The sequence below is a fragment of the Amaranthus tricolor genome, chromosome 11 (genome assembly GCF_026212465.1).
Source record: "Amaranthus tricolor cultivar Red isolate AtriRed21 chromosome 11, ASM2621246v1, whole genome shotgun sequence".
NCBI classification, from domain to species: Eukaryota; Viridiplantae; Streptophyta; class Magnoliopsida; order Caryophyllales; family Amaranthaceae; genus Amaranthus; species Amaranthus tricolor.
This window is the reverse complement of record NC_080057.1, coordinates 483,436-555,524: the sequence shown is the minus strand read 5'-3', so window position 1 is coordinate 555,524 and position 72,089 is coordinate 483,436. Positions and strand designations below refer to the sequence as shown.

Genomic DNA, 72,089 nt, shown 5'->3' with positions numbered 1-72,089 from the left:
TACAATAAATTTAACTTTTCGCAACATTGGATTTACTGACATTATAAAATACCACTGATTTATATTTCTAGTGTAAGAATTGTTGGTTTTTATTTTAAGTTACACTATAAAGTGATTTAGTGACACTTTATTTGGCCTTTAGTGGCATATGTAATTGTTACTATAGTCTATAGTTGCATTTATGAGAAATGTCATTAGATTTTATGTCGCAAAAAGCTTTAGTATGATTATTTTATTATGCTGTTAAAGGGTGTAATAAATGTTGCTAAATCCACTTTATACACAATTAGAAACTTAAAGTAGTGACATTCAAATTAAATGTCGCTAAATATATATCCCACTAAAAGAAAATTATGTTGTAATGACTGTTAATACTAGCGAAAATAATTATACAAGTAAATTTTTTTGACTTTTAACATTTTTTTCTTTTGTTCCACTAGTGGAAAAAACGTATTTGCTGCTAATCATTTGCTACGGTTTTTAATATACGCAACAATAAATAGGAAAAAAATAAATTTAACAAATGATGCGGTTTTCCAGCAGCCTGCAGCAAATAACGTCAAATGTTGCGGTTAATTCTTTGCCCGCAACAGATAACAAAAATAAATTCATCAAATGCTGCGGTTTGTTCCTTGCCCGCATCATTAACCTATTCAAAAACCCGCCATAATTATAACGTTAAAACATGCAGTAGTCATTTTGTTTCATTGTTCAAAGTTACGACTGTTGCACTCTTTCAAAACCATCTTAAAAAACCTGCGGTTATTTCTTGTCTTCAATCCCTCTTCTTCATCATCTTTGTTCTTGTTCTTCTTCATCATTCTTGCTCTTCTTATTCCTCTTCTTCATCATCTACTGCTTTAAACTGCCGATTGTACGTATATTGTTGTTGCTCTTCTTAAACCCACGAAAAACCCAAGAAATTTGGGCTTAGTTCTTGCACTTCTTCAAGGTATAATTTTTTAAAGCTTAGTTCTCAAACCCATTATTGTTCAAGCTTCATTAAGTGTGTACGTTTTAGGGCGCTTAGTTTTTTTATACTAATTTTTTTTGTTCATTCTATAGGTTATACACAACCCACCAAAACCCACGAAAATTTAAGGTATCTTTTTCATTTTGATTTTGTAAATTAGGTTTAAATTTGTCATACTTTATGAATGTGTATGTTGTTGTTGTTTTTAAGTTTTAAATCTATCATATATATCATGTTTTGTTATGTTTTTAAGTAATTTCTTCATTTTATTTATGAATGTGTATGTAGTTGTGGTTTTTAAGTTTTAAATTTATCATAATTTTTTTTATAGTTTGTAAATTAGGTTTAATTAAGTTTGTTTATGGTTAAATGAATGAGTTGTTGATATGAATGTTAATTAGTTGTCCAAGTTTATGAATGTGATTTTATTTTTATTGTTTTTATATGTTGTTAATATATATGAATATTAATTATGATTAGTATAATAAACATCATTTGAACAGTTTAAAAAACATTGTATTATTATTTGGGTTAATTAGGGTTAAATGAATAATTATTACTTAATTTTGTGGTTAATTAGAGTTCGCTAAGTATATATGTTAAAAGTTGTGTATTAATTTTTTTAGAATTAATTAATCACACTAACTAGGATGACAAAAGATCGTTCTTGCATGTGTGGAAGCATTGAATCGTCAGAATTTATTGATGGCGTATTAGAATTTTGTAGTATTGCGGTTGAACATGAAGTTAGGACGAGGGGAGTTGGTTTTTAATGCCCATGTGTCACTTGTGGCAATGTATCAAAGGTAGATAGTGTTGATATCCTTAGGGAGTACATAATTCGACGTGGGTTTAGGCCTCAATATCATGTTTGGGTTTGGCATGGTGAGGAGGGAGTTTATAAAGAGAAAAGTGTTGTTGAGGACGTCAATAATGTGGTTGATGTCAATGAGGATGTAGTAGATCATGTTGATGGGTATGAGACAGATGAAGAAAATGCCGATGAGGATGTGGATCGTGTTGATGAGATGATGGAGGGAGTCGAGGATGAGTTAGGAAAACGTCCTCGTGTTTTTGACTTGTTGACAGAGGCTTCTCAAAAGCCTTTGTACCCTGGATGTACAAAGTTCACCAAACTAACAGCAATGTTGACAATTTTCAACATTAAGTCAAAGTTCAATTGGAGTGGCGCTAGTTTCACAATGTTATTAGAAGCGTTAGGTGAGATGCTTCCTGAGGGAAATGAACTTCCAAAGTCGACATATTATGCCAAAAAGCTCATGTGTCCTTTCGGCTTAGAGTACTAGAAGATTCATGCGTGTCCGAATGATTGTGTGTTGTATCAGAATGAAAACGAGAACTTAGAAGAGTGTCCTAGGTGTGGGTTATCGAGCTACAAGCGTAAAGGGGCTCGGGAGGCTAAAGGGCCCCCGGCTAAGGTATTGTGGTATCTTCCAATAATACCTAGATTCAAGCGCTTGTTTTCTATAAAGAAAGATGCGTTAAATTTGAGGTGGCATGTAGATAGGGTGAAGAAAGGTCACTTGCTCACACATCCATCTGATTCTTCAGAGTGGAAGAGTATTGATAGGTTGTATAAGACTTTTGGGGATGAGGTTCGTAATTTAAGGCTCGGACTGTGTACGGATGGAATGAACCGATTCGGCTATCTTAGTTCTCAACATAGTACTTGGCCGGTACAGTTAGTGATCTATAATTTGCCACCTTGGTTGTGTATGAAACGTAAGTATATTATGCTTTCGCTTCTTATCTCGGGTCTTAAACAACCTGACAATGACATAGATGTATATCTTGCACCTCTCGTTGAGGATTTGAGAAAGATATGGGATGAAGGCGTTTTCGTGTTTGATGCATATGCTAATGAGGAGTTCACCTTGCGTGCAATGCTTTTATACACCGTTAATGATTTTCCAGCATATGGCAACTTATAGGGGTATAAGAACAAAGGGAAGAAAGCATGCCCAATATGTATCGATGACATGGAATCCACGTGGATGCCTAAGTGCAAACACGTATTCATGCACGTTCGTAAGTTCCTCCCACGAGATCACCAATATCGTAAGAAGAAGAAGATGTTCAACAAGGAGGTTGAGGACCGTGTACCTCGTCGACCGTTGACTGGTTATGAGGTTTATGAACAAGTTAAGAGAGTTGAGACTGTATTTGGTAAAACAGGGCAAGTGCAAGGGGTTGAAGACCGATTATGGAAAAAAGAATCAATCTTTTGGAAGCTTCCATATTAGAGAGATCTACAGGTTAGGCATTGTCTTGACGTTATGCATATAGAGAAAAATATATGCGATGCCATACTCGGGACTCTCATAAACATTCCGGGTAAGACAAGGATGTTAGGGCCATGTGAGATTGGTTTGAATGTATGGGTCTTCGTTCGGAGTTGTGGGCACATGTTAAGATGAGTAAGAAAAGAAATAGAGCTGATGAAGTTGGTGGCAGTAACAAGGGAAAGGGCGGTAAGAAGAAAATGAGTACTGACAAAGTTTATTTGCCTTCAGCTTGCTACACATTGTCCAAAGCAGAGAAGCGGGCATTTTGTGAGTCTTTGTATGGCATTAAGGTTCCGTCTGGGTACTCATCCAACATGAAGAGATTTGTGACCCTAAATGATGAGCTGAAGTTGGGAAGCATGAAATCTCACGATTGCCATGTAATGATGCAAGTGTTCTTACCAATTACAATCCGTGGAATACTGCCAAAACATGTGAGATATGCTATTACCAAGCTATGTTCATTCTTCAACACAATCTGTAGTAAAGTTCTTGATCCCTTTAAACTTGATGCTCTTCAAGTTGACGTGATTGTAACTTTATGCAAGTTTGAGATGTATTTTCCACCTTCTTTCTTTGACGTAATTGTTCATCTTATTGTCCATCTCGTTCGTGAGATCAAGCTTTTAGGTAAGTTTTTTTAAGGTGGTGTTATCCTATTGAAAAACACATGGGTGTTTTACAAAACAAGGTGAGGAATCCAGCACAACCCCAAGGGAGTATGGTTCAAGGCACCGTTAGCGATGAGATTAGTAACTTTATAGCCGAGTATTTGGCCATGGCAAAGCCTATTGGTCTTTCCACCTCTCGACATGAAGGAAGACTTGAGGGAAAAGGAACAATTGGCTCCAAATCAGTCACACCTCCTCGAGACAGCCTTCTACAAGCACACTTGTATGTGTTGCATCATATTCCAGAAGTTCATCCTTTTTTGAGTGAGCATTTTGATATATTGCTCGTAAAACATCCTTCTAAAGGGGATAGGACATTGATGCAGTTGCATAACAAGACGTTTATTAATTGGTTTCATAATCGAGTAATATGCGAAGAACTCAAGGGTGTATCCGAAAGTGTTAAGTGGTTAGCTTTTGGTCCTCGTGAAGATATCAACAATTATGAGGGTTATGATGTCAATGGGTTCACATTTTGGATTGAGAGTCAAGACAAGAAGTCATCTTATCTACAGAATAGTGGGGTTTCTATTTTGGCGTCATCTACATTTTACGCGAGTGCTAAGGATCAAGCGCACGTTGATGCTAAATTGGTATACTACGGGCGGGTACATGAAATATAGGAGCTTGACTACTCTACTTTCACTATTGGTCTTTTCAAATGTAAGTGGGTAGATAATAATCGACGATGCATTAAAAATGATGACCCTTGAGGATTCCCTCTTGTAGAGTTAGCTCGTTTCCGTGATAGTGAGGAGCCATTCATAGTAGCCACACAAGCCAAGCAAGTATTCTACATTGTAGACCCGTCTGATAAATAATGGTCTATTGTTGTACCGGGAAAAAGAAGCATCCTTGGTATAGGTGATGTTGAGGAGGAGGAAGAATATGAAGCTTTTGAAGACTCCCCGCCCTTTATCAATCCAAAATCAGTGGATCAAGATGATGTAGATGTTGGTTATATGCGTGTAGATCACACGTAAGGATTACATTTGAATTAAGTGATTCACAAGGTATGAATTTTAAGCTTTTTAAAGTTTTTTTGGCACTTTCGCGCGTAAATTAGCTCAAACTTGGTTTGTTTTGCATGAAACTTTGCACACAACACTATTTGGTATATATTATTGTGTTGAACGTATTAGAATTGTAAATCATAGTCATATTCTTAATATTACTTGGTAAGTTGCGATTTTAAGGTTTTTTTAAGCTTTTTTGGCACTTTCGCGCATAAAGTAGCTCAAACTTGGTTTGTTTTGCATGAAACCTCGCACACAACAGTATTTGGTATTTATTATTGTGTTGAACGTATTAGAATTGTAAACCATAGTCATATTCTTAACATTATTTAGCTTGTGTTCTAATATATTTCTATTCATACTCTTTCAGGTACTGATATATAATACACCTTTTCAAAGACGAAATTGTCTCCGAGATTAAGACCTCGGATAATGAGCATCATAGTTACGACACTGAAGACGACCAAATTGTGAGATACAAACGTATGGTTGAAAACACTCCACCACTTAACAATGATTTTGAGACTGAAGACGCCCCACCAATGGATGCTTCCACTACCAGTAAGAAAAGAAAAGGGCGAGGTCCTACGAAAAACCTCAAAGTCACAGAACCCATGCGTTTGGAATACAATGCATTGGGTCAACCCTGTGGAAAATGGCGTAGACAATATGGAAAACAAGTGGGCCTATGTATCCGCAAGATTTCCATATTGCACGCATGGAACAAGGTTCCAGAGGGTTTGAAGAACTCTCTATGGAATGATACTATGGTAAGCAACTTTACTATTTTTATTCATTTAGTTTCATTTTAAAATTAATTTAATTGACACTAATAAATACAATATTTTTTTGTAGAATCTTTTTCACATCTAGAGCGATAAGGAGAAGAAGAATGTGTTTCTTTCAGCTGTTGCTAAAATATTCAGAGATTTCAAATCCAAGCTAGTTACTGGCTGGATCACAAAAAAGCGTGTCCGTACGACCAAAAAGGTCAAAAAGGGAAACGAAGGTGGAGAGCAAGCACCTTCGAAGATACCCTATGAAATATGGGGTCACATATCAAAGAAGGAATGGGAGGCTTTTGTTGCCAAACGAACAAATCCCATTGAAGTTGTACGTATTCCATATTATAGTATAGCTTTTGATTTGAATTTACTTCTTTTGATTCAATCATTAAACTAATATATGACATTTGATTTCTATTGATTAATTAGGAAAAGCGTGGTAAAGCTTCTGAATCAACAAGCAAAAGAAAGTTTTACCATCGCTTGGGCCCAAAAACGTACGATGAGGTTCGAAAAGAGTGGGTGGATGCGGGTTTATACCCCAATCAAAGTTTATCCACACCCTCATCTACGACTACCTCCGCATCCGTGAATACTCCTGCTGGAGATCGGGTGCAAGATTGATATTGCGGGCTTCATTCCCGGGATGCAAGTGGTAAATTTAGCATTAATGATCCGAGAACGAAGAAGGTTGTTGATGCTGTGGTGAGTTTTGAAATTATTAAGTATCTTCTTGATTTGTTTTGTAATTTTTGGCTTCGATTTACTTATACTAATTGTTATATATGTCACTTTTTATTTGAACAGATGGGCTGGAAGGAAAAAGAAGCTACAGGGGAGTTCACCCCAAGAGGCAATGTTGACGCATTGCATATGGTCTTAGGGAAAGACCATAGAGGGCGGGTAGTCGGAAAAGGAGGCGTCCGCATGGGGTTAAAGAAGGCATTCAGCAAAGAGTGTGTTGCTACTCAATCCCGAACGATGCCACCTGATGAAGTAGCAACCCTCCGAGAAGAAATTACGAAGGACGTTCTCGCCAAACTGGCATTCATGTTGCAGAAGATAGGAGCACCCACTGTTGACTTGGCAAACCTGATTGTCGAGGATCAGCAAAGTCAACATGGGGATCCTAATGCTTCGGTCGAGCCAACACCCGAGCCCATTACCCCCGTAGCACCCCAGCCCATTGCTACCCCTTAAGGGCAAAACCCCAAAACGGAGATCATCCTCCGTTGCTCCAAATCCGGAGCCAACTCTGGAGCCAGTGGTACAGGTACACAGTTTTTAAATATATAAGCACTTATTAATTTGAATTGCAACGCGTTTTAATATTTTATTATGATGCTTATTATACTAAACGACACAATTTTCAGGAGGCGACTCCTTGTTCTCTTTTGCTGCCTCAATTAGGTGTTGCTAGTGATGGCGGCTTAACCGAGGTTGCATATAGTGTGGCCCAGCCAACCACAGAGGGCCAAATAGTGCATTCGATGCCTGTTATAAGTGGCCACATTAGTGTGACTGTGGAAACTATTTTAAAGGGGTTTGAAGATTTCTCACTCCCAGTTCTAATGCCAGAATGGAGCCTTGAGAAACTATCAGACGCCCTAGGTAGTTTTGTCACATGGCCATATGCTTGGGTCCGATTCACTAACATGGTAATAATCATTTTTACCTTATTTATTTTAATTTTTTTAATTGCATGCTTACAGTAATTTAATTGTATAAATTGAAATAGCAAAAGGGTCCAAAGGGATCTAGGAGAGAGATCGGTTCCTCAGCAAAGATGTTGATTGGGTCAAAGTCGATGCCAATTACTCCAATTTTGACTGATGCGGAGCTAAAAGATCTCTCTCAAGATTGCAAATGGCTGCACACTTGTGCATCTCTCATAAGTGAGGAGGACCCAATCATTCTAAACCTGCAGAATGAACAATTCTGCTTTCTAGAGAGCCCATTTGTAATTATTGGTCCTAGTGACATTGGGCAATTTTTGAGAGGAGAGATGTTGAACATAGCTCTTATCCATGTCTACATGACGTGATGTTTATTATCTTACAAGTTAGGCATTGTTGTTTAATTGTTTTAATAACCGAATTACTGAAAAAATTTTCTTATTCGTGAGTTTAGTGCGGCTTACGAGTAGCTAAATTCTTGTGAACCTCCAATAAAAATTGGATGGTTTTGTCCTGAGTCGATTTCGGGTACTAAAAGTGTAAGTGATCCAGATAACGTCAAAGCATACAGAGACTTCTTTGACTAATTCCCTTGAATCTAAACACACATTCATTCTGGCTCCATTTGTGGAAGAGTACGTTTTATTTTTGAAATTGAACTTATCTTTTGATTTTTCGGTTAACATAATCTCTAATTAGTTGATTTTAACTTTGTGTTTGTAGTTTGCATTGGATACTTTTGGTCATTTGTCCTTTAACGAACACTGTGCACGTCTTCGACTCATCACAAAAACCTCAAAGCCCGCCTTGCAACACAAAATTCAAAGCGTTGCTGAATGCGTACGTAATATTAATTATTTTACCAATTCGATTTAATTAAGTGTTATATATATATATATATATATATATATATATATATATATATATATATATATATATATATATATATATATATATATATATATATATATATATATATATATATATATATATATATATATATATATATATATATATATACATATATATATATATATATATATATATATATATATATATATATATATATATACGTATATATATATATATATATATATATATATACATATATATATATATACATATATATATATATATATATATACATATATATATATACATATATATATATATACATATATATATATATATATATATATATATATATATATATATATATATATATATATATATATATATATATATATATATATATATATATATATATATATATAAATAGTATTACCTTTCCTATGCGTTTTAGCACAATGAAGAAAGTGCGTGGTCAAATGGGATCTATAACCAGAGCCACATTTCCGAAATGGCAGCAGTTAAGGTACACAATGCACCACTATTCGATTTTATGGGTTTTTAAGGTTTTTTTGGGACTTTCGCGCATTAAGTAGCTCAAAACTTGGTTTGTTTGCACGCAACTTGGCACAATACACTATTTGATATATATTATTGTGTTGAAGTGGTTAGAATTATAAATTATAGTCATATTCTTAATATTACTTGGTAAGTTGAGATTTTATGGGTTTTTAAGCTATTTTGGCACTTTCGCGCATAAAGTAGCTCAAACTTGGTTTGTATTGCACGAAACTTGGCACACAATACTATTTGGTATATATTATTGTGTTGAAGTGGTTAGAATTGAAAATCATAGTCATATGCTAGAAATTACGTGTTAAGTTGCGATTTTAAGGGTATTTAAGCGTTTTTGGTACTTTTGCGCCTAAAGTGAGAATTCTTATTAATCAAAAAACAGAATCCATATACATGAGAGACAACCTATATTTATAGATTTCTAACTAGCTAACGGCTATAAACATCACATGCTATACAATATGCCTCTTAAAACAGAAATTAAAAACAACCAGAACACTTTGGACACTGATCAATAACTGGGCCACCTTGCGCTCGTATCCTAGTGAGCTGTGTGCACCACAATTATGGTTCTTGGGCCTTGATGGCTTGGTCCATGTATGGAGATCATGTTTCTATGGTTTTTTGGCTCCAGGTCTCCCTGGTAGAGTCTCAAACCACGCGGCAAGGTAGGCTGGTCAGCGGGTGGGCTGCTGTTCTAATTTTTCTTGCTTACTGTCTTCTGTTCTGCCCTTTTGGTTGTTTCTTGGTTTGTTATTGCTAGCTCAAACATGGTTTGTTTTGCAAAAAACTTGGTACACAACACTATTTAGTATATATTATTGTGTTGAATTGGTTAGAATTGAAAATCATAGTCATATGCTAGAAATACGTGTTAAGTTGCGATTTTATGGGTTATTAAGTTATTTTGGCACTTTTGCGCATAAAGTAGCTCAAACTTCGTTTGTTTTGCACGAAACTTGGCACACAACACTATTTGGTACATATTATTGTGTTGAAGTGGTTAATATTGAAAATCATAGTCATATGGCAGAAATTACGTGTTAAGTTGTGATTTCATGGGTTTTTAAGTGTTTTTGGTACTTTTTCGCATAAAGTAGCTCAATCTTGGTTTGTTTTGCACGAAACTTGGCACACAACACTATTTGGGATATATTTTTGTGTTGAAGTGGTTAGAATTGAAAATCATAGTCATATGCTAGAAATTACGTGTTAAGTTGCGATTTATGGGTTTTTAAGTTTTTTTGACAGTTTCACGCATAAAGTAGCTCAAACCTTGTTTGTTTTGCACGAAACAGGGTACAAAACACTATTTGGTATATATATTATTGTTTTGAAGTGGTTATAATTGAAAATCATAGTCATATGCTAGAAATTACGTGTTAAGTTGCGATTTTATGGGCTTTTAAGTGTTTTTGGCACATTTGTGCATAAAGTAGCTCAAACTTGGTTTGCTTTGCACGAAACCTAACACACAAGATTATTTGGGATATATTTTTGTGTTGAAGTTGTTAGAATTGAAAATCATAGTCATATTCTTGAAATTATGTGTTAAGTTGCAATTTATGAGTTTTTATGTTTTTTTGGCACTTTCGTGCATCAAGTAGCTCAAACTTGGTTTGTTTTGCACGAAACTTGGCGCACAACACAATTTGGCGCACATCAAGTAGCTCAAATCATAGTCATATGCTAGTAATTTAAGGGTTTTTAAGTGTCTTTAGCACTTTTGCGCCTAAAGTGAGAATTCTTATTAATCACAAAACTGAATCCATATACATAAGAGACAAACTATATTTATAGGTTTCTAACTAGCTAACGGCTATAAACATCACGTGCTATACAATATGCCTCTTAAAACAGATATTAAAAACAACCAGAACACATTGGGCACTGATCAGAACTGATCAGTAACTAGGATACCTTGCGCTCGTATCCTAGTTAGCTGTGTGCACAACAATTATGGTTCTTGGGACTTGATGGCTTCGTGCATGTATGGAGATCACGTTTCCATGGTTTTTTGGCTCTACGTCTCCTTGGTTAAGGCTCATACCACGCGTCAAGGTACGCTTGTCAGCGGGTAGGCTACTGTTTTGATTTTGCTTGCTTACTGTCTTCTGTTTTGCCCTCTTGGTTTTCTTATTGCTAGCTCAAACTTGGTTTTTATTGCACGAAACTTGGTACACAACACTATTGGGTATATATTACTGTGTTGAAGTGGTTAGAAATGAAAATCATAGTCATCTGCTAGAAATTACGTGTTAAGTTGCGACTTTATGGGTTTTTAAGTTTTTTTGGCACATTCACGCATAAAGTAGCTCAAACTTGGTTTGTCTTGTACGAAACATGGCACACAACCCTATTTAGTATATATATTATTTTGTTGAAGTGGTTAGAACTGAAAATCATAGTCATATGCCAGAAATTATGTGTTAAGTTGTGATTTTAAGGGTTTTTAAGTGTTTTTGGCACTTTTGCGCATAAAGTAGCTCAAACTTGGTTTGCTTTGCACGAAACATGGCGCACAACACTATTTTGGATATATTTTTGTGTTGAAGTGTTTAGAATTTAAAATCAAAGTCATATGCTAGAAATTACGTGTTAAGTTGCGATTTATGGGTTTTAAAGTTTTTTTGGCACCTTCGCGCATAAAGTAGTTCAAACTTGGTTTGTTTTGCACGAAAGTTTGCATACAACACTATTTGGGATATATTTTTGTGTTGAAGTGTTTAGAATTTAAAATCAAAGTCATATGCTAGAAATTACGTGTTAAGTTGCGATTTATGGGTTTTTTAGTGTTTTTGGCACTTTCGCGCATAAAGTAGCTCAAACTTTGTTTGTTTTGCACAAAACTTGGTACACAACACTATTTGGTATATATTATTGTGTTGAAGTGGTTAGAATTGAAAATCGTACTCTTATTCTAGAAATTACGTGTTAAGTTGCGATTTTATAGATTTTTAAGTGTTTTTGGCACTTTCGAGCATAAAGTTGCTCAAACTTGGTTTAGTTTGCACGAAACTTGGTACACAACACTATTTGGTATATATTATTGTGTTGAAGTGGTTAGAATTGAAAATCATAGTCATATGCTAGAAATTACGTGTTAAGTTGCGATTATGTGGGTTTTTAAGTGTTTTTGGCACTTTTGCGCATAACGTAGCTTAAACTTGGTTTGTTTTGCACCAAACTTGACACACAACACTATTTGTGATTTATTTTTGTGTTGAAGTAATTAGAATTGAAAATCATAGTCTTACGCTAGAAATTATGTGTTAAGTTGCAATTTTATGGGTTTTTAAGTGTTTTTTGGCACTTTTGCGCATAAAGTAGCTCAAACTTTGTTTGTTTTTCACGAAACTTGACACACAAAACTATTTCGGATATATTTTTGTGTTGAAGTGGATAGAATTGAAAATAATAGTCATATGTTAGAAATTACGTGTTAAGTTGCGATTTATGGGTTTTTAAATATTTTTGGTACTTTCGCGCATAAAGTAGCTCAAACTTGGTTTGTGTTGCACGAAACTTGGCACACAACACTATTTGGTATATATTATTGTGTTGAAGTGGATAGAATTGAAAATCATAGTCATATGCTAGTAATTACGTGTTAAGCTGCGATTTTATGGGTTTTTAAGCGTTTTTGGCACTTTCGCGCATAAAGTAGCTCAAACTTGGTTTGTTTTGCACGAAACTTGGCACACAACACTATTTGGTAGATATTATTGTGTTGAAGTGGTTTCAATTGAAAATCATAGTCATATGCTAGAAATAACGTCTTAAGTTGCGATTTTAAGGGTTTGTAAGCGTTTTTGGCACTTTTGCGTAAAACGTAGCTCAAACTTGGTTTGTTTTGCACGAGACCTTGCACACAACACTACTTGGGATATATTTTTGTGTGGAAGTGGTTAGAATTGAAAATCATAGTCATATGCTAGAAATTTCGTGTTAAGTTGCGACTTATGGGTTTTTAATTTTTTTTTACACTTTCACGCATAAAGTTGTTCAAACTTCGTTTGTTTTGCACGAAACATGGCACACAACACTATTTAGTATTTATTATTGTGTTGAAGTGGTTAGAATTGAAAATCATAGTCATATGCTAGAAATTATTTGTTAAGTTGCGATTTTATGGGTTTTACCTATACCTATACTCTTTCTTATTACGGTCAGAAGGCCTCTCTTTAAGCATCTTTAGATAAGTGTTTTTGGCACTTTTGCGCATAAAGTAGCTCAAACTTGGTTTGCTTTGCACGAAACTTGGCGCACAACATTATTTGGGATATATTTTTGTGTTGAAGTGTTTAGAATTGAAAATAAAAGTCATATGCTAAAAATTACGTGTTAAGTTGCGATTTATGGGTTTTTTAGTTTTTTTGGCACTTTCGCGCATAAAATAGCTCAAACTTGGTTTGTTTTGCACGAAAGTTGGTACACAACACTATTTGGCATATATTTTTGTGTTGAAGTGGTTAGAATTTAAAATCAAAGTCATATGCTAGAAATTACGTGTTAAGTTGCGATTTATGGGTTTTAATGTTTTTTTTGGTACTTTCGTGCATAAAGTAGCTCAAACTTGGTTTGTTTTGCACGAAAGTTGGTAGACAACACTATTTGGTATAAATGATTGTGTTGAAGTGGTTAGAATTGAAAATCATATTCATATGCTAGAAAACTACGTGCTATGTTGCGATTTTATGGGTTTTTAAGTGTTTTTGGCACTTTTGCGCATAAAGTAGCTGAAACTTGGTTTGTTTTGCACGAAACTTGGCACACAACACTACTTGGGATATATTTTTGTGTTGAAGTGTTTAGAATTTAAAATTAATGTCATATGCTAGAAATTACGTGTTAAGTTGCGATTTATGCGTTTTTAAGTTTTTTTGGCACTTTCACGCATAAAATAGCTCAAACTTGGTTTGTTTTGCACGAAACATGGCTCACACAACACTATTTAGTATATATTATTGTGTTGAAGTGATTAGAATTGAAAATCATAGTCATATGCTAGAAATTATCTGTTAAGTATCGATTTTATGGGTTTTTAAGTGTTTTTGGCACTTTTGGGAATAAACTAGCTCAAACTTTGTTTGTTTTGCACGGAACTTGGCGCACAACACTATTTGGGAAATATTTTTGTGTTGAAGTGGATATAATTGAAAATCAAAGTCATATGCTAGAAATTACGAGTTAAGTTGCGTATGGGTTTTAAAGTTTTTTTGGCACTTTCGCGCATAAAGTAGCTGAAACTTGGTTTGTTTTGCACGAAAGTTAGAACACAACACTATTTGGTATATATTATTGTGTTGAAGTGGTTAGAATTGAAAATCATATTTATATGCTAGAAATTACGTGTTATGTTGCGATTTTATGGGTTTTTAAGTGTTTTTTGGCACTTTTGCGCATAAAGTAGCTCAAACTTGGTTTCTTTTGCACGGAACTTGGCACACAACACTATTTGTGATATATTTTTGTGTTGAAGTGGTTAGAATTAAAAATCATAATTATATGCTAGAAATTACGTGCTAAGTTGCAATTTAAGGGTTTTTAAGTTTTTTGGTACTTTCGCGTATAAAGTAGCTCACTTGGTTTGTTTTGCACGAAACTTGGCACACAACACTATTTGGTATATATTATTGTGTTGAAGTAGATAGAATTGAAAATCATACTCATATGCTAGTAATGACGTGTTAAGTTGCGATTTTAAGGGTTTTTAAGCGTTTTTAGCACTTTTGCGTATTAAGTAGCTCAAAGTGGGTTTGTTTCGCACGAAATTTGGCACACAACACTATTTGGTATATATTATTGTGTTGAAGTTGTTAGAATTGAAAATCATAGTCATATGCTTGAAATAACGTGCTAAGTTGCAATTTTAAAGTTTTAAAGCATTTTTGGCACTTTTGCGTCTAAAGTGAGAATTCTTATTAATCACAAAATTGAATCCATATAAATTAGAGACAACCAATATTTATAGGTTTCTAACTTGCTAACAGCTTTAAACATCACGTGCTATACAGTATTCCTCTTAAAACAGAAATTAAAAACAACCAAAACACTTTGGGCACTGATCAGTGACTGGGCCACGTTGCGCTCGTATCTTAGTGAGCTTTGTGCACCACAATTATGGTTCTTGGGCCTTGATGGCTTTGTCCATGTATGGAGATCACGTTTCCATGGTTGTTTGGCTCCAGGTCTCCTTGGTTAAGGCTCAAGCCACGCGGCAAGGTAGGTTGGTCAGCGGGTAGGCTGCTATTCTGATTTTGCTTGCTTACTGTCTTCTGTTCTGCCCTCTTGGTTGTTTATTTGTTTGTTATTGCTAGCTCAAACTTGGTTTGTTTTGCACGAAACTTGGCACAGAACACTATTTGGTATATATTATTGTGTTGAAGTGGTTAGAATTGAAAATCATAGTCATATGCTAGAAATTACGTGTTAAGTTGCGATTTTAAGGGTTTTTAAGCGTTTTTGGCACTTTCGCACATAAAGTAGCTCAAACTTGGTTTGTTTTGCATGAAACTTGGTACACAACACTATTTGGTATATTATTGTGTTGAAGTGGTTAGTATTGAAAATCATAGCCATATGCTAGAAATTACGTGTTAAGTTGAGATTTTATGTGTTTTTAAGCTTTTTTGTCACTAACATCTATTTTCTCTTAGTGCTTTCGACAACCTTCTAATTCCGTTGATTGCGGCTACTACACTCTGAAATACATGGATGATATTCTAAAATCTGTGAAGGAGATTGGAGTCGAAAACCTAGATGCCGTAAGTATTTGTTACGTTCTTAAATTATAATATATATATTTACTATATTATTGGTAAAATCTAATGTTTATGTATCTTTTAATTTTATATTATAATATAGGTTTTATACGACATTCCAAGGGAAACACGCCCTTTGAGAAATTTAGAAATACGTGAATTAAAAGACAAGATTGTCGTGTATTTTGCTAATTTTTGTTCTTGGTAAATTGTAATTAGTTTAGATTTTTAGGACTTTAATGTATATATGTATGTACATATTATTATATTATATAAACGATCGAGAATTTATTATTACAAAGAGATTATTGGTGATTATTGGTGATTATTTTTCATTATCATTGGATTATTGGATTAATCATTGTTTATTACATTGTACATTATTAATGGATTATTATTAGTATTAATTGAAAAAAGAAAAAAAAATATAGTATATGCTGCGGGCAACAAAAAAACCGCAGCATATAGTCATACACTATATGTTGTGGTTTTTTGGTTGCCCGCAGCATATAGTGTATGACTATATGCTGCGGTTTTTGGGATGCCCGCAGCATATAATGCACTTTTCTACTGCGGTTTTAAACCGCAGCATTTAAAATAGGTCATCTGCTGCTATCACTAATGCTTGGGGCCAAAACCGCAACATATTATGGCGAAAAAACCGCAGCAAATGAGGTTTTTTCCACTAGTGTTTGTTGTTAGTAACAGTGAACAAATTTTGACCTTAGACTCATACATTGAGACGTTTATTTTAGGAATTACTTTAGGATCAAACTTATTTCAATAATTTTTTATTAAAAAATGCCTATATATTTCAATGTTTTTTGTAATATAAGGTATTAATAGTGAACAAAACGAAAAGAAATTCAGAATTATTAAAAGGAAAAAAATGAAATGGTAAACCTATACAGTTCAAAAACCTATATATTTCAAAATTGTACAATAATAGGCCCTCATAGATTCCACCTCTTCCCCAAGTGGAGTGTCACCATAAGCATCGTGATCAAATGGATAAGCATGTGGAATTTCATGTGGAGGGAAACCGAGCATTTCCTTCTTAAAGGTATCCTGAGCCAACCATCGAAAAAAATTTAAGTATAGGATTGGTGTTTGGTCAAGGAATGTTTTAAAATGAAAGTCTTCTTAGTTCCATCATTCAAACCTTATGCAAAGTTAGACCCATTTGTCATTTTTCAATTCCATGACCATAAGGGAGGGAATCTCCATATCTCACAAAGAACCTCCAAAAAGACTCATACTCGTCTTAATGTAAGGGACAGCCAGCCATTTTCATAGCGGGCTTTCACAGTCGTTGTACTAGACCCTAGTCAAACAATATTTAGGACACCCTAAATTCTTCACTAGTAAGGGATAAATCCACGAGGACAAGGGAAGCAAGATTCTAACTCTTGACGTGGGAAGCAAGATTCTAACTCTTGACATAGGAAGGTTATATCAAAGGTTGGGTGTTTGAAACTAAACTATATAATAACGAGAAAAGTAAAGCAAGAGCAAAAAGGTATAAAGCAATGAAAGACAAATGGTGATAGATTAGGTCCACCTAACGAAGATCGACTTCAACAAAAGAAGAGGTAGGTCAAAGGAGATTAAACGATGATTAATCATGACTCTTAAGATAATAAGACGAAGTTAGTGATCTCACAACCAGTGGCGAAACTTAAACAACATTTTAAGGGGGGCGCAAAGTTAACAAAAAACATTGAATTGAACTAAAATATAGCCAATCAATACAACCGGAAATCCTAACGTAAATTCGACGCTATTTTAGCACTTTAAATTGTCTATAATCACATTAACACTATATGTCTTTGCTATTTATTGTATATTACTAAACTATTAGCAACAAAATCGTCACCCATTTTGTTACGTAGTCTTGTCTTTTACTATCTTCATAATTAATTGTTATATTATATAGATTTTGAGTGATTTAACTATTCACTTATTCAAACTAATTATTTAATAAAGATTGGAAAACTCAATTAAAAATGCAAACAAACCTTTATCCTTCAATTATGCATGGAAAACTTAATTTCGATTTTGTTGATTTATCCCGACTGCTTTCTTCATTTTTTTTCTTTTTTTATAGTTGTTAAATGATGATTTCATTTCTAATTTAATAATTCATTATTAATTATTAGATTCTTTTTATTCAGTCATTCTCTTCCTTTAATTGTGTTGCTTTCATTTGTTGGGTTAAAATTATAAAAATAAAATAAAATAAAACGACAATTGTATATTAAAAGAAAATTTTCCGAAAATCTCGAGGGGAAGAAGCCCTTACCCGCCCCCAACAAAGTTCCGCCTATGCTCAAAACCCACCGAAACAACCTATAATTGCCCTATACTTTCCAAGGAGAGGCAGGATAGGATTCGTATCGAGTGTCAACAAACAAGAATCATGAACCTTAAACCCTAATCCTATACAACGAAGAATAAGACCATTCCTAGGGCTTCACTAATCCAACCCCTAAAGAAACTACTCACTCATTCTAGAAATAACTAGTGCAAAAACAATAAACAAAGCCATGAATGAAAGCATGAATAACTTGAATGAAATCAACAAGAAATCAATAAATGAAGCTATAAAGAATGAAAGCAACTATTCCTATAAAAGTAATAAAGAAAGCAATAAATATAATAAAAGTAAGACAAAGTAATGAAAGCAAAGATCCAAGCAATAAAAGAACTTGAAAGAAAAAGAGAAATGAAAACATACATTAAATGAAATGCTTAAATAGAAATGAAAACTTGAATCTATTTCAAAACTTAAAGGAAATAAGGTAGAATGTAAATGGAATAAATAAATTATTATAAAAATACAAGTTTTTATAATAATAAACATCATAAAAACAACTGATGAACATTTATAAACAAATTACAGATGAAAAATTCAAGCCCTTGCTTATTGTACACCAAATGGAAACTTTGTTTTCCCCGATGTTCTTAACTTGAACATAGTAACAACAAGGTTTAATATTGACTTGATACAAATTCTAGACGAGACACTCTTCTTAAAACATCATTTCCTCCCTACTAAGTGCTTGGGAATATATACTAGAAATATGTTTTGAGATACAAAGAATTTCACAAATTTCCTAGTAAATGAAAACTTGAATGATGGACGAAAATTTTAGATGAATAAAGAAGAGAGAAAAATACACAAAGGATTGCAAGTTCTTTGTTGTAAAGTGTAAAAGAGGAAAAGATTTCAGAATTTGTATGTTGGAAAAGAACCACACCACACTCTCCATTTAAAGAGGTGTTACAACCATTCATGAGGAGTTATGACTCTTCATGAAATGCTACATCAATTCATAAACGAATCTAGTTCATGAATCAATTGATCCCTTCATAAGATTACTTGCCTAACCATGTTTATGCATAAGAAGTTAATATAAAGTAACTATAACGGAATAAACTAAGTTGCAAAAACCGAGCCACATTAGGTATGAGCTAGTCGGCTCGACCCACACTAGTCGACCACTTGACTAGTTCTGACCTAATCAAATTTCCTTAAATATTCTCTAAGTATGTTTGTCCAAGTTTCTTCAAAACTCACGGAATCGACCCCTAGTTGACCCCACTCGACTCTTTTGCAATTTTGGGATATTTAATTCTTTTAATTCTTTAAACCATTATACACTAAATGACAACAATCCTCCCATATTTAGAGTGTATAAACCTTTTTCTCTTTCACGATTCATAATCTTCATCCCATTGCATGCATCAATGTCAGTGTCCTTACGGATTAAATTGACACTTAGTACCACGCATCTTTACAATTGATCCTATCCCTTAATGTCATTAGGAATTGAACTAAGTAGATATATCCAACCAATTGAAGGAGTTGTACACATGAAATAATTCGTAAACCTCACATCTATAACCCTAAAAGGCCATGTCTCGATATTTATACATAAGCTCAATGAAGTGATATCTATGCCCTTTTGACTTCATTAAGTTGGCCATACCCCAAACTCATGTTGTTAGCTTCTCCTAATGCCATTACCATGCCTTCGTGAACAAAGCACTAACATACTAGAGTCCTTCTACTCTAGAAATTGGAGAATTTAAGGGACTACTACACCTTTACTAACATCACGAACAAAGCAACTAAGGGTCAACTAAATGTGACTTTTGAACATCTGATAAGCGATCAATCCACATTGAATTCATGACTAGATGTTTCTTCTAGCGTTGAATTGAGTTTCACTCATGGTGTGGACGATGGACATAATATCCAATTCCATTAGCCGAAAAATTAATGGAATTCCTACATAACGACTTAGTAAAATTATGCGCTATATTGAGTTTAATTAGTATTCACATAGTCAACAAAAATGACCCTTCCCATTATAAGATCATACACTAGACTATGTCCAAGTGCTATGTGCCATGACTTACCATTATACGTTTGACTATACGCTCTGTTTAATGCCGAATCACTATCACAATGGATACCCATTGGTGAGATAGGCTTCATCAATAGAAGTATCTCATATATGAGAATTCTTAACTATTCCGCTTCCTTGCTAACAAATGCTAAAGTAATAAACTCAAAACACATCGTAGAATCTGCAACACATGTTTGTTTCTTAGAAGCCCATGAAATGGCACCTCCCCTAAACACAAACACCCATCCACTTGTAAAAGAATTAGCTTCTTTTTATAGAAGCCCATGTTGCATCAGAATATCCTTCCAAAATCGAAAGATCTCCACAATAGTACAAACCATAATCCATGGTTCCCTTTAGTATCTAAGTACTATTCTCACAGCTTTCTAGTGGAAAGAACTCGGGTTTTGAGTAAACCTACTCAAATTTCCCACAATAAAAGTTTTATCTAGCTTTGTACAGGTCATTGCATACATCATATATCCTATGATCTTTGAATATTTCAATTGAAAAATAGCATCACATTTATGAGGTAATAATTTATTGTTTGCATCCATGTGAGTGAAAATTGGAGCTTTCTCAAACATATAAAACCATTTAAAATTTTTTTTAATATAACAAGATTGATTTGACATAAGTCCTCCATTTTGTTTTATTATCTTAATACCTAACATAACGTCAGCCTCCCCCACATCTTTCATAGAAAAGGATGAGAAAAAACTTCCTTAGTCATCTTAACTTTCTCTATACTTGTAAAATATGAGCATGTCATCAACATAAAGGTAAATGATAAATACATTCCCTTTATCATCGTATTAGCTATAAGCTCATTCATCGGCCTTATTTACTTGAAACCAAAAGACAACCCCGTGTCATAAAACTTTTGATGCCACTGCTTAGGTGCTTGTTTAAGTCGATAAAGGGACTTCACCAATTTACACACCTTTTTCTTTTGTCCTTTAACAACACACTCTTCGGGTTGTTTAGTATACAATTCTTCGTTCAGATCACCATAAGGAATGTCGTTTTGACATCTATTTGATGAATCAATAAATTATGGATGGAAGCTAAGGCAAGGAAGAGCCGAATAATATTAGTTTTAGAAACCGGTGCATATGCATTGAAATAATCATTACCTTTGTTTTGTCCAAAGTCTAGCATCACTAGTCTTACTTTAAACCGAATGACAAACCCATCTGGTCTACGTTTAATATTAAAAATCCATTAACACCTAAGAGAAGTACAACTTGGAGGCAAGTCGGTTATGACCTAAGTTTTATTACCCACGATTGATTCCATATCATCATTAATGGCTTCTTCCCGAAAAGCCTGATCACGAGAAGACATTGCTTCATCGTATGTCAATGGATTGACCTCCACATTTAGACAATAAGGTATGAATGTACAATGAGAATCTCTTGTACCCTCTACTAAGTAGATTTCAAAATCTGGACCAAAAGATTTAGCGTTCCTTCATCTCTTACTTCTCTTTAAAGAATTTTCTACATGTTCATCGTTTGCTAGAACATCTTGAGATTCGAGTTGGTCATTATAAACATCTTGAAAATTGGTACTAAGTTGTTGGTCTTTAGGCCTACCAACTAATGAAAAACGAGTTTCATCAAAAATTACTTCTCTTGATTCAATTATCAAATTAATCGAAATGTAGTCATTAGGTTCGTTACATAAAACCTATAAGTATGACTATGATAAGCATAGCCAACAAAACTGAAGTTGAAACATCTTACACCAAGTTTCTTCGTTTTATTACCGGCACTCTTACAATTACCCGAAATTCTTAAGGAATAGCCTTTTTTCCCTTACTGGGAGCCCGATTTGGGATGTAACATGCAGTCAACATCGCTTCACCCTAAAATCCTTCACTCAATCCCGAGTAGGATAACATAGAGTTACTCATTTCTTGTAATGTCCTATTTTTCCTTTCGGCTACATCATTAGATTAAGGTGCATAACCCGCCGTTGTTTCATGGATAATACCCATTTCATGCAAATAACAAGGATTATAATATTCTCCTCCTTTATCCATTCTAAGACGTTTAATCTTAGAGTCCAATTGTACATCCACTTCATTCCTAAATATTTGAAACATACTTAAAGCTTCATCTTTAGAATGTTAGAGATATATATAACAAAACTTTTAGAAATCATCAATAAAAGTTATCATATACTTTTTGTTCCCTAAAGATGGAGTATTATGAAAATCACACAAGCCATTATGTATTAAATCAAGAATATTAGATGTTCTTTCTACTTTTTAAAATGGAGTTCTAGTGATCTTTGATGTGCTCTTCTTAGAGCACATTTATATCCCCATTGTAGTGTCGAGTCTCGTGGTTTTAGATAAATATTACACACATTACGCATGATTTCACCTTGTTCTTGTCTCCATGGGTGTTTCAAGGCCATTTCAGGTGTTTTTCAAGAGTTAAAGGTCATTTACGTTGCGTACGAGGCTTAGACACTTGTATCGAGGATTAAACGCGCTTATCAAAGCTTTAGCACACATTCCAAGTCAACCCAAGAGCCTCGCAAAGTTCAAGGACCTTCCGGTGCTTCAAAGACGCATTTTTGCAAGGAATTCAAGCCATTCGACCTACCATTCGGTCAAATGGGGGTCTGCTCGGGCGAACAGAGGTGTTACTTGGTTGATTTGGCATATAAAGTCACTAATTTGGCCGAATTGAAGAACCATTTGCGAGAATGGCAGGGATCAGGCAAATGGCCCAAAGCTTCGGGCGAATAAGCGTTGCAATTCTTGGAAAACCTCACAACACGCTGGAAGCACCCATTTGACTGAATCACATAGGCATTCAGTTGAATGGCCCATTATCTACGTGATTGTTTTTTTTTCTTCACAAGCTGAACTTTGAGGGTTTTTAGGGCTTTTTCCCCCCCTTTTGTTCCTAAGCTTATAAATACCCCCACTTTTGTAATAAACCGTATGCCTAGTGTGGGTGCCCTTGTGCTTCACTTTAGAGCATCACTCCTTTAATGCTTTTCTCTATGTTTTTCCCGAGTTTACTTAAGTGTTCTTCATTTTTGTATTCAAACATTTGAATATTGTAAGTTTCATTCATTTATGCTTTCATGTCTTTCTTACTTTCATTTGTGCTTTCCTTTAGTGCTTTCTTAGTGAAGATTTAATGCTTTCTTGTTCTTCAATTCTTTTAATGCATTCTTTATTGCTTTCTTTCCTTCATTTCATTTAAGCTTTCTAGAATAGATTTATTTCTTTCTATGTTTATTGCTTTTGTTCTTATCATGTTTGAGTAGTTTCTTTAGCGTTTTTAGATTGGAGAAACCCTAGGTTGGTCTTGTCTTCAATGTATAGGATTAGGGTTGAGGTTGATGATGACTCTTGATAGATGTTCGATTCGAATCTTGTCCTGCCAATCCTTAGGAGCACTACAAGAAAACTTGTTTTTAGCAACAAGTTTTAGCAACGACTATTTTTTTTCGTTGCGAAAAATACAAGTTGTTGCGAAATCCGTTGTTGTTGCTAAATAATCGTTGCCATAAAAAAAATGAGTGCGGACTTTGAAATAATTAATATTTGTTTTTTGCAACGATACCAGTCGTTGCTTTAAAGCATTATTAGGTAACGCAACAACACGAGTCATTGCGAAAAATTGTTTTATGTATTGCAACAACAATGTCATTGCAAAATATCTGAGGTATATTTTAATAAAATGTGAAAACACACTAAACCTAATTTCATTTCACACGCATTCTCCTGGCTGCCTCCAATCTCTATCTCCATTTCAGAAATCGTGCATTCTCCTAATCTCCTCTCTTCCTCGCCTTCTCTTTGATAATCTGTTATCTGATTCCTCGCCTGACGCCTCCTCTCTCATTCCTTCTTCGAGGCTTCTGTGATTCTGTGGTCCTGTGCTTCTCTGATAATCACCTCCTCGCCTTCAACCCATCGACAATCGAGTATCGACAGTGCTTCTGTGCTTCTTCGAGGCTTCAACGCTCCTCCTCCAAACTCAGCATTCACCACGGAATCAAGTGTAGAATCTCGTAATGTAAGTATATTGGTTGATTTTTTGATTTTTTAGGGTTTTTTCAAGCCTTCTATTTGATTTGTTTCATACTTTCGTTTGGATTTTTCTTGTTTTTGAACTTCAGTAGATGGATTTTGTAGTGTTGTTCTTGATATTTCGAATTTCATGTGATGAATCTTGTAGTTTTTTTCCTTGTTTTCGAATTTCAATAGGTGAATCCTGTAGTTTTTTTCCTTGTTTTGGAATATAGATGAATTTCAGCTGATGAACACAACATTTCCAATTTCATAGTCAGTACTCTGTAGTTCTTTTTTTTGAATGATTGTTTGGGAATTGGGAATTTGGGATGACTGTGATTCATTGGATCTGTATGATTATTGTAGATGATTGTTTCTAGTGTATATTTCTCTCTTAAAAGAACCACATACAGTTTCATCCAATTCTTCCTGCAAATTATGGTAATTGTTTTATCTATTCAATTCTTTTGTAAAGCGTAAATTTCAACCTAATTTTAGTGAAAGTTTAGGTTTTAGTGATTGATATTAGTGCTGGGATTGATATTTTAGTGATTGATATTAGTGTTGGAATTGATATTTTAACCTAATTGTTATGAATAATTGATATTTCAGTGATTGAAATTAGTGCTGGGGTTGACTGCTAGAGCTTTCTCATTGGTGGCTGAGGAATAATTTTAGCTTTTGATAGCCCCAATACTTGATCGCTCTCTCTGTAACACATATCACATTTGTTTTAAAACAGAAACAGAAATCAAAAATTATGCTAAGTATGCTTCCAGGTCTGATCTGTCTGACAGGGGACCTTCAGCTCCCTTTTTTGGTGTCTTAATGTGATCTTTAGGAGGCATTTAAGGTCTTAATGGAAAGGTCCATGTGTAGAGATTCCAAAACTATCCTTGGTGTCTCCTGGGATGCTCAGGTTGGCTCTGTGGAAGAGCTGCAAGGTACGCTGGTCAGCAGGTGGTGGCTGCAGCTCTGTTTGTGCTGCTTGAAGCTTCTGTTCTGTTTGCTTGTTGTTAGAATTCTTCTTCTGACTTGTCTTGGTCTTGTAATGCCTTTATGCTCATGTTTGGCCCATATTGGATGCTAACATCATTAGTTTGTAGGACTTCCATATCAAATTCATTAGGCATATTGATCCAATTATGGTCTTCAATGTTTTTCTTTGTTTGTGGTCTATTTATAATTGGATCAAAAACTTATGGAGCATTTAAGTTCATGAAAGTTACCTTAAAAATTTATTTCCATCATTCCTTGTAGGTATTGGGATAGAGACTACTATAGGAGGACACGAAGACAAGAAGATGATGAAGGCATGAACTTCATTGAGTCTGTGCTGCATACGAGGTATTAGAATACGAGGTAGCTAATTAAGTACGTTATTTCATGAGTTATGTACTATGCTTATGTGCTGCATATAGTGGGATCCATAATTCTGTATTGGTGTATGTTTGCTGTTCTCATTTCGAGTTTGTCCAAAATAAGATTAAAAAAATAATAGAATATGAGGTAGCTAATAAGTTAACACCATTTGAGCTCTCTTACAGGTCATTAGTTTCATGGGTTAGTTTGAAAGGCGGGGCTTCAACAAAGTAGTTTACGTGTTTATTGCTTGGAGAGTTTTGAATGGATGTTTTGCTTATTTTTCGGTATATGATGCAACAGTACATTCACCTTAGGATATATATATTGATGATAGGATGGGTTTCATTTGATTGCTTAATGGTTTTACATGAGGTACCATCCAGCAATGTAGTTTTCTCCTTGTTTCCAATATGGTGCTTTGATGCTACAATTTCGAAAATCTTAGCTGTAGCTTTAAATTTGCTACGTGCAGCAAAGATTTCTTTTACTACACTAGGCGCAGCAGTTGAACATCTTATGCGTCTTATTTTATGTATTCTTTGGTAGTAGTGCTTTTAAGACAGCTGATTGAGATGTATAACATGAATCTCGTTGCAGATCAAGTTTTTTGGGGTAGCAAGCTCAACTCTTCAAGACTTAAAGATGAGGATGATGATAACATTCAGGATGATGTATGCAAAGCAGTCATCCCTTGGGTACCTTCTCATACACTCAACCCATTACCAGAAATACAAACGGAGGTGTCAGATTCAATGGAAGCAGATGAAATTGAAGCATCAACTATGGAGATTGAGAATGCAAAGTGCCTATCACTTGTAAATTTTTGCATGAAAACTTGTATATGGTAGGAGAATTATTTTGGAAAATTGGTTATACGTTACATGTATATGAATTACGTATATTTTTGACACACGATAATATTTGGGACGTGTGATATTTTGGGATACGAATTAATATATAATGATAATCGGTGATATTAGTTTAGTTGGTTATAAATTATTTATTATTTTAATTGTCTAGTTTATATATAGATTGTAGATTGTTTTAGAAGATAACAAAGTCGTTGCGAAAAATGTGTATATTTTTTCAACGGTAATAGTTGTTGCTAAAAACATTAATAACAAATTTTACTTAATTTTTTTCCCTACAGTAAAGTTGTTGCAAAAGATTGACTATCATGTATTGCAACAACTTGAATTGTTGTGAAAAACATATATTTAACAACGAAAACAGTTGTAGCTAAAAATGCAGAAAATTTAGCAACGAGCTTTTTTGTTGCTAAAAACGTTGGAAGGAATTTCAACGATACTTCTTTTGCTACAATAGATCTCGTTGCAAAAAACAGATACCTTTTGCAACCAGCAAAGTCGTTGCTAAAACCTTTAGCTACGGCTATACCCGCAATAATGGAATTCGTTGCAAAAAACATTTTTAGCAACGAAATCAGGTTTTTAGCAACGACTTTTTCTAGTTGCTAAAAACAAGTTTTCTTGTAGTGGAGACATAGGGCGATTATAGGTTGTTCGTGTGATTTATAGGGTCACAAACTTCCTCTCGCTATATAGAGCGTCTTCATCGATCGTCGTTCGATCTCCATTGACCTAGCTTATCGTTATGTTCAATAGATCTTCCTAGGGTGAACCTAGTTTATTCCCCGCTTGACTTTCATTGTTTAGTTTCACTTTTCGTTCATGTCATTAGTTAGTATAAATTGTACATATTTTCATTACTATGACAAACATTATACATTATAATCCATAAGAGTTCTAATAGAAATCTTAAAAAGATTACAATTTTGATAACAACCACCTAAAAAAATACCCCCCCCCCCCCCCCCCCCCCCGAAATTAAACATCTATTGGAATCAAATACTAGTTTATATCTTATTCGATTCAGGGTTGGCCCCAAAACAAGATTCTTTGCAATATTAGGAGCATACATCACTTCCTTCAATAGAAGAAGATTTCCCAAAGTGAAAGCCTGTTCTACTGAACCTTTCCATAATTAATTTTTATTGTAGAGTTATTCCTCATATAGAGAACTTCTTCACCATTATACTTATGAAAAGTCTTGAACCATCTCCTATCCATCCAAACATGCCTAAAAGCACCTGAATCGATGTGCCATGAGAAATCATTCTAGATTCACGAGGTCTTGGCTAGTAGTAGCCTTCCCTTTCCGAGCATTATTTTTCATGTAAAGAAAACAATTCTTCTTACGATGTGCTAGTGTTCCACACAAAAACAACATCCACCAATAGTGGGCCTTTTAGTAAAATTAATGCTCTTAAGTCGTTGTTGTTTTTGTGGTAGAGAAGCACATAGTTAAAGGAGCATTTGAGCAACAAAATACTGTTTGTGAAATGATTATTCACTGATCATAGGTATTATGCTGCACAACTTAACTTTTGCAACACATTTATCTATTATATTTTACAAAGCCTACTTTCCTCCCTTTTTTCTCGATTGAAATTAACACAACTTTAGAAGAGAAAACGATGATTAAATGAACTTGTGTTTAAGTTGATGATTAGTTGCAATGTTAGGGTTCTTTCATTTATTTTCTAATCAATTATTTCATATGTTTCATACTTTAAACTTCATATCTTTAAGTTGATAGTAAATTTTTTAAATCAACATATGCTAACACCTTGCAAGAATTGGTGTTTATATTTATGACTACATGCATTTTGTAACAAAAAGTTTGCATTGAAAGATTATGGATTATTATATACGCAGAAAACTTGAAAAGAAAAATGTGTTGCATTCTAGAGTGCATACAATAAAAGTGAGCTCACTAAATGCAATTACATATATCTCCGATTGGCCAACATAGGCTAAAAATACAATTCTACAATATTGATCTCTGAAGCAAACGATAATCATTCGTAATAAGTGACTGGTACGTATAAATACTTCAATATTTTCTCATGTCTTACTTTAATTCTGCTACCTACTACTAGCAATACATATTTAGCTCCTGCATCCTTCACCCTTTGTCAGGCATTAACATTTAAAGACTTTCATTCGCTTTATTCTTAATGGAAATGTGTAAAATAATATTATTACATTCGTTAATGTAATTTGGGAGACCGTGTGCATAGCCCATGGCCCCACAAATAGTTTAAAAAACACAAATTCTTCTGATAATAAATAGACTTGGAAGAAAAGTAAATCAATCTTCCTTCTTTTTGGTTATATCCTCCCCTCCCTCTTCTCTTCCTTAAGTTCCTCTCCTTTCAAGAATGTTATCCACACATAGAATTAATATCATTTAAAATAAAAAAAAGCGACGGCCCTATAAATTTTACATGTGCTCGCATATCATATATCAAATAAAGCAAAAAAGAAGAAATACATTAAAATGACATTACAATTGACAATGAAATTAAAGGATGTATAAACCATTTTTATAAACATGCCTTATATACATAAAAAGAAACAAGCCAACAAGTACAACAATTATAGAAATTACAAACATACCAAACGATAATTTTCTTTCCTTTCAAAAGGAAATGTTTATTTAAATTGAACACGCATAAAAAGTGGCAAGTAGATGTGAATAACCGTCACAAATACAGTAGAACCAACTCAGTAAAAAATGATGATCATCCATCAAAGTTTGGAAGTACGGAGAGGTGGTTTATCATTATTAATCTCCGGCTCTGAATCGGAATCAGAAGAAACTTGTGGTTCTTGTTCTAAATCATGATCATCACCATCAACTGCAAGATCATCTATAGTAATTACCGGTGAGATAACAATATTAGGGTTATTACCCTGTCTATAATCATGATTATAATGATTAGGTTCGGCCAAACTATCAAGGCTTTCCGGTTCACCGATAATAAATCGTGCAACAAAGGCATTAACACCCTCAAAAATACCATCGTGTAGTTGTGTAACACGAGTTGTTCCATCAAAAAGGACGTCACGTTGTTTGTAAGAGTAAGGGACATCCATTCTTCCTTGTGATAGGAACATGGTAACAGTTACCTTACTACGAGGTGGGACAGTAGCTGTGGTGGATCCGGTGTCTGTTATAGATATTCTTGTCACCTCGTTGAATGTATAAGACCCTGAGGCACTAGCAGACAATTGAATCTTACCAGTCACCAGCTTAGGTATTAGACTTACCCGAAGTGTTGATGTGTATGAAATCTTCCATGTATGCGATGAGCTGAAAGTGGATTCAGTCATCTCGGTGTAAGTGAATTCTACATTTTGTGTTTCTGCAAAGGGACCATAGTTTTCAACGGTTTGTATCCGACTTCTAATAGGCACTTTTCTGTGGACGCGAGCCTCATTTGTCCTATATACTATGTCAGTTATTCGTCGTTCTCGAATGGCCTCGCCAACCCGCATAACCGTTAGGGGAATAATATTCCCAGACGAAGCAGTAAGGCATTCAGCATTAGCGCCCCAGGGCCATCTTTGACAATATCTACCTTGAAGCATACTCATCAGAGCAATTTCTTGGTTGTTGGAATTTAGCCTAATCGGGCGGAATACCGAATCGCGGCCTGGGTTATTTCGAGGGCCGTCACACCAGATCCATTCCCTGTTGGGGGATTTCCTCCAGAACAAATTGTATCGCGTGGCAATTATGCGGACGTCTCCGTTGGGTAAAGTTTCGACGACGTGGTGTAATCTTGGATCTTGTGCATTTGTGGCAATAAACTGAAGCCAATTATTTCTTCGTGCTCGTAGGGGTTGGTTATTATCCCCTGTGAATACAATGTTCCTCGGCAACAAAACTCGTTGGTCCATATTTGTAATTGCGAAGAAATGGATTGGATTGCTTGTGTTTCTCGCTACATCAATTATTAATCACAACCATAAAAAATTTAATATGTCAAACACTAATATATGGTTTTAAACCATTTTTTGGTTCACATACAGAGTAAATTTTATTGAGAAATTATAATTCTATGGGTCGATGTTAGAGTTCATTTGTCCAATTTTCTAGAAATTATATTTAATTTTCCTATTTGGTGACACATAAAATATTTATTATTTGGTTATACATAGGAAATACTTCATAAAGTTGTGAGAAATACTTACACAGAAAAGGCTGCATGAATATATAATTAAGGATAATAAATTAACTAGGAATGTTAATAAAAAAAAATATAAGGAATTTATAACTAAAATTTTGTTGCAGCTAGATTATTGAGTTGGACCATTTTCGTATATAGTTTTCAATTTTATTGAATTCGAGTAAGGTCAATAGTGTAAATAAGGATCGTTCAAAATAAAATCTTATCATCAAAATATTTTTAAAAAGTACTCCTTCGTTTCTTAATGAAGTTCTTATAATAATGTTCACGGAAATTAAAAAAATAAAAATTTTTTAGACAGTGCGAAAATATTTTTTTGTACTAAATAATAAATTTGATTGAGAAAAAAGTTGGGACCATAAATATTAAAAAATATTAAACAAAGTTAGTGGAAAAAATTTAGAGACCCCAACTAATAAAAATATATTTTTATAAATTTAGTGGGAAACATGTAGAAACCATAAGAAATGTAAAAATATTAAAATGAATTTAGTGGAAATATGTAGAGATCAAAAGCATTATTAAAAATTAAAATGAAGATGATTATGAGTAAGGTTATTTTTGTCTAATATTTGTGATATAAAAGAAAAGATTTCTTATATAAATAACAAATAAAAAACCCTTAAATGAAAAGTGAAATTTTTTTTAAGAAACGGACGTAGTAGCATGTAAAGTCCTTTATTTTATAAAACCAATTCATCTAATAAGAGGTGACAGATATACAACTTACAAAATTTTTACCAGGAATTTTGTTCAAAATAAACAAATTGAATATAAATTTATGTCAGCCGACTCAAAAATCAAGACATTAAAAGTAAAAACTAACAAATATAGAAGAAAAAAAAGGGTCAACCCGCAATTTCGGTACTACATGAACATATAATTTTTGTATTATGACTATAGTTTTCAGGTTATGAGCAATCAATATCGTCGACTTTCGTAATAATTTAATTTTAGAATGCCTTAATATAACTGAAATATCTAATCAAGTTATTATAAAAGAGTTTAAAAAAGCATGATATATGATGATTTATCCACATAAAAACATGATATATCTTTTCTGGACAACTTTTAATCTTTTATTACGACTTATAAATATTAAATAATGTGCCGAGGAAAGAAAATTTATCTATGGTGATTAATGACGATCTACAATATACTCGAATTGCTCAAAATCTTTTTGCCAACTTGATATCGTCCAAATAAATCAATCATCATTGAAATCAAAATAAGAATTGTTTTTTCAATTATGTGTTTTAATTATTATCATCTTAAATTTTGATATACACAAAGAAAAGATTTCGACTGTCCTGTTAGAAGGATAAAAAACATCATACTGAAGGATAAGTGCAGTCGAGGAAGACCTACGAAAACGTGGATGGAGCAAATTAAGAACAATTTAAATGAGTTGCGCGTCTCCGCGGACCTGACTAGGGATAGATAGGAATAGTTTGAGACGTCAAATATATATTTTAAACTACTAGTAGTTTTTTTAGTTACCCCATGCCCTAGTGTCTAGTTGCTTTTTACACGCTCTACTTTGTTTCTTTGTATACTTATCGTGGTTTTATCTTATGTATTTATTTATTGTTTCTTATTTTTCTTTTTTTGGTTAGACCTAGGTTTTGTTGTGTTGTTTTTTCTGCAAGTAGTTGTTCTCTTGAGACAACGTTGTTACTTATATTCTCCTTTTGCAGGTCTGTCTTACTTTTTGGGGTAAAATCAACCGCTTTTCCTCTAGTTATATATGTGAAGGGACTATGAATATGAATTGTCCATCACCTTATCTCATCCAAATCCTACTTTTGAGGCGAAGATATGATGACAATGGAGAAGCAATTTTTGACATTTTTAATTTATTACATGTATACGACATATCGTGGCTATCTTATTAACAATAACTCTAATGTTTTATATGTAACCTTAACTGTCCTTATAATAAATAATATCAATTTAGATTTATAAAATTCAACAATAAAATACGTACACCACTAAAAACACAAAAGTTTGCCAAAAACATAGTGCGGGTCATGTCTCAAACAGATATTTTGAAACTAAAAATTCATTAAAAAAATAAAAATGTGACAATGATTCATTACTGTGTACTTGTATTTCGTGTACAACTATTTTTTAATTAAGAATCAAAAATTTCTATTTATGAAACATCCATTTTTCTTTATTCCACTTCATGCAAATTTTAAGAGAATTAATATATTTTTTATATTTTATTATTTCACTTAATTTTTTGGTTTGTTTGGATTCTCACCAAGTTTAGATAGTAAGTTTTCTCTCACACTAAATTTTTAAAAATTTCATCAAAATATCACTATTCTTACAATAGTAATGACAATTATAAACATTACAATTTAATTGACGATACTTAACTTAAGAATATGATATAATCAAATGGTGACAATAAGAAGTAACACAATCAAATTTTTGGTTTTAATTTATATTTTATAATATAAGGGTGGAATATTTACTATTTAAAAATACAATTATATACATATATTTGGTGAGACAATGATTGGAAATTTAACAATTGTAATTGTGAGACTTTTATATGTTACTGTTAATTGCGTGACAATTTTAGGTCCCTAAGAAGAAACAAATATGCAAATACCAAACATCAACTAAAGATTCATATCTGCCCTTAAAATTAGAGTTTTGTTACTTTCTCTGGATTATACTAGTGATATTATATCACACAATATTTAACAATTATTACAATTATTTAAGAGTTCCCTTTTATTATTCATTTTTTTTGTGCGATTTGATTTTGTCTCATTTACAATGCATTAATCTAATTCTCAATATTCTAATTGTGTTTGGGTAAAAATTGTAACAATACAAGTTGATATTAATAAAATTTACATTAAAACGAATTAAATAAGGTTTAACTTGACTATATATTAACTTATGTAGAATAAAATGAAACACAATCTATAAGTGATCGATTAACAATGTTCAAAAAACAAATAAAGCAACAGTCCGTATTGTATGAGATCGCCTTTCAAGGAGACGAGCTCATACTATATTTCATTTATTTAAATTGATTGCTTAAAACTTTAAAGTGATTATTTTAACACACTAAATATACTTGGGTCAGCCCAATAGAGATAGCCGCCTCATTTTAAAATTTGTAATTGAATAAAATAGGAAAATTTAATGTGGTAACCTTGAAGTTTTAGTTTTTCCACAAGTGTGTTTTTAAATTTGCATGGTGACCTTGAGCTTTCAACTTTTTCATGTTGTACCCAAATATTAAAATTTTGGTTAAATTAAATACTTATTTCAACTGGATTTTGAAATTTGTGGTGAATTATAGTAATTATGATATTTTTTTTAAGGAAAATTTACCTAGAATAATATAATTTTTTATTGATTTTCCTATAATAATTTTAAATTTTGATTAGCCATAAATAATCCTAATTTTAGGGTCACTTACCAAAGAACATTGTTGTCTAACGGATGACTGATTTTTGCAGGATAATTGCCACACAAAAAAACAAATAAATAAAATCAAAAATATTAAAGATTATAAGTTAAAATCAAAAATAAACTTACTTGATTCCTTATTTTGATTATTTAAAATTTTTTTATTTTTTTACAAATTAATTTTCCATTTACTTTTTAATTTTTTTTATGCAAAATGACTTGTTGTATAGATAAAAGGTTACCTTGGTTTATTCTTAGCAAACACCCTTTATAGTTGGAATTATCATTGTTAATTAAACTTGAGATTATTGGAGAAAAATAAGTAAAAGTTGGATTATTCTTGATGATTGTGTCTTTATTAAAAGTCATTACGTTGAGTAAAAATAGTGTAAAATTAACAAAAAAAACTTATCTTTTGTCTACTACGTAAAAAAAGTAAAATGTCAAATTCACCCCCTAAATTAAAAAAGGTTTATTTTACCACCCGAAAAAAACGAAAATTTATGGTTATCACATAAAATTTCACAATAATATAATATAACAAAAGGTAGAGATATTTTACCGACGTTAAGGGAGTTATTAAAAATTCTGACAGCATGTTGACCATTTTGAGCCTGGAGGACGAGACCCAACTGGCCATTTTGAAAAACACGCCTAAACAAAGTGCAAGACCATTTGGAACGATCTTCCTCAGGCTCGTCGCCGGTGGCAGTAATGAAGTTCCCACTCTCGGTTTCGAGTCGTAGGTACTTCTTGTTGAAGGCAGTTTGGAGGTGGATCATACCAGAAATGCGTGATACAGATACTATAAACCTTGTGAAATTATTCTCACTCAATACCATGCGACTTGTAGGCCGCACTCTTTTGTGCCATTGTCCTTGGCTTTCGTCTGCTATGTACTCTAAGTACATCCCATTGAATCCCAACCCTATCACACTTGGTAGTGTACCTGCCATTTTTTTTTTATTTTTTATTCTCTCACTTATTGATAATGGGACTCATACAATGCTTACCCAACAATCGTTCTATTTATAGACTTCAAGTCATTGAGTTTTTATAAAGGAGTTTAAGTGATTTTTATTGTTTACTTCAAGCTTTTTATCGGGCCAAGACGTTATAGTTTTTTACTTTCAATTATACTTTGTTTGTTTTATAATATATCTTTTTAACATTTGACTGGATTAATAATCAATATAAAATAAAGAAAGTCATAAACTGCATTAAAATGACAAATTAAATTACATACTTTGTTTATAAAGGAGTTATATAATTATGTTGGAGTAATAAAATATGCGTAAATATGCGATGTATTTTAAAATGAGGCACTTCATTATTATATTAAAAAAGAAAAAAAATTTTCACATTAAGAAATATAATTCAAGATAAAATGTATTGTTACTACAAATATAAAAAAAGGTTTACAAATAAATCAGTTAAAAAGTGTTGTTCAAAATCTGGTATGAATAGCACCGGCTAATATTTAAGGCCCTTGATTTCTAGGGGCCCTATGTGATCGGCTACCCCGAATAGCCCTAAGAATCGGACCTGGTGGAAAAATATCACTACCAGTTGCAAATATAATGAAACGGAAGTAGTATACAGTTATAGGAATCTATTGAATATGTAGTACTCATCTGTTTTTGTATAGTTTAAATCAATGAGAAAAATTGATGTTTATTAAGAGAAAGATGTTTAACGGTAACAAAATGAAAAGAAAAAACGAATTGTGTGGATGAAATTAAAACAGAGTTAAAATTAAAAGAGAGTTAAAATGTATGGATGAGATAAAAAGAGGTGGTGGGCCATTGTCCAAAAATAGAAACGATGCAAATTAAGTGGAATGTACCAAAATGGCAAATGCTATAAATTCAATGGGATGGAGAGAGTACTTCATATAGGCAACACTAGGTCTTAAAGGAAACAAAGAAACTATTAAAAAAATCCGACCCCTTTCCGGTGTAACTTATTCAAAATTTAGTGAATAAGTAGTATATATTACCTCTGTTTTTATTACTTATCACTGATAATGACATTTTTCCATACAAAATATTATAATTAAATGCGAGTATTTTAAAACGGAGTAGTAGCAATCTAACAATGACTGAACCTTGAGTACATCATTGAAGTTAATCGGTCTCCTTTTTAATTTTACAAATATCCTTAAATACTCTAATTAAAATTATGACGATTTTTTTCCTCTCACCTTAAATTCTTAATTTAATTTTGATATGAAAATTTTGAACTAAAAATATGTAGCTCTTAGCTTCCTCTATGAAGGACAAGAATAGCTCCAATGATCAGTGTAGCTTAGGATGGCGACCGTTATCGTGTAGGAAAACTACAAATAGTGCAAGTTCAGTTAATTTACCTTATGGGCCATATTACCACTAATCTATACGAATGTCTCCTTGCATAAACATTGAAATTATCAACATAAGTGATTCTTTTAAATCTCGGTCCCATGGTCGAATTTTTTATTTTAGTCTGTCTAAATTAATTTGTCTTATTTTAATTTTTGGATATGAACCCATCAATTCAAATCTTGTATTATCTCTCCTATTTTTAAATATTTTTTAACCTGTTATTCCAATTTTTTTGTTTCTATGCCAGAAGCAAATGGAGCAAAATAATTAATAACAACACGAGTATAATGTCATTGCGCCGAATAGACCAAAAAACAGTCAATCAATAGGGGTTTGGGTCAGAGTAGTGCTAGTCAGATAATTTTTTGTTCGGGTCAGTTTCAGGTAGGCTCACTTCGAACTTCGGTGGTTTTGATTTGACCCAATGGGTTACCATTTAATTTTTTTTCGATTAACTTTAAAAAATTATGTGATATTTCTTATTTTATCATCGAATTTGAAAATAGGTAATTCTTTTTTGAAAAAATTATTCTTTATAGCAATTAGCCAAATCACGAAAATATCGCAAGTTCGCTACATAACTTTTAGACTATCAAATAATAATAATTCAACATTAAAAAAAAAAAAGTCTAAAATATATCATACTACAAAAAGGTATCAAAATAACTCAAAACAAAATATATCAATGTAGGCCCATAATTGAGAAATGTAGGCCCATGCAATAATGGAAAATTCCCGCATTTTCTATTAGATATTCTAATTTTTCATTTTAGATATATCTTATTTCCTCAACAAAACATTTCTATTTATTTTATACAAATTATTATATGAGACGGTTTCACCGTAAAATATATCTCATAATTAGGTTAAATAGCTAAATAATAGAAACTTTTAACTAATAGATTTTATATTCTAAGGTCGTCTCACCGCGAGACATTTCATACAAAACGGACTATTTATTATATTACGTTTTGGATGTAAACGTCATGAATAAGAGTTTAGGATTTAAAATAATATATAAATGGGAATTCCTGAAATAAGATGCCTTAATAACTTAGAATTTTTAAATAATATCTTAAAATTAGGATTCTTAGAATTAAAACACTAAAAACTGAGATTTTTAATATTGAACTTTTCACGATAAAATAGTTATCTAACTTTTTGTGTAATTACAAAATGGAAATGTTTATTGGGCCACTTTTAGGATGAAACATATAGAACAAGTTTATGAAAAAGTGGGGTCTATAATATAGGAAAAAATATCTTCATAAATGTTATTTTTTAATGGTCGGTACAATCATAAATTTTTATATGAGAAAGTCTTATGAGGAGACTATTTGTACTGGTCTGGTTTAATGTAAATTTAATATCTTAGATTAATTAATTATAACTTTAAAATGATCAAGTTTTTATAATAGAATATTTTGTAAATTAAAGCCTTAAAGTTTAAACTTTTGTGAGTTACACCGTTAGGGGATGTTTGATTTGGGAAGAAAAAAATATAAGGGAAAGAGAATTGATAAAGAGGGGTAAGGATAAATGTAATGATTGTAGTTATATGTTGTTTCGTATAACAACATAAGGGAATCACTAGTTTTTGTTTCCCTTATTTATTTGGTTTGTTACATAAGTTGATTATTTGTAATAATCAATAATGAGTACTAAAAGTCAATTATTTGTAATAACTAAATTCACAAAAGATTTTGTAAAGATTAGCAAAAGAGGCATCACAAAAATAGTAAAAGTAAATTATCATAAATAATATCTAATAAAATAGATTTCCATGTAAAACACGGATGCTATAACTATTTACTAATATAAATATTGATAATATTTATTAAAATTAATTTATTTACAATATAAACTTAATTATTAAATCTTTAGATTTGTTATGATATTATCATTATCAAAGTGAAATAATAATATATTATACAACAATATTAAAACATATACTCATAGTAATTATTGATAATCGAGACAAATAAAATTTAAAAAGTCTTTAACAATAATAGATAAGAGGGATGATTTAGTTGGAAAAATAGCCAAATTTGTTAGCTTATTTATTATATGATGATTATTTATTATCTAAGTTGAAATAAAAATTTAAATGAAATATTATTTTTTTGGTTTATATAAGGAAATATAGTATTTCAATAGATCATCACACATACTAATAGTCAATTAACAAATATTAAATGTTTTAGCGAGTTAATTGTTTCCTTAAATATCAAGTTAAATATCGAAAATATCTCTGTCAATAATAAAAAAAACAGAAAATTTTTTAATAACAGTATCACAGTGTCTCAAGTCGTTTCTTCATTAGTATATTTTATAGATTGATGAGGGTCAATTAATTCATAAATTCCGGCAATCAATTATTCAAACAATTCACAAACAAGTTTTTAAAAAAGAGAAAGTTGAAAATTAATGTCCACGTAGAGAAAATTAAAAACATATATGAACTAAGCTACGTACCAAAGAGTAAAGCTCCTTCACGACGACATTTATGTCAGCATATCTACTGGTCTCGTTTAAATTTGACAAAGGTTCCCTAATATTTTAACGGTCCATTTTGTTAGTGGTACTAAATGACAGTAATTGAAATAATTTATAGTGTAAAATTTCATCAAAAAGTTTTATGTTATTCCCATGGTAATAAAACTTTAATCACAAAAAAGTTTTTTTGTTTACAAATTTTCATTAACGACTTATACCACCTCTCCTAGTGGTAATATATTGAAATGAAAATTTAAAGAAAATGAGATGATTGAAGTTGGACAAGCATAACCGTCAAGGTAGCAAGAGATTTTTCAATTAAAATTATACTAATTTATAATTTTATCACCACCATTTAATAATATCTACCAAACGCGCCATAAAATATGACAACTCTTTTGCCACTCACCCTAAATCCTTAATTTAATTTTGATATCAACATTTTAATTACAAATCTTAGGTTCGCCTCTGTTGCACGGGTCGGGTATTGCTACAATTATTGGTGTTGCTTGTTTAATTATGTTTTGTCGTGTCGCGAAAATACAAGTAAAGCATGTACAATTAACTCATATATTTTGGATTCTTGAATTCCATTCAATATAAACGTTTTCTTCATACTAGTCTGTCCACTTAATTTGACCAATTTTTCATTTTAGTGCATCTTAATTAGTTTGTTTATTTGATCCCATCACTTTTAATCTTTATATTATATCCTTTATTTTATGTAGGCCACTATTTCATCCTATTATACCTCATTTTTTTTATTTCTATGCCGGAAGTAAATGGAGCAAAATAATTGGCAACGAGACGAGTATAAATATCACTGCTTCTTATTGTATGTTTCTAGTTTCACAAAAATGGGTGAGATCGTCACACTTGTGAGACACGTCTTATTGGGCCCAATTGCATATATTTTTTTTTACCAATTTTATAAATTAAAACGTCAATTTTAAGAGTTAAAAGTCCAATTTAAAAACTTAAAAGACCAATTTCAAGAATTTAAAATTGACATTTTATGTCATGAAATTTAACAGTTTTAAGATTTAAAAGATCAATTTCAATACTTAAAAAACCAATTCTAAGATTTAAATGACCAATTGCAGGACATTAAATTATCATTTGAACTTTAAAATAGGATAATTCAATATTAAAGTTGATGAAATTGACATTTTAAGTCTTAAATTTGGATTTTTAAGTCTTGAAATTGTTCTTTTAAATGTTCAAATTAGTATGTTAGAATATTTTAAAAATTATAACATCTAAACCAATTGTACAGCTAAGACCGTCTCCCAAAAGAGTAATCATTTTAGTTTAAAATATCAAATTCCAGCCTGGGCCTATTGTTAACGCAGTTGTAATATGAGGTACAATAATTGAAAAATATAGGCCCATGCAATAATGCAAAAGTAATGCGCATCCGTTTCTATCAAAAATTCTTAACCACAAATTATTAAACACAAATTCTTGTGAGAGAGATTTTCGAGAGATGTATTAAATATATGAGTTAAGTAGTCTAATTAATACAAATTAAATAAAATAAGAATGTGGGCTTCTTATTTTGAGGTCGTCTCTTTGAGAGACGGTTTCTCACAAGAATAGCTGATTATCAAATGAGATTGTCTCTATTAAGTTAGCCCGTTTATATTTAGTGTGTTAAATTTATTACTTACAATTTAATGAAGTGGTCATCTATATCTATACAATATACTAATGAAGAAACGATTAGGACACATGTCGACTTTACGATAAAATTTTTTCCGCTCTTTTCACGTTGTTATTAGGAAATTATTTTTTAGCATATCATGTAATATCTTTCTAATTAGATTTTTTTAATTGATTAGTTACAGAAACTTTTAATACTGTAGCTTATTTACTAATTTTTTTACCATATACAATCAATTAAGATGTGTAGTATCTTTTAATTACAATGGATAATTATTAGATAACATATTAATTATTTATGTAAAAAAATAACTTTTATTAAAATAATTTTGTAATTAATTAAGAAAAGAAAATAATTTAAAAAGGTTTATCAAAAAGTGGGGTCTATAATATAGGAAAATATATCTTCATGGTATAATCATAAATTTTTATAGGAGAAAGTCTTATAATGAGATATCTCCTGGTTTGGTCTATGGTATATTTAATATCTTAGGTTAATTAATTATAACTTTAAAATGATCAGTTTTTTATAACAGAATATTTTGTAAATTAAAGCCTTAAAGTTTAGGACTTTTGTAAATTACAGGCTTAGGGGGTGTTTGGTATGGAAAGAAAAAATACAAGTGAAAGGGAATTGATAAAGAAGGGTAAGGGTAAAGGTAATGGTTGTGGTTATATGTTGTTTGGTATAACAATGTAAGGAAATCGCTAGTTTACGTTTCCCTTACTTGTTTGGTTTGTTACATAAGTTGATTTTTTGTAATAATCTATGATGAGTACTAAAAGTCAATTATTTGGATGTAAATTATTACAACTCTTTTGCCGCACCATGATTATATTTGGAAATTTGAAATTGACTTAAATTTATTGTTTGGCAAATAAAAAAAATTTTAAATTTGAATTCGGATCAAATTACACCATTGTTTTTAAAGTAGTAAAAGTTGAGAATTTGAGAATGACTACCTAAACCTTGTCCTTATCAAATTCTTTATTTATGATTTCATAATTAAAATCCATAATTTGAAATGAAATTCTTATTTCCAAACACTAAATAATTTAATTTTGATATGAAAATTTTAACTACAAATACATAAGTCTTAACTTTGCCCATGTTGTGTGGGTATTGCTACAATTATTTGTGTTGCTTGTTTAGCTATCTTTTATCGTGTCGCGAAACTATAAGGAAGGCATGTTAAGTTAACTCATACATTTTGGAATATTGGACCTCTAATTTGTATGAATGCCACCTTCTATAGACATTGAAATCCATTCAATATAAATGTTTTTTAGCAGTACTGTCCCACTCAATTTGACTAATTTTTTTAGTGCATTTCATTTAATTTGTTTTATTTGAATCCACCACCTTAATTTTAATCTCTATATTATCTCTTTATTTATTTTTAAATATGCCACTATTTTAACCTATTATATCTGAATTTTTTGTTTTTGTGCCATTAGCAAATGGAGCAAAATAATTGACAATGAGACGAGTACAATGTCACTGCTTCATATTGTATGTTTCTAATTTAGAACTTCTACAAAAAAAATGGTTTTTAGACAGAATTTTGCTGAGCCTTAGACATTTTTTGCGTGTAAAAAATTTTTTGTAGACGCTTTTAAAACCGTAAAAAAATATGTCACAAACAATTTTGAAGCTTTTTTTTTTGACGTGTTTTGTTGTCTAAAATAGGTTCTTTTAGACGTTTTTTTTTTGCAAGACTTTTCCTGCGTTGCTTTTTAATGTCTTTTCAAGCCATTTATGACAATCAAAAGCGTCTAAAAAGTACTTTTCATCGTCTAAAAATATTTAATTTTTAAAGCGTCGAAAAATTAACTATTTTTATTCATATTAGAGCATTAAAAACACTAAAGTCCCACCATAATAATTTTTATTTGTCATCCAAAAGTGTCTAAAACCCCTTTACCTGGTTTGCTTGCTTACTTTTCCAACAAAAGAAATTATATAATTTTCCCACATCAAGCGATTAAGCCATAATTTACTCATTAACATATATTTGAACCTAAAAGCAATTTACAATTTTTCATTATATTTGGTGCAAATTAACATGGATAATATGTTCAAATATCAAAATGTTGATAACCGTTACAAAATAATAACCATAACCATTTCTAACAAATTAAATTGTTTCTACAGTTTAGTTTGTATTGAGGTTTTCTCAACTTTTGAAGTTCAATAGCAATCCTTGAGAGTATTCCACAAGTTTTCTTTGGGATTTCAAGTGTATTAGATGAAAAGCTAAAACCTGCAAAAAAAATAGGGTTGGTGATTACTTTAGTTATAAAAACAACAGTGTTATGAAACAAGTTAATAGTGATGATCATTAACACACTAATCCCCTTATCATTAAAATTTTACTTTTACAGAAAATTCGAGGAAATTTCTTATAGAGTTTCATTTGTAAAGTACACATTCTAAGCTTTTCAAAATCACCTGCACATTGCAAATCCAAACCCGACCATCAACAAGTTCCAACAATCAAAAGTCTAAGATAAACGCATCACACAGCAAAAGGTTAAAATTCACTATTAGAAGTAAATTAAATATAAACTAAATAAATCATTTATCTTCTAAATCCACAATATTATATACAAGCATTAAGTAAATAAAGTAATATCACATACCAGCATGAGCGTACATAAATTGCAATCCATCTTCTATTCTCTCAACCTAAAATTAAATATAAAGCACACTTATTATAAATCCATAATATTATACAAGTATAAACTAGATATCTTCATTCTACATTAATGTATTCTTACCTATCTTTGACTTTGCTCAAGTTTTTCTACAGAAAAAGATAAACGATTAACTTGAGCAAGAATTGAATGCTTTTTAGCTTTTAGTTCTTCATTTTTTAAAGTTGTGAAAGAACTTCCATTTTTTCTCTCAACAAACAATATGTAAGATTTGATACTCATTATTTCACTCGAAATAACACTACCCCATTACCTAATTTGGCCTTCCTAAATTGAGCTTCGGGACCAAACACATGATTTCTAGTAACTCCTACACCAAAACTAACTACACGTTGATTAGGTTTTTCAGCATCGTACATCAACTCATTAAAGACTTTTGTCTCAATCACCTCACGAATTTGGTTTGAAGTACAAAGACGTCCGTCCACTATATTTTCAGCAATTTCCTACAACATATCACAATTATATATATGTATATGTGAAATTGCATAAAGGTTAAAGATATTATGATTAATAGCTTGTTACATACCATAAACGATCCTGGGTGCATGTACCATCCACATAACCACCATTGTTCTTAACGTGTGATTTTATCTACCATTCTAAACTAGTAGGTTCTCTTCCATACTCCTTAAACTATATAAAGTTGGTAGAATCTTCATGACTCTATGCAATGTAAAACACGACTGAAAAGTAAGAAAAATTATTACTACTGCAATGTGCAACATACTAACACAATAATTCTTATATCATGTAGCCAATTCTCCCTTAAACAAAGAAGTCATATTTTCAAATTTTTACTAATACATGACCATCTATTATTTGTTACTTTCAATTTATTTCACAATAATAATTAATTTAATAGTAAAGCATACTTACAAAGTCACGTTTCCCACAAGCATAACTTTGTGAGCCTATCATACACACTTGATCTTGTATTCCATGAGTTCTTTTCCCAAGCGATGACAATGTCTAACAATATCTTATTGTTAGTGTTTTTATGTTCAAAATCAAAACTTAATTATGTATCCAATGTAATGCACTAAGTACAAATACCTTAAATTTTTCTGAGCACCAATATGAAGCTAAGTTAATCCATTGCTCATTTGTCACATTTTTAGGCATTTTTTCTAACATCTTTTCCTTTGTCACATTAGGATTATAGTATGCATGATGAAGCTCCCACTTAAAATGCTTCCATTAGTGATTAACATGCAATAATAACATTCGATGAATCTCTATCCTATCAAGTAAGATAAACTTTTCATACATCAAACATACCAAAATAAGCATTCGATGAAAAACACTAAAACATATTATGCTTTAAGTTAAAAAAAAATGGTGTTATACATACATGAAGGGTGTTAATGATACTTTCCTTGTAATGATTATCGACATGTTTCCATGTATATGTTCCAAGTGGACAAAACGACACATGTTTTGACAATTCAGAAAGAAAATGAACAAGAACCAATCCTCCTATTCAAACTAGAATTAGTTACTCCTACATAGAGTATAAGTAATAGTTCTTTTCTCCAAGTTCTACCAAATACCACATGCGCGTACAACATTCACTTATAGTAACTCTAAGCCCTACGCATCCTATTAAATCCATATATGATCCTCTGACTCCACGTAACACATATGATGGTATTCATGTCTATTAGAAAATCTATTCATATAAGGAGACCATTGTAAATAGAAAAGGTTACATTGTATAGACAATTAATCTAGTAGTAAAAATTTTCAAATAAACTAAATAGATACAATGTGAATCAACTTTAATACTTTTATTCCAAGGACAAATAAGTCCCTATGCCTTGTTTCAACTACATAACTCCAAAGTTTTTTTTTTTTTTTTTGATATATCATTTACATAAAAATTGTTTTTTGCTTGACTTGAAATAATAAATGGCTAATTAGTTTACAAACGAAACTTGTGAATCCACTGTGAAAAGTTCTCTCGAGGCCTAGTACCACTATTTTCTATCCCCTTCACTAAGTCTACCCAATCACGACGATAAACCAACATGATGACCACTCCTACACAAGAGTCGAGAATAGTAGTGCCAGACAGTTAGATGCACTCTCAAGTCTCACACATCACATTGGTGATAGTAACACTGTAAAGGAATAGCAAAACACGTATGAAGATCAAGAGTGGTTTCTACTTATGCCTATTACACTATAACAAATTCAAGTATAAACTTGTGTTTGTCTAGAGGACCCTATAACACAAAATAAAGCATGAGTTCAGGAAGTATCAAGGACCAATAACTGACTAGGTATTTGCAAACTTAGGTAATAAGGCAATTAGCTAACAGAAGAGGTTGGTACAATATTAATGTCCACATGCTGAGATATAAACAAATATCCACTACAAGTAGGATAAAATAAAAGTATCAATGACTTAAGAATTCGTATTTTAAGAAGCATGAGAGACACAATATTGTGTCTGGTTGCGCGCAATTTACTTGTAAAGTAAACTTACAGTCAACAGGCAATCTCCCCCATCACCGCCAAAGTAAGGCAGTGGGTATATTTTCAAAGAAATAAGGTATGAATATGATGCTTTGATCATCTTTTTGACAAGCCTGTACCCAGTCTGTCAATCTGTCGTCTATAACCCATAGCCTTCTGCCAATTCCTTGTATAAGTCAAGGAACGCCTTAAGACACTACAAAATGATATGCTAAAGGCCTCCCAACGCACTCACACTAGAACTTGCAAGGCGTAACAGAAAAGGATTGATCAAGAGGAATAGGAATTTATTAAATTTATATTTAAGGTGATAAGTGCAATTATTAACACTTATTTATATCATTTATTAGTCATTAATGATGGACGTTGTTAGTAATTTCGTGCTTTTTTTGAGGATTTATGCTACGTTACCCATTTTGGTTATTCGTGTAGATTTTGAGTGGTTATGATTGTTTTAAGCATGATTCTTATGGATTTAGTGATGTCGTCGTTTACTAAGGGAATTTTAGCACGGTTGAAGATGTTTTACAAAGAATATGAACAAAAGAATAGAAGAGAGTTTATAATGCAAAAGTTGAGGTGAAATTTAATATATGTTCACTTTTTTTATCATAATTTATGATAGGAAGATCTTATTAATTCACGGTTTAAGGAATTGGAAACTAGACTTCAAGATCTTTCCAACAACATATTACATGCCCGATTCCTACAACTGAGCAAGAAATGGCGACCGTTTGAAGTTTATTGTGATTTTTCAGCACCAAAAGTCGACTCGGCTGCAATGAAGCATCTTGCAAAATTGACTTAGCCGATTCAACCCTGGGTTGCACATGATTTCTTTAAGCGGCATATTTTCTTAATTTTTTAATTAATTTTTCATTAGTCCCTAGGGTTAAGTCCTTCTTAGTATAAATTGAGCAAACCTTCCTTATAGGGGTTCCTTATTCTTCCTTATTCTAACTCCTTCATCTTCTTCTCCATTGAACACCATGTTAACTTTTGTAAGCGTTCTTTAGTCATTTAATTTATTGTCATTAATTTTCTTTTTGATAAGTTTATTCTTTCTTTATGAAATTTGTATTAGTTTAATCTTTCCTTGTAAAACTTAAATTATTGTTTTTTTTTTCTAGTAAATGTCATTCAATAAAAGTAGTATTGTTCATCATAATTTGTCTCTCTTAGATCCGGATTTGTGTCTCTTATATTTTAATTATTGTTTTTTCTTGAAATTTTTATTATTATCATCTTTTATCATGCTTAGTTTCATGCTAGGGTTTTTATTTATTATTTTCATCATCAATATTGAGTAGATCCTTTTTTAAGGGTTAGGGTTTAAACCTATAATGCAAATATAATTTGACCATTGAAAGTGTCTATAAAGTTAGGATCAAAGTGATTTAACTAATAACCTTAAATTATATATGCTTTGTTGGACTAATCAATAGAACTAGCGTGTGAGATTAGGATTAACTTTGGTTTAGGGTACATTTTAGTTAAAATCTTATTAATTTATTCTATAAAACTAGTGTGTGAGAATTAAATTAATAAGGTCTAAATCTAATAGTTAATCAACAGAGCGAGACGTTGAGATTAACAAGATCCTATTTAATCACACAATTAATTCGACATTTTATATACACTGATAGAATTCTGATTATACAAGAATTTAGGAGACTCCTAACACTCTATATCTTTTTATCTTGTATTTTTCTAGACTAATTTTCATTGCATTCCTTGTTTGTTAGATAAACAACTAACCTATAGTTATTAGATTAGCAAGTTCTTTGTCCTAACTTCCTTGTGGTCAACCCGTAGCTACACGTGTTCACTTGCGGTTAAATAAAATTTCACATCAAGGACTAAACCTTAACATGTGATTGATTATTGAAATGAAAGTTTCAAGAGGTTATATCAATGAAATACAAGATGAAAAATACAATAAGAAACACTGGAAGAAAGACATAATGTTTTTATGAGGTATCTTGGATTTCGCCCCCTCAATAATAGTTTATTTATAATAATTCAACATTACAATTTAAATAACCTTCCCTATCTTGAGAACAACCTCTTAAGATTATAAATACTAATTCAAAAAAAGTACACTCTTTTGGATTACATGTACACCCTAGCTTCTTTACATATGAACTAGCCCTCTGTGTTGTTGTGATTATTTGATTCTATGAATGATGTACCTTATATAGAGGCTCATACATCGTTGTAGATTCCTCACTTAACTCACCAATCAATACACAATTAACATCATATTAACATTACATTAAAAAAAGAATATATTGCACCCATTAATACGTAAACTGTAGTCGAACGAGCTTATACACTACATGAATGAACTGCTCATCATCCGACCTTCTGTTTATTGTTGCACAGTTAACTCGGACGAGCAGGTTGCTTACTCAAATGAGCATATCATTTTGCTACCTTCTGGATATTTTCACGCTTTTCCTTGTTTGAGAAACTCAGTTCCCATGCCTTGCCTCGTTAAAGGCATGGTTTGTCACCTTAATGAAGCCTCAAACGCTCTACATCGATTACTTCATTGATCATTCCAAACCTTAAAACATCATAAGTCGACACATCCTCAACGTTCTTCTCCAAAGTAGAAAACAAGGCATGTTCGATAATATGTTCAAAGTCATGAGTTATGGTACTTGCATTAACAATCTCCCCCGAAAGTTCAAAACTCTTACACCATCCTCAAATTCTTTGTCGACTCACATACAACATTATTATCACTTTTGTGTCCTAGGCAACCACTTCCGACTTGTAACTCATTCAAGTTTCTCTCACTTCGTTTTCCTTTCATGGGCCCAAGGCTTTCACTTTTCACCTTCAAAGTCTCTCCACTTGCTTTGAAAGTCCATCCCTTAGACTCCAATCTCCCCGCTAAAATGAGGTTCCTCTCAAACTTAGGTGCATACCTCACATCACCAAGTCTTCTCTTGAAGCCTCTATGTGTCTTAATAATCAACTTTCCAAACCTTCTACTTTCACCCTCTCAGCATTTGGTAGAGTAACAAGGTCTTCATCACACATTTTAAGCTTAGAAATTTGTCCTTCTCACAACATATATGGAATGAACATTCGTAGCCAATTACCCATTGCTTACTCTAAACTACTCCTGCATAGTCTTCATCATCATTACCCACAACGCCTAGAGTGGCATTTTTGCTATTCTTATACTCTTTTCTCCCTTTATCCCTTAAGCTTGTCATTCTCTTAAGGTCCCCTTTCATCTCTTTGCATATCATTTGTATATGCCTCTTTTTCTTATAGTAGCAATACTCATTGTCACTAAGGTCACCCTTCCCTTGAGACTTTCCCTTTCCTTGATATCTCTTTTCCTTGGTTCTACCTCTATTAGAACCCTTACTATACAAGCCATCCCCAACACTCTTCTTTTCTTCCCCCTCTCTTCTTACCATGAACCTATCACTCTCTCTCAACACCACCAATGCTTGATCAAGAGTAATAGAGTCCTTATCTATGGACTATATTTCTATAGTCCTTGGGAAGTGAAGCCAAAAGGAGTAAGGCTTGCTATTCATCCATCAACCTTTCATCAACATTCAATAATTGGCACACCAACTTGTTGAATGTGTTGATGTGGTCTTGCATTGTTGTATCTTCATCGTTCATGCATTGGTATAACTCCCACCACAACCAAAGTTTATTGGTTAGGAATTTGGAAGCATACACGATTTAAAGTTTCTCCAACAACTCATTGGATAAGTCTTTTTCAAATAATGATCGTTCTTGATTTTTGGTGCAATGGCAAGCGGAATTGTACTTACCGTCTTCTTCATTGGTGTCCATCTTCCTTCCTCTATATTAGTTGGTATCTCCTTTTTAAGAGCATCAATGATGCCTTGTTGAACCAACTAATCCACCATAGGACTCTTTTATAGATTCTATATCCAAACAACAAAATATAGAGCTTTCCCCCTTTACTCATTTTGTTTTTCCTACACTTTAACCTTGCTTTCTCTCACCAATTTTCCCACGACACAGTTTACGCTCTGATACCAATTGAAATGAAAGTTTCGAGATGTTATATTAATGAAAAATAAGATGAGAAATACAATAAGAAACAATAGAAGAAAGAAAAAATTGTTTTATGAGGTATATTTGAAACCTCCCCCTCAACAATAGTTTATTTATAATGATTCAATAATAAAATATAAATAACCCTCCCTATCTTGAGAATAACCTTTTATAATCACAAATACTAATTCAAAGAAAGGACACTCTTTTGGTTTACACACCCTAGCTTCTTTGCATATGAACTAGCCCTCTCAACAATTGTGTTTTGTGTTGTTGTGGTTATTTGATTCTATGAATGATGTACCCTTATACAGAGGCTCACACATCGTTGTAGATTCCTCACTTAACTCACCAATCAATGCACAATTAACATCACAATAACATTACATTAAACAAAGAACATATTGCACCCATCAATGCATAAACCATAGTTGAAACTACCAGAAATGAAATCCAAAGCATGTGATTAAACGAGCTAATACACTCCTCCAACAAGCTACTCACCATCCGACCTTCTGTTTGTTGCTGCATAGTTTGCTCGGACAAGCAAATTAGTCTTCTGCCTTCTAGATTGTTTTTATGTGTTGCCTTGTTCTAGCAATTCACTTCCCATGCCTTACCTCAAGGCATGGTTCCTCACCTTAATGAAGCCTGAAACGCTCCACATGGATCACTTCATTGATCGTTCCAAACCTTAAAATATCATAGTTCGACACATCCTCACCATTCGTCTCCAAAGTACAAGAGAAGACATGTTTGATAATATGTACCAAGTCATCAGATTGGCACTTGCATTAACAATTATGATTATGATGATGATGGTTAGGACGACGAGACAGAATTAACAATAAAATACAAACAGAACTACTATATGTTGGCTGTTGTGAACTCAAATGCCAATATGACTTGAATTTTATCACCCATAAACACAACTAAAATTACAAGATCACAATCAATCTTAAAAAACCCTAATGGCAGAATTGAACAATAATCACAAATTGAAAAAGTACTAAAGAATATGTTAAACAATGTGTAAAGAAACCATCATTGTTCTTGAAATTGCAAAACGTCAATAGCTAATCAATTAACAATTACTTATTTTACTAAGTTTTTAGAAATATGAGAGTTAGTGGGATCATGTTGACCCATTAAATTAGTTGCTAACAATATCGGAATTAGTGGTATCATGTTGATCCTTTATCTAGAGTTAGTTTTTTTTAATTAGCTAGGTATTTATGAATTTATAAGCCTATAGTTTAGCTATTTTTCTGATTGATAAATGTAGTAGTTTTATGTTTTACGTTTATCACTCTACCATATTATCTTTCTTTAATTTTTTCCCAACTTAGTGGAGTCAAGAGCCTTATGATCCATGCTTGTGAGATAAGAGTAAAGAAGGGATGAGAGATTAAATTTCTCTATGATTAGTTATTGGGTGAGATGTACATAAAAAAAATAAAGAATTACCCCTTAAGGGCATGTGACATCCGTTTTTTGAAAAAATATCTTTAACGATGGATAAAAGCAACGTTAAATATCTTTTTTAGTCTATGTGCCGAAAAATAGGAGAATAAGTATTTGTTTCGACCGAATTTTCGAAAAAGTTATTCCATAAGGATAAATGCGATGACCGTTTTTTGAAAAAATATTGTTATGATGGGTAAAAACGACGTTAAATATCTTTTTAAATCTATGTGCCGAAAAATAGGAAAATAAGTACTTGTTTCGACCACATTTTCAAAAAAGTTATCCTAAAATGATAATCGTGAAGTCCGTTTTTCGAAAAAATATTGTTATTATGGGTAAAATTGACGTTAAAGTGCTAAAACACAAGAATACAATTGGTCATTAGGAAAGTCAAAAGTGAATAAAAATCAAAGGTGATTAAAAATCAAAGGTGATTAGTAATGGTCAACGGTCATTTAGGCTGGTCAAAGGTTATGTGGGTTGGTCAACGATCACTTGGCTTGAATGGCGTATGCTTTGATACTTTCGAGGCTATTATTCACAAAAAATTAACATTGAGGCTGTTATTTGCAAAAGCTTTAAACTTGAAGGTTGTATTCACAATTAATTCAAAAATAAAATAAAATAAAAGATAGAAGTTGATAAACAGTCCATCATACAAAGGTGAAGGTTGATGAGAAGTGTATCAAAGAAAGAAAAAAAAATCAATGATGAGAAAGAAACAATGACACAAGTGGTCATGGAAAAAAAATTTTCAATAAATTTGGGTGATAATGTACACCATAGAGAGAAGTGTTCAAAGAATCTATAATTGTTGATAATATGCATGAACATAATTATAAGGATGATGAGATGTGCACCAATAATTTTTGGTGATGAGAAGTGTGTTGCGATATAAAAAAAAGTGCTTCACAAATCATGAAGATAGATGCTCTATGAAAATGAAGAAGAAAATTTTAAAACAAGGGGGAGTGTTGAGATTTGATTTAAAATTTAAAATAGCTAGCTTTTAGATAAAAAAGTTACAATTATAAGTAACTTTGAATTTAGGGGGAGCATGGAATGATTCAAATTAATTAGTTGCTATCTTTTAGGATCCATTATTTATTGGAATTTGTTGTTATCTTAGTAGGACATGTTTTCCAACTTAATTAGTGAATGTCATGTCCTATTTTTATAGGACACTTTGTGACTAGTTTGTTTGTTTCTTCTATTTAAAAAGTTTGTAGGAATATAATAACATATTTATTTTTGTCCCTCTTTACTTAAACATGGTGAATTGAATAACAAAATAAAAACATAAAACTAATTATTAGTACTAATTTAATATTATCACAAGTTAGTGTAACTTTCAAGACAATGGACTCCAAGTTAAGCTAGAAATAAACCTTGTAGCATTGAAGCGCAAAATGCGGATTGAACCTCCGGTCTCCGATCGAAAATGTCCGTGTCGGAGTCGTGAGGATTCGCGACTCAAATCGCCAGTGATGCCGATTCGGGTTTTGATACCTTTTAAACATTTGAGAAAAGAGATAATTGAAGAGCAAAAGTGATGGAGATTGAAAGAATACCAGTTGATGGAGATCAAAACTGCCGGTGATGGTGATCAAAGACTGCCTGTGATTGAGATCAAATACCGCCGCTGATGAAGTTCGAAGAAAAAGAAAAAAAAATTCACTATTGAAGAGACCACCGCCGGTAATATTAGATGGAGAACAGAGTGAAGAAAACAAAAAAATTTCATCATTGTAGTGTTGTACAGGCTATAGTTGTACTATGTTACATAGTATAACATTAGGTATTGTATCAGGAAATTATATTAAAATATTGTATTAACTTTCTTAGGAAGTTAAAAGTGTAATTTTATATTATTATTTCGCTTATTTAGTACAAATTGGTTTTTATTTTTTTTTTTTTACATATTTGTTATTTTGATTTTTGATGTTCAACGGGATGATTATTGACCATTAATATGCATTATTGTATATAATTTTTATTGATCAATTTATATTAAATTATATTTTTATATTATTTTTATAAACATATAACTCATAATAATTAGAATTTTTAAAAAGTTCTTTTTAGACATTAAAAGTAAAAAAAACAATATCAACAATAATAAAAAAAATAGATAAAAAATAGAGGGAATAGTGTATACGATCATTACGCATTCATTTTAAATATCTTACAATGTATATATTTCAAGGGTTTTTCTAACCAATGCCACAATAACATAGGTTAAGAGCATTAAAATTTTTAATGAGCTTACTATATTCTCTTTTAATATGCTCTTGGAAATAATAATTTCATGTATACATTAATTAAAGTAAGTAAAAACAATAAAATAAAGAAGAAAATCCATAAATAAAGTTAGTTTATGAAGATAATAAATACTCCCTTAATCTAGGCCTTATGGCATAGATTAGATAAGTCGATATTTCAATTTTGTAAATGCTACACTAATTGATATTACACGACAATTGATTGATCATTGCGTTGTAACTTATAATTATTATTATTAGACATACAGATACATATTTATTATTATGTAACTTACAACTATTATTAGTTATACGAGTATAACTATTATTATACGACTACCGATTGATCATTGCATTGTAACTTATAATTATTATTAGACATATGGATATATTTATTATTATATAACTTATAACTATTATAAGTCATACGAGTATAAACATTATTATACGACTATCGAGTATATGAATATATCTGTTATACGAATATATTTATTATTATGGAGTATAATTGAAACGAATCTATTAGAATTGTTATGAATGGTGTGACTTGAGGGTAAAATTGATGCGTGCATTCATATGTGTAAGTGATGGGATGGAATCCTATGGGATTGGAATTAAGTTAGTAACTTAATGTTTGTGGTGTTTAAGTGTGATTTATTTTTTGAAGTAATCATTGGAGTTATGGGTCTTGATGATGTTGAATGAAGAAGTGCAAAAGTTTTTTTAAAGATGCTTTGCTCGAGTAGAAACTGTCAGAAGGCACACTGATGGTTGCTCGACCGAGCGAGCTCTTGAGTGGGTCAAGCGAACAAACAAAATACTTGACCGATGTAAGGTATGTTCCGGGTTTGAAAAAGAATCTCATATCTTTGGGTACTTTTGATAAAATCGGATGTAGAATCACTTGTGAAGATGGAGTTGTGAAGATTGCTAGAGGATCACTTGTGCTGATGAAGGGAAAGTTGAATGGGAGTTTGTATGCTCTTGAAGGTTCAACTATCTTAGGCTCAGCGAATATTTCCACAAACACAATGTTCGATCATGAAACAAAGCTTAGGGCCTTGAGACTTGGTCACATGGGAGAAAGAGGTATGTTTGAACTCTCTAAACAAGGTTTATTTGATGGTAAAAAGTTCGGGAACCTTGGATTTTGCGAACAATGTGTTTATGGAAAATACAAAAGGGTTAGTTTCAAGCCCGCCATACACAACACTAAAGGAATCCTAGACTATATTCATTCTGATTTGTGGGGGCCTTCAAGAAAGCCCTCCCTTGGTGGTTGTAATTACTTGTTAACTTTCATACATAACTTCTCAAGAAAAGCATGGTGTTATTTCATTAAACAAAACAATGAAGTTTTTGATGTTTTCTTGGAATGGAAGAAAATGATAGAGAAAAAGACCGATAGGAGCATCAAGACCTTGAGAACCGATAATGGTCTTGAATTTGTTGATAATAAATTTCTTCAATATTATTCTAGTAAAGGTATTGTGAGACATAGAACTTGTGCAGGGCGTCCTCAACAAAATGGTGTTGCGGAGAGGATGAACAAACATTGTTGGAGAGGGCTCGGTGTATGCTAAACAAAGCCAAATTGGGGAAGCAATGAAGCGGTGGCCACAACATGTTATTTGATCAACCGCTCACCTCATACCGCCTTGAAATTCAAATCACTACAAGAAGACTGGTATAACACTTTGGTAAATTATTCTAGTCTTAGAGTTTTTGGTTGTCCAGCTTATATTCATGTAAATGATGGAAAAGTAGAACCTAGGGTTAGAAAATGCACTTTTATGGGGTATGGAGTGGGTGTAAAGGGGTATAGGGTGTGGTGTAATGAGTCAAAAAGAATTATTACTTCTAGAGATGTTGTATTTAATGAAAATAGCATGCTAGTCGCTAGTGTAGAAAAGCCCATTGATAATGTTGTAAATGATCCTATTGATGTACAAGTGGAGGTTCAACCTCCCAATATTGATGAAGATAATGATGATGTTCAACAAAGGTCTCCTCCTTTGTCCACAACAAGGCAAAAGAGGAAGATCGTGGCTCCGAGGAGGTACATTGAAGAGTGTGATTATGTTGCATATACTCTCAACATTGCTAGCGAAGTCGAAGGGTTGCATGAACCAAGTACGTATAAGGAGGCTATGGCCTCAAATGACTCAAGCAAATGGTTGATAGCCATGAAGCAAGGGATGGAATCACTTGCAAAGAATGACACTTGGAATATCGTTGAAGTACTAAAGAAAAAGAAGATTGTTGGGTGCAAATGGATATTCAAGAGGAAAGGAGGGTCCTTCTAGTGGTGTTCCTCCCATCTACAGAGCAAGGGTAGTAGCAAATGGCTACTCTCGAATTGAGGGTGTCGATTTTTATGAGGTATTTTCACCGGTCGTGAAGCACTCTTTTACAAGGGCACTACTAACTTTGGTGGCGACGGAGGATTTAGAGTTACATCAACTGGATGTTAAAACGGCGTTTCTTCACGGTGAGCTTGAAGAGGAAATTTTTATGAAGCAACCGGAAGGTTTTGCGGTTGCTGGTAAGGAAGGTCATGTATGTAGATTGAAAAGATCATTGTATGGGTTGAAGTAACCGCCAAGGCAATGGTAAAAGAGGTTCGATTCTTTCATGATTTCACATGATTTTGTTAGAAGTTCTTATGATAGTTGTGTTTATCTTAAGAAACTTAAAAATGGTTCTTTGTTGTATTTGCTCTTATATGTTGATGATATGCTAGTAGCATGTAGTTCTTTGTTTAAGGTAGAGAACTTGAAAGTGTTGCTTTCAGGTGAATTGATATGAAGGATCTTGGTGAAGCCAAGAAGATTCTTGGAATGGAGATTTTGAGAGACCGGGCTAAGGGTGTCTTATACCTTAGCCAAAGGAAGTACATTGAGAAAGTTGTGCAACGCTTCTCCATGGATGATGGTAAAGGTGTGTCTACTCCTCTTGCCTCTTATTTCAAATTGTCTAAGAGATTGTGTCCAATAACAAAGATGGAAGAAGACCAATGGTAAGAATCCCATACACTAGTGTTGTTGGTAGTGTGATGTACGCCATGGTATGTTCTAGACCCGATATAGCTCATGCGGAGAATTTGGTAAGTAGGTATATGTCTAATCCGGGGAAGGGACATTGGGAGGCACTTAAGTGGTTATTGAGGTATTTGAAATGTACTTCTAATGTTTGTCTCATGTATGGGAAGGATTCAAGCGAGCTAACCGGGTTTTGTGACTCGGATTATGGAGTTGATCTTAATAATAGAAAATCCACAAGTGGATTTGTGTTCACATTGGGTGGTTCGGAAGTAAGTTGGCAATCATCGTTACAAGATGTGGTTGCCCTTTCAACAACTAAAGCAGAGTACATAGCTATTTCCGAGTCTTTCAAAGAAGCAAAGTGGCTCAAAGGTCTTGTTGGTGAGATATGCAACAAAGTGTGTTCGGTAAGTGTGCATTGTGATAGTCAAAGTGCAATTCACTTGGCTAGAAATCAAAATACATTTCATAGAAGGTCTAAACACATTAATATCAAGTGTAATTTCATCCGGGATGAAGTTGAGCACAAAAGGGTGATTTTGAAGAAAATTGATATTAAAGATAACCTGGCCGACATGATGATAAAGCCATTACCTACAACCAAGTTTGATTTGTGTGCTGACTTGGTTGGTCTAGCTCCTTGCTTGAAGTAATGCTCTTTAGGGGGCATTTGAGGTGTGTATGTTACTTTAAACTTGTTTATATTCTTGTAAGATGAAGTGGATTGATGAATACTCTGACTTGGGTCAACTCAAGTCAAGGTGGAGATTGTTATGAATGGCGTGACTTCAGTGCAAAATTAATGTGTGCATTCATATATGTAAGTGATGGGATGAAATCCTATGGAATGGAAATTAAGTTAGTAACTTAATGATTGTGGTGTTTAAGTGTAACTTATTTGTTGAAGTAATCATGAGAGTTATGGGTCTTGATGATGTTTAATGAAGAAGTACAAAAGTTTTTTTGAAGATGCTTTGCTTGAACATAAACTGTCAGAAGGCACACCGATGGTCGCTTGACCGAGCGCGCTCCTGAGTGGGTCGAGCGAACAAACATAATACTTCTAGTAGCTTGCTGTAGCTCGCTCGAACAAGCCGCTCAACTGAGCGAGCCTCTGTTTTGGTCGAGCGGATCTTCTGACGATTCATAGATTGTTGTTTTTGTCCCTTTAACATCTTAGAGCTGTTTCAAAGTGGTTAATACTCAGAATTAAGGTTGTAATCTCATTGAATGTACTTAGTACTATATATAGAGAGCTCTCATGTTAATCTAAGAAATCATCAAACACATAGCCTTTTGTTTTATCTCTTAATTGTAATACTTCATTTGTAAGAGTGTGTAACACCCCGTCAAAATATCGAAAAAATATAATTATTTAATTTAATTAATTATTTGATTATTTAATTTAATTAGTTAATTGATTGTTTAATTATTTAACTAAAATTAATTATTAATTGGTACGCATGTGTTATCGCGTAACAAGTTTATCGCGTAACAGCTTTTCTTCTAACAATTAAAACGAACAATTAATTAATTAATAAAAATAAAAATAATAATAATAACTTTGGTGAAGGGGGAGCCGGTTGTGAGTGACGTTTGGGGAGGTTGTAACTCCTCCCTTAATGCTAATTATGGGGATAATTAGTTACGCGTTAAGGGTGGAATTAAGGTTGATAATTAAACTTATTTTGAATCTCTACTCACAACAAAAAAATCAGAAAATTTTCTTCACTTTTTGCTTCAATTTTTTTGGCCAATTGTAATATTGAGAGGAAAAAAGTGAGGAAAATTCTTAAGTTGAGTTGTGGGTGTTCAATTGTATTATTCAATCTTCAATCCTTGAAATTGTAAGTTTTGAAATTTTAATTCTTTAATCAAAGTTTATTTTTATTTGTATTAAAATAATTATTGTTCTCAGTTTTATTTTCGTTATTTTCATACATTACTCATTTCTTTAACAAAAATTTAATTTGTTAGAAAGAATTGTGTTTATGTGTATGTCTTTTTTTTTTTTTTTTTTTTAGTTTTCATGATTTATAATTCTTAACAAAAATTTAATTTGTTAGAAGAATTATGTCATGAGTAATTTTACATAATTCTTTTCTCATGATTTTGCAACCGCCTCGAATTATGAAGGCAAACACTAACTGGAATTTAGTATTAATCAAGCGAAAGCTTACTTTTGCCAACACAATTAAGGGGTTACTTAGAGGTCAAACCAATATCCAAGTATAATACTTGAACCAAACCAAAGCAATATAACGAAAGTCTTAACTGTCCAAAATATAGGAAAATTACAACCAAATTGAAATAAGTCCAAAGTTCAAATTACATCCTTAAATTAGTCTAAATCTAAACTAATAGTCTCTAAAATACAATAAAGAGATCTAAAAAAAAGGGAGTCATACTCTAACTCGGATTCATCTTCCGCTCGCATATCCATTCTCCGTCGAGGTGCTATAGGGGTTTACTCTAAAAACAAAACCATTGGAAAAACATACAAAGCATAGTATCAGCAAAAAGGCTGAGTATAAACACACTGGTGTCCGTCAAACAAGTTATTAAAACCTTTTTTTTACTTGAGTAATATGCTTTTTCATTTGATAAATCATATTATGATTCAAATCCAGTTCAATGGCTCTATAGTCATTTCAAATTCTCATTTTTCATCATAAAACCTAAGATCTCAATGGATCCAAATCAATTTCAAACTCATATCATAATTTTACATGGGTACTCTATGAGTCATCCTGTGACTCGTTTGGTAGTCGGTCTACTGTCCGTGACATGTCCGGCAAGTGTAACACAATGGTATTGTGAACAATACGCGCTCATCATTGGTGAGCCTTTTAATCATGTACACAACATTTGCTGTGGCATATGTACCCGCCATTTAGGCTAAAACATTTTTTGTACATAATATATATCTTGTAATTTCAAAAGCATTTGAAAGTCAAAAGTATTAACTTCTTCCATATGATAAATATCTTTTATTTGCACATAGCAAAACTTTCTTTATTTGCAACTTAGCAAAATCAAATCATAATATTTCCCACATGGGTAAAACATGCTTAGCATAATCATATCATTAAACATAACTTTTGTATTATATTGGGGCATCACTAGCATGTATGGAAATGCATAGTGTTGGCGTCTTAGGTTTTGATGATGACTTCACTTCTAAATAAACAAACATGTTTTAGAGATTGTTTTGTAGGTGAATATCCGATTGTGTTAATCGTTGATGAAGCCTATGACTTTGTTCGTGGAAGCTGTACGTGTCTTGAATATCCAAGAAGTTGGACAATTGCTTTAGAAGTCAGCTTACTGTTCCTAGAGTAAACACTCTGACGAAAGTTGTAGATGGAGATAGTACGCTGTTCCCCACGATACAGGTCTGAAGAAGACATTGACTGGAAGTTACGAAAATTACGTTTTCTGTTTTTGGTTAATGTAAAAGGTTAAAAGTTTAATTAGTTGCTTAATTAAACTAATTTATTAATTGGCAAAAAGTTTTTTTTAAACGCCTAAAAATATGGAGAAGACTTATTCCTCACTTTGAATTAGTCTCCTATAAATTCGGACACCCAAGAGAATTATTCTCTACTTTGAACAAGTCTCCTATAATTTAGGATCTTCCTAGTGACTCATGTACTATTAACCGTACAAGAGAACCGCAGTCCTTTTACACCTCTACTTTCAATAACTTCCCAATTTTCTTTGGGAGCAAGTAAATGGAAGTCATGGGGTGAGTGCACTACATGGAAATCGTGGGTTGAGTGCATTGATGGCTGTTCTCTTTATAAACGAGGGAAGCTACGCTTAAGCGAATCATCCATCTTAGAGTGTCCTTAAGGTGAGATCAAAATAAGAAAAATATTCAAAGTTATTTTAATGCCAATTAATTCATTATATTTTTCTTGAGCAACTACTTAATTTTAATCTTCTTAAGAATTGGCCTTGTAAGGGTAATTGAGTGTTTTTGTTGTAACTAGACTTAAGGGAAGTCTAGGGGAATAGAGAAGCTTCAAGAGAAGCGTGAGAAGAGAAAGAGAAGGAGAAAAGAAGAGAAGAGAAATAGGCCTAGAGTAGAGAAGCTTCAAGTGAAGCATATTTGTTTTATGTAATTGTAATTGATTGCCTAAAACATAGTGAGAATTTTGAAATCCCGGGGGGTCGTGGTTTTTCCTTCTTTTTAGGCCAAGAAGGTTTCCACGTGAAATCTTTGTCTCCTTTTATTATTTTTCTTTTCGTTTTTGAGTTTAAGTTTTGTTCTTTACTTGATACAATTCCGCAAAAATTAGAAGCAAAAATCTTAAATCTAATACACAACAATTCACCCCCCCTCTTGTTGTATTCGATCATCTATTAGCATTCCTACAATTGGTATCAGAGCCCTGTTCCTCTTTTAATCAGGAAACCCTGAGAGCAGTATCCTGTTCCCTGGCAAGATGTTGAAGATGAACGAACGCATGGAAGAAGGGTACTCTACGCAAAGGCCACCTATGTTCGATGGGAAATTCTATACCTACTGGAAAAATAGAATGGAAATATTCATAAAGGCCAAAAATTACCAAGTATGGAGAGTTATTGAAATTGGAGATTTTGAGGTGACGACCATAAACTCCAACAACGAAACTATTCCAAAACCAATCACTAAATACGAGAAAGAAGATTTTCAAAAGATGGAGATGAACGCTCTTGCTATTAAATTACTTCACTGTGGACTTGGTCCTAATGAGCACAATCGTATTATGGGTTGCAAAACTGCCAAGCAGATTTGGGACCTATTAGAAGTTACCCATGAAGGTACTAGTGAAGTGAAGCGATCCAAGATTGACCTGCTGATGTCCAAATATGAAAGATTCGTCATGGAACCTAGGGAGAACATTCAAGAGATGTTCACTAGGTTCACAAATATCACGAATGAATTAGTCTCTCTTGGTAAGATCATTCCCGTTGATGAACAAGTTAGGAAAATACTTAGGAGTCTTCCTCAAGACGAACGTTGGAGAGCTAAGGTCACAGCCATTCAAGAATCGAAAGATTTCACCAAGTTCAATTTGGAAGAGTTGGCTGGTTCTCTCATGACCCATGAATTGCATTTGGGAACAGCTGACAGTGCCCGAAATAAAGGACTGGCTTTAGCAGCAAAGGATCATGAAGAATCAGAAACTGATGATGAGGAGACTGCTATGTTGGCAAGAAAATTTAAAAAATTCTTCAGGAACAGCAGATATGGAAATCAAAGAAACAACAAAGAAAAGGGAACTGCTAACTTGAAGACAAATTTTGAATGCCACAAGTGTGGGAGCACTGATCACTTCATCAAGGATTGCCCTCAATGGAAAAATGAGAAGGGCAAGGGAAAAGCAAGAGAAGTTGGAAGAAAATATAGGAAGGGAAACTTCAAAACTGATTTTAGAAAGGCAATGATTGCAGCTTGGGGTGATACGGAGAGCGAGGCTGAGACAGAAGCTCCAGTGGAAGAAGAAACAGCAAACCTATGCCTCATGGCATCTCATCACAGCAAGGATGAAGAGTCCAAAGAAAAAGAGGTAATGTCTTATAACTCACTTCCTAAACATCCATCTAAACTCAGTAAGAATAAATTAATTAAGTTGCTCTTGGAGACACAAGAGAAATTAGATAAACAGAATATCAAGTGTCTCCAAATCGAGAAAGACCTCAACTCAAACAAGGATCATGTGTCTTACCTAAATTCATTTAGGATAGATGTACAAAGCAGATTTTTCAATTTGCTAGATCAGAATGTTATTTTGAAAGAAATAATTGAAAAATTGAAGCAGGAATTTATTATTCTTAATATTGAAAAGAATCGAAACAAATTGCTAGGATTAAAATGGCATGTAAATGATATATCCACTCATGTGTTTAGCACTGAATTTCAAAAGTTGAAATTAAAAATAGAATCCTGTGAAAAAGAGAATGAATATCTGAAAGATAAATTGAACTTAAAAGGAAAAGGGAAAATCAATGAAATTCCCAAATGGATTCTAGATGCTAAAACAAAGAGTAAAGAAGGTCTAGGTTATGTTAAGAATGATAAAAAGAAAAAGGTCTATGTTGATCTCCCTAGTAGTAAAATCTGTTCCTTTTGTGGTAAAATTGGACACCTAAAATATCAATGTGTAAAAAGGGAACAGCACACCAAAGCAAATAAAAATTATGTCGAACGCATATGGATTAAGAAATGTGATTCAAGTATTGTCGACAAGGAACCCAAGGATGACTGGGTTCCTGAACCTAACCATTACTTTGCTTTGCAGGTTCAAGTGAGGGGGAACAACTCATGGTATCTCGACAGTGGGTGTTCCAAGCATATGACGGGTGACAAATCTAAATTTCTCTCACTTGAAGCCTATGATGGGGGAACAGTAACCTTCGGCGACAACATGAAGGGTGAGATAATTGCCAAAGGAAAGGTTGGAAGGTCAAGTTCCCATGCCATTGATAACGTATTTTTAGTCGAGAATTTAAAACACAATTTACTAAGTATTTCTCAATTTTGTGACAAAGGTAACTCTATTAAGTTTACTTCTGAACGATGCATAATTTCTAGGAACAACATAGGAGACCCTGTGCTTGAGGGAATCAGAAAAGGGAACACTTATGTAGTGGACCTGGACACTGTTCCCAAAACCAGTCTAACGTGTTTAAGTGTTATAGAAGAAGACCCACTACTTTGGCATAAGCGACTAGGTCATGCTAGTTATTCATTGATTAATGCATTAAGATCAAAAGACCTAGTTAGAGGATTACCAGCTATAAAATTTCTTAAGGAAGAAATTTGTGATCCTTGTGCCAAAGGAAAACAAGTGAGGTCATCCTTTAAATTAAAGAATTTGGTGACTACCACTAGACCGTTAGAATTAATTCATATGGATTTATGTGGACCTATGAGAACACAAAGCCGTAGTGGCAAAAGGTATGTGTTTGTTGTTGTTGATGATTATAGTAGATTCACTTGGACCCTATTTTTAGTAAGCAAAGATGAAGCTTTTGATGAGTTTGTTTCTTTTGCTAATAAAATACAAAAATCTACCAATAATCAAATTGTTCACATAAGGTCTGATCATGGGAAAGAATTTGAAAATTCAAACTTCATGAATTATTGCAATGAACATGGTATAAATCACAATTTTTCCGCACCTAGAACACCACAACAAAATGGAGTGGTAGAGAGGAAAAATAGGACCTTAGAAGAAATGGCTAGGACCATGTTGATTGCTAGTGGTCTACCTAGAAATTTTTGGGCTGAAGCCGTCAATACTGCATGCTATATTCTTAATCGTGTATTAATAAGACCAATCACTTCAAAAACACCCTATGAATTACTCAAAGGTGTTAAACCAAATATTTCCTACTTTCGTATATTTGGATGCAAATGTTTTGTACATGTAAATGGAAAACGAAATGTAGGCAAATTTGATGAAAGAAGTGATGAAGCAGTATTTCTTGGTTACTCATCACAAAGTAAAGCTTACAGAGTTTACAGCAAAAGAACAATGTGTGTAGAAGAATCAGTTCATGTTATTTTTGATGAAACTAACTTTTCAACAAGTGAACAGGATATCAATAATGTTAAAATTGGTCTTGCTCATCTACAGAATGATGATGAAGAAATAAAAGTGTTAGAACAAGTAACAGCAGGTGAACAGGCAATACAAGAAGATGCAGAAGAAACTGACCAAGTTCAGGAACTGCCAGTACAAGAGGACCAGCAGACTGTTCCCAATCCAGCTGTTCCCGCAGATGAGCAGAATGAACCAGTAGTTGAACAGAATGACAATCAAGTTGCTGAACAAGAACATGCAACTGTTCCCACAAGAGAATTTGTGCCTAAACCTTGGAAATATCAAAGTTATCATCCTCTTGATTTGATTATAAGTGATATAAATAAGGGAACACAAACAAGATACCAAATGAGAAATTTTTGTGCACACTTTGCGTTCCTGTCATCACTTGAACCTAAAAATCACGAGGAAGCTTTAAAGGACTCCGAATGGGTCGTAGCCATGCAAGATGAATTGAACGAGTTTGAAAGAAATAAAGTATGACACTTAGAACCCAAACCAAAACACAAGAAGTTAATTGGTTTGAAATGGGTATTTCGGAATAAGCTAGATGAACATGGAATAATAGTGAGAAACAAAGCAAGACTCGTGGTCAAAGGGTACAATCAACAAGAAGGTATTGATTATACTGAGACTTTTGCTCCAGTAGCAAGGTTAAAGGCTATTAGAATCTTAATTTCTTTTGCTGCATTCATGAACTTTAAATTATATCAAATGGATGTGAAATGTGCTTTTTTGAATGGCTATCTAGATGAAGAAGTTTTTGTTGAACAACCCCCAGGTTTTGAGAATACCTCTTGTCCTGATCATGTCTACAAGCTTGACAAAGCTTTATATGGCTTGAAGCAAGCTCCTAGGCAATGGTATGAAAGACTATCAAAGTTTTTGATTCAAAATAACTTTGTTAGAGGAAAAATTGACAAAACCTTATTCTTTAAGAATAAAGGTTATGATATTTTAGTTGTTCAAATTTATGTTGATGATATTATTTTCGGTGCAACTAATGATTTGTTATGTCAAGATTTGCCAACCTTATGGGCACAGAATTAGAAATGAGCATGATGGGAGAACTAAATTTCTTCCTTGGTTTACAAATTAAACAAACTGAAAATGGTATTTTTATTCATCAACAAAAATATATAAAAGAACTTCTCAAGAAATATGGATTGAATAATGCTAAAACTAACCATACACCTATGGCTACCAATGTTAGACTAGATGAAGACCTAAATGGGATTAATATAGATCAATCAATGTATCGAGGCATGATTGGTTCTTTATTATATCTAACAACTAGTAGACCTGATATTTCTTTTAGTGTTGGCTTATGTGCTAGATTTCAATCTAATCCCAAAGAATCACATTTACAGCAGTAAAAAGAATTCTGAGATACTTAAAGGGAACAGACGACTTGTCCCTATTTTATCCTAAAAGTGATGTCAATGATTTGAAAGGTTTTAGTGATGCAGATTATGCAGGTGATCTAGTTAATAGAAAAAGCACATCAGGTATGGTACAATTTCTTGGCTCATGTTTAGTTTCATGGAGTTCCAAGAAACAAAACACTGTTGCATTATCAACTGCAGAAGCTGAATACGTAGCAGCAGCAGCTTGCTGTTCCCAAATACTTTGGATAAAGCAGCAGCTAAGAGATTTTGGTACTAAAATTGAATGTGTTCCTATTTATTGTGATAATACCAGTGCCATATGTATATCTAAAGATCCAGTGCATCATTCACGAGTAAAACATATCCACATTAGGCATCATTTTCTTAAAGATAATGTTGAAAATAAGAATATTATCGTAAAGCATGTTAACACTAATGAACAAGTTGCAGATATTCTGACCAAACCACTTCCAAGGGAACAATATGAAAAGATGAGATTGGAACTTGGTATGATCAAGCTCCACTAAAGTTAGTTGCATATATTTCCCATTGAAGCATCATGAGAATGAAAGGTCAGGAATCAACCTCAATATCTTGATTGAAAATCAATTATTGAATGAATCAGGTAAACACTTAATAAAATTTGTACCATGAATGTCTTCTAATTTGCATGTGTTAATCTGATCAGACCAAAGCAGTTGTTCATTATTCTCTTCATATAAAATCTCATAATATCACAATTCATCTCAATACTATCTTATTTTATTTTCATTATTTTTATTTCATATCTCTATAAAAACAACCAACATAATCAAAAAAAAAAAAAGGGAAAACGGTTTTTTCTTCACTCAAGTAATGCAAAGGGCAATAAAGAGATGGGACTTGAAGGAGTAACCGTCACTTCAATCATTTAAACTCCCTTCCTTTACGTCATAACACTACACTCCCCCAAACCTTTCTCTCAACCTCTCACTCAATAAACCGTCCTTCTCCCTTCTCTCAACACCTTCAAAAATTCAAAAATGAAATCCCCAAAATCCTCTAAATCCGACAAGAAAACTACCAAATCCCGTACACAAGACCAGCCAAAACCACTAAGAGTAGTTCTTCCTCCACCATTACTGAATGCTGCACCACCCACACCAACAGAAACCACACAAGAATCACCTAAACACTCCACTGAACCCACAGGTACCAAAAGAAAGATTTCATCACCAAAAGGTGGTTCATTTTCCAGAGTAGTTAAGCGTTCGAAGCATGTTGATCAAAACAGTGCCGAAGAAGTTTCAAAGGAGATGACAGTAGGGTTCGGGTTGGATAAGTATTGGGGTTGATCAAAAGAAGGGGAAGATCAGTCACAAGTTCTGTCTCCTATGCATAAATTGTTGTACAATGTTGCTCGCAGATTCATTTTACCACGAAACTCAAAACGTAGTCAAACTGCATTGAAAAGAAAAGTTTCATTGGTTATGGAGGGTTGCTAACCTGGATTTTTAGAAAATTTGAGGTCCCATTGGAAGGGTTGGAGTTCCCAATGGGTCCCAACATAAAAATTGGTGCGAAATGTTTACCAAATTTGCATTTAAAATTGAATGATGAGGGGATATTGATGCATGAGAAGGTTGTAGAAGTTGGATCTGAAGAAGAAGGGGCTGAAGAAGTTGAAGAGGAAAAGGAGAACAAGGAGAATAAGAAAGAAAAGGAACAAGATTCTGTTCCCTCTGAAAATATTGAAACATCTAAAAAAGGGGAACAGGACGGAGCTGCAAGTAAGGGGGAAAAGGAAGAACAGAAAGAAGCCTTGGATGATAATGTTCCTCACAATCTCTGCAGTGATTCCAGTGATGAAGAGATTGTGTTGGCTATGAGAAAAAAGGCTAAGTCAATACAAAGGAAGAGTAGGAGGTTGGCCTCGAAACGCAAGGCTACTGTGGTTGATGAAACCACATCTGACACCATACCTGAGCCAACACCTAATGAACCTTCCTCTCCTAAGCCAGCCGCTCCACCACAACATCAAATACCATCACCACCACAATCACCTATCCAGTTTACACCACCACCACAATCACACACTTCACCTAATATTGGCTGCACTAACTTTGACTCTGTTCCTGCAGCTTCTTCAAATTCCATTCTCTCCAAGCTCCTTGATCTACAGTCTCAATTCTCTGCCTTTCAGGATGAAATTCGCGTCTCTCTTGCCTCAATTGTTGATCAGCTTACCCTGATGGAAAACCGTCTTGGTGCAAAGTTGGACACTGTTGAAGTGCAGACCGAATACATTGATGAAGAAGAGACCGCCCCTTGATCCCTCTCCTCAAAGTTTTAATGATTTGTTGGATGTGACACTTATCAAACAATTTCTCTTTCTGTTGTTGTACCATCTGGGGTACAACATTGTATCTGTTTGTTGAACAATTACTACATTTTCTTTTCTTGCTTTTATTTTCATGGTCTGTGATGCTTAACTCTATGCAGATTTGAATTGCTTTTCATGGAACTTACTTTCATTTGTTGTTTCTTGCTTTCATCACTGACAAATCTATATGGTTTGTGCTGAGGTTTGATGCCCCCCAATTCTTTTTGATTGATGACAAAAGGGGGAAGAGATGCACAAACTTAAGAGAAGTTGTGAATACACAGTCTCCATATCTTGATAGATTGATTTATATTGCTCTTTAATGGAAATTATTGCATACTGTGATCTGCTAAGGGCTTAAAATATCATTATCTAAGTTGATCTATGCTGTTAAGTTTAATTGTTGTTTAATTGTTCTAAATTTGTCAAATTATTTGTTAATTTGTGTTAGTTTAAACTATTTTTGTGTTAGTTTAATTATTTTTGTTATGTTTTTGTATGGAGTAAATTGTTCTACTATGAGTGCTTGGTAAATTATATTGTAACGAGTTAATTTACTAAGTTATTTGAAGTTACTTTAATCTCTAGTATACTCTAAGAATTTTGCTTTACTCTATTTTACTTAAGTTTATTTATAAAGTTTGTCTTCATCAAAAAGGGGGAATTTGTTGGCCTCTTAGGTTTTGATGATGACTTCACTTCTAAATAAACAAACATATTTTAGAGATTGTTTTGTAGGTGAATATCCGATTGTGTTAATCTTTCCTTGAATTTCGACAGCATGCAATGTAAAAGAAGCATGGGAAATACTCAAGCAAGAGTTTTTAGGAGACCTACGAGTAATTAAGGTACGATTGCAATCCCTTAGTCGTGATTTTTAGACAATGGTTATGGGTGAAAAAGAATCTGTACAAGATTTTCTGACTAGGGTGACTCACATTTTGAGTCAAATGAAATCCTATGGTGAAATTGTGAATTCTGAGAAGTTTGTTAGCAAAGTGTTGCGTATTTAAACACAAAATTTGATCATATTGCCACTGTGATTGAGGAAACAAAGGACTTATCTAGTTACACCTTTGATGAATTAATGAGTTCTTTGTTAGCTCATGATGTTAGGGGGTTCTTAAAACCCATGAGAAAGTGGAGGAAAAGGCTTTTCAAATGAAGGGGGAGTCTTCATATAAGGGTAAGTCATGGGCATGGCAGAGGCGGTTTTTCATGGTGGACGTGGTGGCATAGGTCGCAGTGGTGGTCGAGGTCGTGGTCAGTTTGGTGATCAACGTCCGAATAAGAGCTCCCTTCAATGTCATTATTGCCAAAAGTTTGGTCACAAAGAGGCAAATTGCTGGAGTAAGGAAAAAAAATGACCAAAAGCAAGCCAATTTTGTTGAGAAAGTTGATGAAAAATATAAGCTTATTATGGATTATTCTACCAGCAACAATGAATCAGATGGACTATGGTTTATAGACAGTGGGTGCTCAAATCATATGACTGGAGATAAGACCCTGTTCAAGAACCTCGATGAATCTCTCAAATCTGAAGTTCGTCTTGGTGATAACAAGTTAGATAAACTTGAAGGCAAAGGCACAATCGCTATTACAACTCAGTCTGGTAATACTAAATTGCATAATGATGTGCAATTTGTTCCTAGTTTAGCTCATAACTTGTTGAGTGTTAGGCAATTGATGAATACTAGATATGTTGTTATATTTGATAATATTTGTTTAGCTGTACGTGCGAAAAATTCAGATCATACACTGCTTAGTATTTCCATGACAGAAAATAAGATGTTTCCTGTGGAAATTAGCACTGTGAAAAGTTGTGCCATGGTTGCTAAATGTGATGCACCTACATTATGGCATTTGTGTTATGGTCATCTAAATGAGAAAGGGCTAAAATTGTTGAAAAATAATGACGTGGTAGTTGGCTTACAAAAAATCAGCAATATTAGATTTTGTGAAGCAAGTGTGTATGCTAAGTATAGTAGGATTTCTTTTCTTACTGGTTGTGCTTGTAGAGGGTCTGGGAAGGAAAGGACGGCGACAACTCATACCCATAAAGGAGAGCGCGACCAAAGGAGTCCCCCGGCTTGAGAAAGATAAGGAGACGTAGCTACACGGGAAAGATGAATAAATGCATGAGTTGGGTGTATTTCTTGAAATTTAAGTCCTAGACTTTTGACTATTTTAATAAATTTAAGGCATATATAGAGAAGGAAAGTGGCTTTTGTATCGAGATGCTTCGTTCTGATCGAGGAGGTGAATTTTTATCTGGCAAGTTTGAAGCCTTCTATGAAACATATGGTATCCAAAGGGAGTTAACATCCCCTTATACTCCGCATCAAAATGGAGTAGCGCAGTGAAAAAATCGCACAGTAGTGGAAATGGCTTGAAGTATGATGGCTGAAAAAGGTCTTGAGAAAAGATTTTGGGCATAAGAAGTGATTACTGCAGTATATCTTCTCAATATTTCTCCTCCAAGATCTGTTATGACTCCATATGAAGCATAGAAGGGGAGAAAGCCTCAGGTAAGTCATTTACGCATTTTTGGTTGTATAGCTTATGCTTTGGTCCCTAGTTATCGTAAAAAATTAGATGATAAATCTAAAAAATGCATGTTTTTGGGATATAGCCCTGAGTTCAAAACATATAGATTATATAGTCCAATAAATGGTAAAGTAATCACTAGCAGAGATGTTAAATTTGATGAGGCCGAGTCTTGGAATTGGACTAACAATTGTGTTGATCAAGTCAGTGTACAACAACTTCCCTTTAAGGAAAATTCATTCACTTCTCCACAGGCAAACCAAGACCTTCCATCACCTCCAAATACACCTTAAAATTCAAATTCCACTCCAAATAGTCCCTCCACACCAAACTTTTATTCAAATTCCAACTCATTAGACATACTATCTAGTAACTCCACTAAAATACCTCTAAAAAAATTTCGTTCCATACAAGACATATACAGATCCTATAACTTTTCCTTGTATGCCTTTGATCCTGCTTCATATAATGAAGCTGTTGAAAGTGAGACTTGGGAAACTTCTATGATAGAAGAAATGTCTTCTATTGAAAAAAATGATACTTGGGTTAGTAGAGCTACCAGAAGGGGAAAATGTCATTGGTTTGAAGTGGGTATACTGCACAAAATACAATGCTGATGGAACGATTCAGAAGTACAAAGCTCGCTTGGTTGCAAAAGGGTACTCACAACAACAAGGGGTGGATTTCAAAGAAACATTTTCTCCAGTTTCTCGCTTCGAAACAGTAAGAGCCTTTCTTGCGCTTGTTGTCCAATTTAAGTGGCATGTTTTTCAGTTCGATGTCAAGTCCGCTTTTCTTAATGGTTAGTAGAAGAGGAAGTCTATGTTGTTCAGCCCAAAGGTTACGTTATGAGTGGTGAAGAACGCAAGGTTTATCGGCTCAAAAAGGCACTGTATGGCCTTAAACAACCACCGAGAGCTTGGTACAACAAGATTAATTGACTCCTTCTTTATTGATAGTGGCTTTGAAAGGAGTCCTAATGAGCCAACTCTTTATGTTAACAAGCAAGGTAACTTTGATTTTCTTGTGGTTTGCCTTTATGTTGATGACATAATACATATGGGTTCTAATGAAGTTCTTGTGGAGGAGTTCAAAACATGCATGATGCATAAGTTTGAGATGTTAGATTTGGGTTTATTACATTATTTTCTTGGAGTTGAAGGGGTTCAGTGTGAAGAAGGAATTTTTATTTCTCAGCAGAAGTATGGAGTTAATTTGTTAAAGAAGTTTAATATGCTTAAATGTAAGCCAGCACCTATTCCTATGAATGTTAATGAGATACTCATAAGTGAAGATGGTATTGGTTTCGCTAATGCAAGACATTATAGGAGTGTAGTTGGTGGTCTTATTTACCTATCTCACACTAGACCTGATATATCATTCTCTATAAGTATTATTTCTAAGTTCATGCACAACCCATCACTACAACATTATGGTGCAGCTAAGCAAATTTTGAGATATGTTGCTGGAATGACTAATCATGGAATTTGGTATACAAAAAAGGAAGATTTTAGATTACTCGGTTATTCCGATAATGATTGGCCAGGCTATAAAGAGGATTGAAAGAGCATTTCTGGTCAAGTATTTTTCTCTTGGTTCCGGAGCTATAACTTGGAGCTTAAAGATGCAAGATGTGGTTGCTTTATCTTCATCTGAGGCAGAATATATGGCTGTGACTACAATGGCTTGTCAAGCAGTATGGTTG

The 72,089-nt window shown here is 33.0% G+C and overlaps 3 protein-coding genes across 3 annotated transcripts; 1 reads left to right on the top strand and 2 right to left on the bottom strand.

Moving 5' to 3' along the window:
• Positions 1 to 28,816: 28,816 nt before the first annotated feature.
• On the bottom strand, positions 28,817 to 34,989 carry LOC130826920 (uncharacterized). Its single transcript, XM_057692551.1, has 2 exons — positions 34,501 to 34,989; positions 28,817 to 30,254 (listed from the first exon to the last, which is right to left on the bottom strand). Exons 1-2 carry the CDS (start codon positions 34,892 to 34,894, stop codon positions 29,056 to 29,058), a joined length of 1,593 nt encoding a protein of 530 aa, XP_057548534.1. The 5' UTR covers positions 34,895 to 34,989; the 3' UTR covers positions 28,817 to 29,055.
• Positions 34,990 to 42,419: 7,430 nt separating this feature from the next.
• On the bottom strand, positions 42,420 to 53,135 carry LOC130826918 (uncharacterized). The gene is made up of 5 exons (XM_057692550.1): positions 52,573 to 53,135; positions 44,234 to 44,371; positions 44,057 to 44,149; positions 43,103 to 43,148; positions 42,420 to 42,723 (listed from the first exon to the last, which is right to left on the bottom strand). Exons 1-5 carry the CDS (start codon positions 52,702 to 52,704, stop codon positions 42,590 to 42,592), a joined length of 543 nt encoding a protein of 180 aa, XP_057548533.1. The 5' UTR covers positions 52,705 to 53,135; the 3' UTR covers positions 42,420 to 42,589.
• Positions 53,136 to 71,278: 18,143 nt separating this feature from the next.
• LOC130827326 (uncharacterized mitochondrial protein AtMg00810-like) lies at positions 71,279 to 71,947 on the top strand. The gene has a single exon (XM_057693006.1). It carries the CDS (start codon positions 71,279 to 71,281, stop codon positions 71,945 to 71,947), a length of 669 nt encoding a protein of 222 aa, XP_057548989.1.
• The last annotated feature ends 142 nt before the right edge of the window (positions 71,948 to 72,089 follow it).

Excerpts from the sequence above, each read along its gene's own strand:
- LOC130827326 (XM_057693006.1), top strand. The coding sequence starts at position 71,279 with ATGGCCTTAAACAACCACCGAGAGCTTGGTACAACAAGATTAATTGAC.
- LOC130826918 (XM_057692550.1), bottom strand. The coding sequence starts at position 52,704 with ATGTTTAAAAGGTATCAAAACCCGAATCGGCATCACTGGCGATTTGAG. Across the intron at positions 44,372-52,572 it reads TTGCGCTTCAATGCTACAAG|CATTTTAAGTGGGAGCTTCA; the intron begins GTTTATTTCTAG and ends CACTAATGGAAG. Across the intron at positions 42,724-43,102 it reads ATTTATGTACGCTCATGCTG|GTTTTAGCTTTTCATCTAAT; the intron begins GTATGTGATATT and ends TTTTTTTTGCAG.
- LOC130826920 (XM_057692551.1), bottom strand. The coding sequence starts at position 34,894 with ATGGCAGGTACACTACCAAGTGTGATAGGGTTGGGATTCAATGGGATG. Across the intron at positions 30,255-34,500 it reads TAATAACTCCCTTAACGTCG|CGAGAAACACAAGCAATCCA; the intron begins GTAAAATATCTC and ends TAATTGATGTAG.